Source organism: Rhodamnia argentea, chromosome 8 (assembly GCF_020921035.1).
Source record: "Rhodamnia argentea isolate NSW1041297 chromosome 8, ASM2092103v1, whole genome shotgun sequence".
Taxonomy (NCBI): Eukaryota; Viridiplantae; Streptophyta; class Magnoliopsida; order Myrtales; family Myrtaceae; genus Rhodamnia; species Rhodamnia argentea.
Genome location: NC_063157.1, coordinates 18,726,420 through 18,786,219, shown reverse-complemented (window position 1 = coordinate 18,786,219; position 59,800 = coordinate 18,726,420). Strand labels below are relative to the sequence as shown.

General features: G+C 39.7%; 6 protein-coding genes, 1 non-coding gene and 1 pseudogene across 8 annotated transcripts in view; 5 read left to right on the top strand and 3 right to left on the bottom strand.

Annotated features, from left to right (window-relative positions):
* Positions 1 to 1,527, top strand: part of LOC125316306 — a 1,823-nt gene extending 296 nt beyond the window's left edge. The window contains exons 2-3 of the mRNA XM_048284320.1: positions 435 to 592; positions 820 to 1,527. Coding sequence (XP_048140277.1) covers positions 435 to 592; positions 820 to 1,527 — 866 coding nt within the window. The remainder of the gene's footprint in view (positions 1 to 434; positions 593 to 819) is intronic.
* A 4,087-nt stretch (positions 1,528 to 5,614) lies between these two features.
* Positions 5,615 to 8,257, bottom strand: LOC115726150 (heat shock 70 kDa protein 4-like). The gene is made up of 2 exons (XM_030655908.2): positions 7,918 to 8,257; positions 5,615 to 7,504 (listed from the first exon to the last, which is right to left on the bottom strand). Exons 1-2 carry the CDS (start codon positions 8,129 to 8,131, stop codon positions 5,769 to 5,771), a joined length of 1,950 nt encoding a protein of 649 aa, XP_030511768.1. The 5' UTR covers positions 8,132 to 8,257; the 3' UTR covers positions 5,615 to 5,768.
* A 6,764-nt stretch (positions 8,258 to 15,021) lies between these two features.
* On the top strand, positions 15,022 to 20,771 carry LOC115726151 (ubiquitin-conjugating enzyme E2 14-like). Of its 2 annotated transcripts, none has more exons than XM_048283733.1 (6): positions 15,022 to 15,163; positions 15,278 to 15,380; positions 16,398 to 16,495; positions 16,597 to 16,697; positions 19,406 to 19,483; positions 20,488 to 20,771. In XM_048283733.1, exons 1-6 carry the CDS (start codon positions 15,118 to 15,120, stop codon positions 20,575 to 20,577), a joined length of 516 nt encoding a protein of 171 aa, XP_048139690.1. In that variant the 5' UTR covers positions 15,022 to 15,117; the 3' UTR covers positions 20,578 to 20,771. The 2 variants fall into 2 exon arrangements, with proteins under 2 accessions (XP_048139690.1, XP_048139691.1); XM_048283734.1 differs by lacking the exon at positions 20,488 to 20,771 and adding an exon at positions 20,091 to 20,423.
* Positions 20,772 to 24,418: 3,647 nt separating this feature from the next.
* LOC115726152 (ubiquitin-conjugating enzyme E2 14) lies at positions 24,419 to 31,453 on the top strand. Its single transcript, XM_030655910.2, has 6 exons — positions 24,419 to 24,580; positions 24,675 to 24,777; positions 26,068 to 26,165; positions 26,267 to 26,367; positions 29,905 to 29,982; positions 31,061 to 31,453. Exons 1-6 carry the CDS (start codon positions 24,535 to 24,537, stop codon positions 31,136 to 31,138), a joined length of 504 nt encoding a protein of 167 aa, XP_030511770.1. The 5' UTR covers positions 24,419 to 24,534; the 3' UTR covers positions 31,139 to 31,453.
* A 6,209-nt stretch (positions 31,454 to 37,662) lies between these two features.
* On the top strand, positions 37,663 to 39,763 carry LOC125316223 (CASP-like protein 4C2). The gene is made up of 3 exons (XM_048283921.1): positions 37,663 to 37,920; positions 38,196 to 38,331; positions 39,337 to 39,763. Exons 1-3 carry the CDS (start codon positions 37,685 to 37,687, stop codon positions 39,556 to 39,558), a joined length of 594 nt encoding a protein of 197 aa, XP_048139878.1. The 5' UTR covers positions 37,663 to 37,684; the 3' UTR covers positions 39,559 to 39,763.
* Positions 39,764 to 41,612: 1,849 nt separating this feature from the next.
* Positions 41,613 to 45,418, bottom strand: LOC115726156 (dolichyl-diphosphooligosaccharide--protein glycosyltransferase subunit 4A). Its single transcript, XM_030655913.2, has 2 exons — positions 45,299 to 45,418; positions 41,613 to 41,862 (listed from the first exon to the last, which is right to left on the bottom strand). The coding sequence occupies exon 2, from the start codon at positions 41,860 to 41,862 to the stop codon at positions 41,749 to 41,751; it is 114 nt and encodes a 37-aa protein (XP_030511773.1). The 5' UTR covers positions 45,299 to 45,418; the 3' UTR covers positions 41,613 to 41,748.
* A 1,699-nt stretch (positions 45,419 to 47,117) lies between these two features.
* TRNAH-GUG lies at positions 47,118 to 47,189 on the bottom strand. Its single transcript has one exon. It is a non-coding gene; the product is annotated as a tRNA-His (tRNA).
* Positions 47,190 to 53,106: 5,917 nt separating this feature from the next.
* LOC125316385 lies at positions 53,107 to 54,249 on the top strand (annotated as a pseudogene).
* Positions 54,250 to 59,800: the final 5,551 nt, after the last annotated feature.

The following is a 59,800-nucleotide window of genomic DNA, read 5'->3' as shown; positions in this document are numbered from 1 at the left end:
TTTGTTGATGGTCCAAATATTTTAATATGTTATTCTTCCGCATATGTCAAAATGCCGTGCTATGAGATCTGTTTTGACAGATTTCATGAGGATGTTGTTCATGAATGGGAAGGATAAGGTGAAGTGTTTCAAGAATGAAAATTGCACTTTGAAGGGCTGATTTATTGTATGACCCGCACATGCTTGTGATGAGGATTGTAATTGCAACTTGATGTTTTTTCTTCTTCCATTTGCACCAAGTCATGGATGTGAAGAAGTGAATTATTCCACGTCCGATAGGTGTCTTGAGGGTGTTGAAGAAGATGGGTTTACGATTATTGATCTCAACGAGTTATACGGAAGAAATGTACGAAGTATAGAAGGCAGTTCAATGCAGAGGGATACGAAGGTTGGAAACATCATGTTGTATGTAGATACATTATCCGATAATGTAGATTTCCTGAATATGGGTAGTCAAGTTGAGTATATACATCCTAAGTTTGATGCTGAGGTGGATATGGAGAATCCTACCTTCAAGTTGGAGATGTGCTTTAGCAATGCTAAAGAGTTTAGAGGAGTAGTTAGAAATTATGCTATTAAAAATGGGAAACAGGTGAGGTTCACTAAAAATGTGCCAAATAGGTTGAGGGCAGTATGTTCTGACGATTGTCGTTGGCTTATATATGCCTCCAAAGTGCGGAGGGAGTAGACTTTACAAGTTAAAACCTTCAACCCTGTTCATACATTCTACATGTTCCTCAAGTGAGCTCTAAATGGCTGGCAAACAAGTATTGTGATCGGTTGAGGAATAATCCAACGTGACTAAGTGATTCAATGAAGAAAAAAAAGGAGTCTGAGAATGTTTTGAAGTTGTCCAGGACAATGATCTCCAGAGCCGGGGTTAAAGCTATTAGTATGGTCATGGGGAATGAGAAGGAGCAATTTGGGATGCTTAGAAGGTATTGCCAAGCACTTATTGATTCCAACGCTGGATCCGCTTGTGTAATCAAGAGTGAGCAATGTCAAAACCAATTTAAGTTTGAAGAAGTCTATATATGTCTAGATGCATTGAGAAGGGGTTTTCTAGAAGGATGTAGGCGCTTTGTGGGGTTTGATGGTTGTCATTTGTCATCGGGCTATAAAGGTATACTTCTAGCAGCTATAGGCCTAGATGGAAATGATCAGATGTATCCATTTGCATGGATAGTCATGGGACAAGAAACATACAAGACATGGCATTGGTTTATTAGTACGATCGCAGAAGATTTGGGGATTATAGACCCAGCAAATTCAAAGTCTTGGACTTTCATGTGTGATAAGCAAAAGGGATTGGTGCAAGCACTAGCTAATTTGATGCCCGAAGTAGAACATAGATTTTGCTTGAGGCATCTTTATGAGAACTTCAAGTTGCATCACAAAGGACTAGGACTTAAACTTTTGGTTTGGAAGGCAGCCATGGCAACGAGGGTATGTGATTTCGACTTGGCAATGGAAGAGCTTAAGGCGGTTAATGAAAAAGCTTATGATTGGTTGTCCCAGAGGCCTTAAGTGCAATGGAGCAAGTCCCACTTTAGAACAAACTCAAAATGCGATGCTTCCTTGAATAATTGATGCGAAAGCTTCAACAAGAGCATCATTGATGCTAGAGACAAGCCTATCATCACGTTGCTTGAAGCTATAAGAGTGCAACTCATGGAAATGATTCAAAACCAAAGAGATGGAGTGGCCAACTACAATGGTGTGATTTGTCCTAAGATTCGGGAGACATTAGATCTTCAAAAAAAAAATTCAGCATCGTGGATTCCTACATTGAATGGAGAGGATGAATTTGAATTGAGTGGATCATATGGAGACAAGAGGGTAGTTAATATAAGACAGAAAACTTGTAGCTACGGAAGATGGGACATTAGTGGGATCCCTTGTTGTCATGCCATGGCGACTCTTGTATACTTGAAGGAACGACCTGAAAAATGGGTTCACACATGTTTCAGTGTGAAAACATTCGTGCGAACTTATAGCCATGTTGTGCATGCTATAGATTCCAAGGACACATGGCCTGCTAGAGAGCATCTACTCCCACCAGATGTGCCTAAGAAAGTTGGTAGAAAGAAGAAACAAAGAACAAAGTCGGTGAATGAAATAAATGATAACAATTTAAAGAAGAGGAAGAAGAAAGTTGTGCAAGAACCCGTGAGAACCAAATTGAAGAGACAGAATACCACAATCACTTGTGGGAAATGCGGTGGGTTAGGTCATAACAGGAAATGCGGTGGGTTAGTCCATCGGCTACATCAACAACAACAATGGCGGCAACATCAACTGCCCTAGCAAATTCTACATCCGCCTCATTCTTGCAAGATGTGGTAGAAGCACTCCATTAGCCCCAACATCACCAACCGAGACTGCTGAACCGCTTGCGTCATTTTTTAGCAACATGGAAAGCTCAATATCATCTATGAGAAGAGAGAAGATGCAAGTATCCATCTATGCTTGACTTTGTGATAAATGTGTTCTTGTGCTTGACTTTGTTTTGACTATCTAATTTAATTCTTAATTCAACTGTAGGTAAAGAGGAGGACGTGAAGACTTAAACAAGAAAATGGTCAAAGATGATCAACTTTTTGAGATATGCAATACCAACAAGATCAATAACTTTTTGGGATGTTTGTGATGTTTCTCTTTTCCATCAATGAAGTAAGTCTACATGGGGTCATGTTTCTCTTTTTTGGCATGATAAGGGATATGAAGATGCAAAGCAAGTAGTTGAAGCTGTGAAATGCAAATGTGCATATGCAATTGGGGCTGCTGGCTTTTGTTGGGGAGATGAGTAGCTTTGTTCTAGACGATTCTTTAAAAGATCTCTTTTCAATGCCAAGAATCTCTTAAAGTAGCTGCATGAACCTTCCTATGCACATTTTCATTGTTATGCACTTGAATTATATTGCATATGGCTTGCTTATCGAAATTAATATTTACACGGCACACAAGCCACTAAAGATTTTGATGCTTTATTTACAGGTTTTTGGCAGGTTCATTCTTGCAGGGATAACTTTAGTTGAAGTGATTTTATCTAGGAAGGTCAGTTTTCCAATTGCGTAGTAATGTTCGTTTCCGAGTAACTTACTTACATGCGATTTAAAATTTTATAGAGCCATGAGAGTTTTTCCCACTTTCGTCTTTCCGGAGCAAGGGAAGACACTTGAAGATTTACCTCTGAGTCACTGAGCTCTTAACGATACGATTCGGATTTTCCATTTTCAGATTCTGTGTAAAGGGGAATGCTTGCCAGATATACGTGTATGCATGTGCTTTTGGTATTGTGTAAGACGTATCTATTCCATATGTGAACTATGTATCACAATATAGAATTGTTATGTTATTTAGAGCGATAGTTTGGCAAGTGAAGATGGATGATGTGCAAGGAAGTGCAATATTTTTTTTGCATATCCTTTCCTGAACTTTCTTTCCTCTGCTATATCATAAGACTCACTAGTGGCCCGAGAACTGCATTGTGGAGTTAAACATATTCAATACCAAATTCTCTTGCGAATAATATCCCGGGTCTTTAAAAAAAAACAGCTAAGTACTTGAAAAAGAATTTCTCAGTCGGGCAGTATTGTGCATTTGAATTCACAAGCATCACTAAAACACAGGTTCTATTGAATCCAAACCGAAAAAGGACTGTGAAATTTGTATGGTATCAAACGATAGGAAAGTATTGATCATCAACAACTCATCTTTAAACACTTACATTTATTGAACTTTAATATTTGCATCACAAAAAGAGACAATCACATATAAGTTTACAATTTCAATTTGTGTGCATAGCACAACACTCAATAGAAAGCTCCATTGATCACAGCCCATTCTAACACAACCTTAGGTGACAATCTCAGCTCCTTCATGGACCGTTTCTATCTAATCTTAATGCAGGCAGATATTGAATATCACAAACTTCAATACAATCAGCATCACCACATGCACAAATAGAGAACTTCATTCGCAATGGTGCTCCATTCTGCAGCTCCAGTGCTATAGTCAAGCAGCTCTACCTCATTACATTTCAATTAGCATATCCATCTTGATTTAATAGCTTGAGAAACATATGTTGCATCCATCTAAATGATCAAACAAGTAAGTCTGACATTGTCTTCTCCATGTTAGATGATATTATTTTTCCAGAAGCAGATATACTAGCATCTAAAGACATATTCAATGATGCCTCTGATGCTAAATCTTGAAGTCCCTTTCGCACTTCACTGCGCTTTGCTTCTAAAGCAAAAGAGGGCTTATCTTTTGGAGTCTGCAGCAAAATCATAAATTGTCATCAATAGATTGTAGCTAATAGAGCAAAACAAAAAAGTTTCTACACTCCTAACAAGAAAGTTATGACCACTAATAAGGAAAGTCTACAAGCAATGCATAGACTCTACCATACTATTATCTACACACGTCATTTTAAAACCGGACATATAGAAATCTATAATGGAAAACCGGTGTGAAGTTTGGCCAAATGCAGCAATGATTTTCTGTTTTCTACTTACAGATCCATAAAGTTTTAAAACCAATATATAAAACTTATTTGAGATCATGTGTAATGTCTATTATGCCTTAAGATAAGATGTTCAAGCCCTTTTTTTATTTTTTTGCACTGTGAAGGTTCCAATCGGTCTTGGTCAGCAAAGAAGCCAGAACCAAATCGACAAGCAAACAAAAATACCCAAAAGAGCAAGTATGTATAATCTATATAGGCTCGGTTCAAGCATTCCGTCGAGCATGTTGTATGCGATTTGCTCGTGTAGTTTATACACAAGTTTAAACTAGCGACTCGCTTCAATCCATCACAATAAGAGCAAATATGTATCTAAATCATCAACTCAACCTTCACCAACACTACTTGAAATTCAATGTATGTTTTCATTCTAAGAGCAACCAGCATAGCCACTATGGAACTCACCTGCGCACAACTGGACTTCTAACTCCAGACCATGAGAAAATGAAGCGCGTATGTTCTGAAAGTCACCAACGAGGATCAGAAGCTTGTAAATGAGACGAGATGTAGCAGCCATTGGTTAAGAAAATGTGGGTTTTAGAGCCTCTTTCAAAATCCTTTGCCCCTTGACCGTCGCCGGCGCCATCGCTGCCGTTCGATTCACGCCGCCGCCTGGTTGCAGGCCACCAACCCAACGGTGCTTGCTGTGATAATGCTTCCTCGTTCAAGCAACAATCTCTTTTGCCGATAAACGTGGGGAGAAGAAGGTGCGAAGGTTTTTGGATTTTTAACTTGAAGTTAGACTTTTACTTTATTCAAAAAGATTTGGACAAAAATGCCCCTATGCCGGTTGCCGGAAATATCATATGCGCCTATGAACATTTGACCAGCTGGTGAACTCAGGCCTCTAATTAAAACAAGATTAGACATTACGATCCCTTATTTGAAATAAAATCTACTTTAAATTCTTTTTAAAAAAAATAAAAGCATTTAGGACTTTTTTTTTAAAATTTTTACCAACTCAATTCATTCTAGTGGACTGACACATGTACAAGGGATAATTGAGCTGTCCATATAACATCCACTCGTCCAGTGTGAAAACCAAACATTACATAACTTTCAAGATTTTACGAAAAAAACATTAAAAAAGAGAAACAGCACGACCTTCAACGATTAAGGTTTCTTCCACGACTCGAAAGAAACCCAAAATTACCACTTAAACACGAAGGGAAAAATAAAAATCTCAGATACGCCACCACCACCACCTAGCATCCTCAGACATCGGCCCTACCTCTCCTTAATCGACCTCCTCGATCTTGGGGCCAGCGCCGCTACCCCCTGCAGGAGGAACATCTTCATCCATCCCGCCGGCGCCCATGTCCGGACCAGCACCTTGGTACATCTTCGCAATTATGGGGTTGCAGATGCCTTCAAGCTCCTTCATCTTGTCCTCGAACTCATCCGCCTCGGCGAGCTGGTTGCTGTCCAACCAGTGGATAGCTTCCTCGATGGCATCCTCGATCTTCTTCTTGTCCGCAGCGGGGAGCTTGGCGCTGATCTTCTCGTCCTTGATGGTGTTCCTCATGTTGTAGGCGTAGTTCTCAAGTGCGTTCTTCGCGTCCACCTTCTTCTTGTGCTCCTCGTCCTCGGCCTTGTATTTCTCAGCTTCCTGCACCATATTCTCAATCTCCTCCTTCGACAGCCTTCCTTTGTCGTTCGTGATCGTGATCTTGTTCTTCTGGCCGGTGGTCTTGTCCTCAGCTGAGACATTCAATATGCCGTTAGCATCAATGTCGAAGCAGACGTTAATCTGGGGAACGCCCCTAGGAGCTGGAGGAATGCCCGAGAGCTCAAACTTGCCCAGCAAGTTGTTATCCCTGGTTCTCGCTCTCTCACCCTCGTAAACCTGGATGAGGACGCCGGGTTGGTTGTCTGAGTAGGTCGAGAAGACCTGCTCCTTCTTGGTGGGTACGGTGGTGTTTCTCGGGATCAAGACAGTCATGACACCTCCGGCGGTTTCCAAACCAAGAGAGAGGGGAGTAACGTCCAAGAGCAATATATCTTGCACCTTCTCATTGCCCTCGCCACTCAGAATTGCCGCTTGGACCGCCGCCCCGTAGGCCACGGCCTCATCAGGGTTGATGCTCTTGCACAGCTCCTTCCCGTTGAAGAAGTCCTGCAGTAGCTGTTGCACCTTGGGGATCCTAGTAGAACCACCCACAAGAACAACATCATGCACGTTGCCCTTGTCCATCTTGGCATCTCTCAGGCACTTCTCCACGGGCTCCATACACTTCCTGAAGAGGTCCATGTTCAGCTCCTCGAACCTGGCCCGAGTGATGGTGGTATAAAAATCAACACCCTCGTAAAGAGAGTCGATCTCAATAGTCGTTTGAGCGGTCGAGGAGAGAGTCCTCTTCGCCCTTTCACAAGCAGTCCTCAATCTCCTCAGAGCTCTGGGATTTCCACTGATGTCCTTCTTATGCTTCCTCTTAAACTCCTGCACAAAGTGGTTGACCATTCGGTTATCAAAGTCCTCGCCGCCAAGATGTGTGTCTCCAGCCGTGGCCTTCACTTCGAAGATACCCTCTTCAATAGTAAGCAGAGAAACATCGAAAGTACCACCCCCAAGATCAAAAATCAACACATTCTTCTCTCCAGTGCTGGTCGCCTTCTTGTCAAGACCATAGGCGATGGCCGCCGCAGTCGGTTCGTTGATGATACGCATAACATTGAGGCCGGCAATGACGCCGGCATCCTTCGTGGCCTGCCTCTGCGAGTCATTGAAGTAGGCAGGGACCGTGACGACGGCATTCTTGATGTTCGTCCCGATATATGCCTCCGCGATCTCGCGCATCTTCGTGAGGACCATGGACGAGATTTCCTCCGCAGCAAACTGCTTCTCTTCGCCCTTGTAGTTGACGACAATCATGGGCTTGTCGCCAGGACCAGCAACGACCTTGAACGGCCAGTGCCTCATGTCACCCTGGACCGTAGGGTCGCTGAATCTCCTCCCGATCAACCGCTTCGCATCTGGCAAATACATCGAAATTACCATATCAGCATCGGTCGACAGAACAACACCGTGATGAACTAGGACTTCAGAATGAGAAGAAACAGTAAAAACTAAACTACAGTTAACAAAACAGCGGGCAAACAGAGGTCCCTCTCCAGGTCGGAAGACAAATTCCACAATCTTAATGCGAAAAAAACTCACACGACTAAGCCATCCTTACATCATCTATAGTCTATGCTAACATGAGCAAAAGCTAACCAACTCCATCCGAACGGCCCAAAAATAGGTAAATTCCTCCCGAAAAAACCAGGAAACATCAAGAACATCGGATAACCGCGACACCAAAACGATCGACGAGACATCGATGAACAGCAGAACGGAGACCAAACCGAGCCACCGAAGAAACAGAGTAAGAAACGAGGTCACTCACCGAAGACGGTGTTCGTGGGGTTCATGGCGACCTGGTTCTTGGCGGCGTCGCCGATCAGCCTCTCGGTGTCGGTGAAGGCGACGTAGGAGGGCGTCGTCCTGTTGCCCTGGTCGTTGGCGATGATCTCGACCCTGTCGTGTTGAAAGACGCCGACACACGAGTACGTCGTCCCCAGGTCGATGCCGATCGCCGGCCCTTCCCCTTTTCCTGCCATCGATTCCTTCTCTCTAAGAAAAATTGGTGCGAAAGTAGCTACGATGATTGATGGATCGTCGGTGATGTCTCTGAAGAAGAACTCTGTTTCACAGTAAAGAACGTCTGTGCTGAGGAAGACGGAGTAGGAGGGAGAGAGGTTTTATAAGACTTGCGAGGGAAGCGCGTTTCGGGAGCATTCGAGAATGTTCTGATGGTGGAGTGGTGGCCGTTGGATCTGAGATACGCGGACGGTGGAGGATGCGGCCGTGTGATGACTGGAGGATAGGTGCCAGGTGGATGTCTTTGGGTAATTTCTGGTTGATTCCAGATTTTCCTCGTTGACTTTTGACCCTTGTGAGACGTGCGCGATCCTTTTTGCTTTTAACAACGTAGGTCCGGTCGCCTTTTTTACTCGATCAATTGACAGCAAAGGTGTCAAATAAATGGATAGAACCAAATATAATTCGAATCATATTAATTCATATAATCTGTTTTAATCTATATTTAATGATTTATATCCGATTCAATTTGTAATTAGCCTATTTTGACTCGTTTCATTTTGACTCATATTATCAAAATACGTTAATATCCTACGAAAATTTATATAATTTATTTAACATATTTTTACGCTCTTTATTTGTATATGTTATATGGATAAAAACTTTATATTAAATAAAAAAATCACATTAAAAATAAAAAAAATTAGTAAATAAAATAAATTCATATTTTTTTAATTATTATTATTTCTCATCTAACTCGGTGTAAAACCAGAAAAATGAATTCTTGCACGGGACAGCAGCCACTAAAGAAATTCGTAATCGGAGAACATCCCTCTGCTCGGAGAAAAAAATAGTCCCGGTTATCCCACAGGAACGCAAGAAATGATCAGCAAAATCACGACCAACATTCGAGCGGAGACAAATTTCAGAAACACCCAAGAACAAATCCGGTAGTGTGGGAAGCTCTGCATTCCATCGAGCCCTGTTCGTGTTCGGTCGCTCGCCCGGATCGAAGGATCAACGAGACGAGAACTATCCTTCGAACAAAGACGATGGCTTGATGATGCGATGCATCTTCTTCCTTAACAAATTATATGCTGTTTCCTTCGCTTCCAAAAGGTGGGAGGCACTCACTGCAGATGGAGCGGGGAGAGGGGATGTCTCGCCCCGAAGATGGCGAGCGCAGATATGGTGGAAAAAAATTTGACGGATTTGGCGAGATACTACTGTTAAAACAGAGGATCTGTGAGCTCCGGGGCGGAGATGTGGAACGCGACGCCGAGATGCAGCGGATGTTCGAGTTCTTCGACAGGGACGGCGACCGCACGATCACGATGGAGGAGCTGCAGGGGGCATTTTTGCAGTTCTTCTAATGTGTAGTCACTCGAACCATAGTTACGTTCGATCTTGGGAGGCGTGTGTTCGCGAGGATTCAGGGTGGGTTTGGGAGAGTTTTTGAGAAAATGCCTTATGCAGAGGATCTGGGGCTAAGGGTTTTTTAGGCTAAAAAATTTCACGAAATGCAAATAATATTTGGTAAATACTATTTACATGAAAGGACTTTGGTAAGAGAAAAACACAATTCCTAACATACCCAAGTTCGAGTCGTCTGGAAGGTCTAGCCATGGCGATCCCCGAGTCGCGCAACCCCGGATGGTCGGCCGCCGAGGTCATGCCACCCTAGGCGAGGGGCTGCCGACATCTACGGTGCAACCTCCGGCAACCCGGATCTAGGCTTGTGAGGATCGTGCGAACCCGACATGAGCCCTCGAGATCAAGCAACCCCAAGCAAGGCGACACTTAGGTTACACGATCTCGGGCAAGCTACATCCAACAAAGGCAATGAGCCCGGAGTCTCCAACTCGGCCGTGCTCGACCAGGCGACGTCAACTCTAGTGATTAGGGCTCAAAATTGAACACGAGTGTCACGCAAGCCTCGGCGGCCATCGGCAAGCCTCGATTCTCCAAATCTTGTATTGACCCTCCGGATCCGGTCTCATCGATCCGCGACCATTAGCGTTAACCATCCCTCGGTTCACAGAGTTCCCTTATTCAAAGAGAGAAGGTGTGCAAAGAATTGGGATGAACAATGCCAATTTCGGGGATAAAATAGGAATACGAAAAATTGGTGAGGGCAAAATTAAAATAAAAAGCATCATTAATTGTGCACTTCAGCATTCCCAAAATATTAAATGCCCAGTACTAGTAAGCCAAAGGCTTTGGAAGGCTGTGGAAATACAAAGAGTTTTCCCAATGAGATCCTAAAAATTGTTTATCAAACAAAAGTTTAGCATTTGTCCAATGATCTTTAGGGCATGCATGATAACACTTCTACTTTAAAAATCAACTTTTTTTTAGAAGTTGATTTTTCTATTTCTACTCAGAAGTATAAGTTGATTTTTTTACTTTTGCTAAAAAAATTAATTTCTAATCGTAGAAATCCGTTTGCTAACGGTTAAAAATTTATACTTCTGAAATATTATTAGCACAAAATCTTTTATGAAAAATTATTGTTGGTTGCCGAAAATTTTTTACTTCATTTTTAAAATTTTAAAATTTCTTTAAATAAATAAATTTTTATTATTAAAAAATATTATTTACTTTTTTAAAAATAAAAATTATTAATTATTTTCTACTTCGGCGGGTGGAGATGGTGACTCGGCGATGGCGGCGGGCGGCAGTGGTGGTTGGCGACGATGGCCGACGGAGGTAGGCGGTAGATTGGGGCGATGGGTGGGGCAATGGTCGATGGTTGCAGTTGGGGGCGGTGGTAATCGGCGATCGACGATGGGTAGTGGTTGGCGACAACGGTGGTCGAAGGTTGGAGGCGAGGGGTGGCAACCCGTAGTGGGCCACAATCGAGGGGGCGATCGATGGTAGTTGGCGGCGAGGGGCGGTCGACGGGTGGCGGCGGTCGCGGTCGGTGACGGGCGTGGTAGGCAATTGGTGGTGGTCGCGAGGCGGGGATGGGGGCGGTCGGTGGTGGTCGACGAGTAATAGTGGTTGCGAGCCGTTGGTCGGCGGTGGGCGGTGACGGAGGTCGACAAGGAGCTTGGTCGAAAAGAAGGTGAGGGCGTAATGAAAAGAGGGTAAGGTAAAAAGTACTTCTTGAGTTGAGAAACAATTTTTTTAACTTCTCAAAGTGGGGGAAAAATAATTTCAGAAGTAAAAAATCACTTCAGAAGTAAAAAAAAAAAATTCAGAAGTAAAAATGTTTACCAAACGGATTTCTGCTTCGGAAGTTACGTAATCAAACGGATATCTGCTTTAGAAGTTACGTTATCAAATGGATATTTGCTTCAGAAGAAGTACTTTTGGAGCAGAATTTTACTTTTAGAAATGTTACCATAGCCCCTTCAAGGCCCAAAGGGCTATTTAGGAATGTGCTCCAAACGCACATACTTTCTTTTCCTTCGGGGCCCACAATTCTCTTCACACGTCGGTAGCACATGATCTCACATAAGCCACGGGCCCACGGAAAACACGTAACATTCTTTTCAAATAATGCAACAATTTTTTTTTTCAAAAATATTCGTCTGTAACCTTTAAACTTAAAATATTTTCATCATTAGTACGAATTTATTTCATCATTAGTACGAATTTATGTCTAAATACTTTTACACACGAAATCTTTTTTATGATCAATCGTTTGTGTCTAAATATTTGTTATGGACTATAAAAATATTTTTTGTTGATTTATTTTATAAGCGCATAAGCGATTATTGAAAATGTTTTTCAAATTATTTTTTTTTATAAAAATAATTTTTTTTATAAATATAGTTAAATATTAAAGTATTCGGAGATTATGACATTGTTTGTGATTGGAGATTCTTTCTTAGTGGGAAAGTCGGATTTCTTCTGTTTTGGAAAGTCAAAGCGATGTCTAGGGTCAGCTTTATTCCCTTTGTGCATGGCCTGTTGATTTAGATTGGATGCATCAGCACATGTATTCTTTGTATCTCGTGGCAAGGCACTACGGCCACCGAGAAAGTATTCAGTGGGACGAACACATCACGTGACGGTGATGGTGCAACCAATCGATGAAAAATGAGATGTGCACGCGTGTGAGACTAAGTAAGATGAGATTCATAGCGCACACAATAAGGAGGGATTGTTTCACCTGTCCTAAATCTATTGCTCGTTGAAAATCGCTGACCAGATAATACATCACATAAGAAGACCGACGATGACTAGATCACCATGTCAATGGTTTCCACCAAAATTAGCCGGAAGACCTACGTAAGAATTTCACGTAGAGGTTTAGGACTAAATTGGTAAAATTGAAAATTGACATCCGTATGATAGGTTTAATGTGGATGGATAACTTTTCCTATGTAATGGAAATTGACCAACTTAATCCTAAACATTGAGGCGAAATTCTAATGCAGTCCTTGCTATCAATCTTTGTTGGAAATCGCTAACCAAACAATGTACTACAAAGGACGACCGACGATGACTATACCATCGTGTTAGCAATTCCTATCGAAAATTTGCTAGAAGGGCTACAAAGTAATTTGGCATAGAAGTTTAGGAATAAATTTTAAGAATGAAAAGTTTAGGATAAATTAATGTGGACTCGATCACCGAAAATCGTGTCAGGAACCATCTTATTTACATTGCATCGAAAAAATCACACAACCAAGTTAAATTTATTGAACCGATGCCAATTTAGTCCTTCTACAACAAGACTTTAACATCAAGTCTTTCACGATTTGTGGATATTAGAGGTTTTCGAATTTATAGAAATCTTTTAATTTTCTTTTATTTTGAATTTTCATTTTGGTTCCTTACTTTTCAACATATAGGCTTAATTCTTAGTTATTACAGAATGCCATCTAATCGTACTTTAGTTAATGATCTCTATATGGTTTTTTTTTCTTCGTAGTTGTATCAATCTATATGTTGTTCCCTAATTTCATAAATAGATTGATTCTTAATCTGGGTTTTCTCCATTGCTATCTGAGCCCTAGGCCGTGGCTAAAGATGGGAAATCGCAAGATGAAGTTAAGCATCTGGTGTTGACAAAATAGTTCTCATTTTGGCCAGAAGTAGTAAATGCAATACAACAACAACAACAACAACAAAAATCGATATGGGCTTGGTAGGGGTGTCAAGGGGGCCGGATCTTGGCCGGCCCGAGCCGGTCCAAAGCTAAACGGTGCCAAGCCCGACTCGACTCGAACCCTCTTCGGGTTAGATCCGGTGGGGTCGGTTTCTTTTTTATTCTTTTCTTTTTTTTCTTTTTTGAATCAAAATCACTTGACATGTTCGTAGAATGAAAGAATATAAAAAATAAAAATGAAAATAAGATAAATGAAAAAGAAAACATTGGTGAAAAAAAAGAGCCGAATCGGGCCGACATGGAAATAAGATAAATTAAAAAGAAAATGTTGGAAAAAAAAAAAGAGCTGGAATAGGGCTGGCCCGACCCAACCCGATCCTAACAAGTACCAAGCTAGCCGGAAAGCCTGAAAATTAGGGTGAATTTTCGAGCCGGGCCAGGTCGGACCAGCGCGGGCTTTTTTGACACCCCTAAGACTTGGTATTAGAATTATTAAGTCAATAAAGTCAATTAAAAGGTATATTAGAAGGTGTGCTAGAACGATTAGATTAAAGGCAATTAAAGATAGTCTACACAATTAAAACATTCGTCAAAGGTAAGGAGATCAGGCTAACTGAAGGCTAATTCGCTGTGTAAAAGTAAGAGGTCTTTTGAGTCTACGTCTATGTTTATGAATAGAGGAAATCTAAGGTCATATCTTCAACATTGAATTCTCACTTAAGAGTGGTTGTACCTACCATCCATAATCATACAACCATAATAATAATAATAATAATCATCATCATCATCATACATGTGCAAATTGTAGTATACATGGGATACAACGAAATTTCAATTGATCAACTTCGCTTGTCCAAATCATTTAATATATTTACTTTGTTATTCGAAATTGTGAAGGGAATCCAATTCTTATCTTTAAGAATCATACGTCTCTGTGTTGAATTTTACCTATCATCTAACTTCCGGAATATTCCACTTCCACCGAGGAAAAAGTAGAAGTAGAAGAAATCCCACGTCATCTTGAATATTCTCACAAATAATCTAAAAATAAATATTCAAATTTATTTTAAAATCGGGCAATTTATTTCTGCTTCAATTCGATACGGAAAGAATAAGATTAAAGTTAAATCTATTCGAATTTCTTTATTTAAACACAAGGAATATTAATCTTCCCTGTCGAACAATTGACAAGTGACAAATCGAACCCGATAATCGGACGATCCGATTTCACGTATTGTTCTCTTTTTGACCCCGTAGTCCGAAATTACTTTTAATTCATCGATTAACAATATCTTTAAATCCGCTATGCAATCGCGCAATTTATTTAAGAATCAGTTTGATACAAAAAGAATAAGATTATAGCTAAATCTATCCTAATTACTTTATTTGAACATAGCGAATATTCATTTCCCCTAATGGCAACTTGCAAGTGACAAATCGAACTTGATAATCCGACAATCCGATTTCTCAAATTGTTCCCTTTTTGATCCCGTAGTCCGAAATTACTTTTGAATCGTCGAATGACAGCATGTTTAGATTTGCTATAAAATCGCGCAATTTATTTGCGTATCACTTTGATAGGGAAAAAAAATAACATTATAGCTAAATCTATCCTAATTATTTTATTTAAACGTAGCGAATATTCATCTTCCCTAAATAACAACTGGCAAGCGACAAATCGAACTTGATAATCCGACGATTTGATCCCCCCATGTCGTTTGCTTTTTTGACCCCGTAATCCCTATTCACCAAAATTATCAAAAAAATAATTATTTTATTATAATTTTGTTTCCTTTTTGCAGTTTTTATATTTTTCTCCGTCTGAACTGAAGCTTCTCAATAAGGTTTTTGGGTCTCGTCTACAGAACCGACTCTCTCTCTCTCTCTCTCTCTCAGCGAAGACTCCCTGTAGTCGTGCTTCCCTCCCTTAATAATCGGCGGGTGATGGCTTCGAATCAAGCCAGTCTTCTCCTCCAGAAGCAGCTCCGAGGTCCGATTCTGAATCCCTTCCTGATTTCGTCTTCATTCTTTTAGGGTTTCTCCACTTTCGTTTCTTTTTTTTTTTGGGTTATGATGATCGCGCCCGTGTCTGTGATGGCTGCAGATCTTTGCAGGAACCCGGTGGATGGATTCTCCGCGGGGTTGGTGGACGAGACCAACGTGTTCGAGTGGAGCGTCTCCATAATCGGCCCTCCCGACACCCTATAGTGAGTGGGAATCGGTTTTGTGATTTGTTGAGCTCGAAGTGATGATCTTGATGAAGTTTGAATTTTTCTCGCGTGTTGATTAGTTTGATGCGGTGGCATCGATGGTTGGTTTTGTTCTGAAATGGTGCTTGCTTTTGGTTGCGTGTTTCGGAATGGTTTTTTAAAAAGTGGGTCACTTGCTATATCAACCATGGAAGGAGGTGTTCCAATTGGGTATCTGTTTATTTGGAGCTGGATTTTGTGTCGATTGTCATGATGCTTCGGCTCCAAGTATTGTTCGGTATGCGCGTTCTGGAATAAAAAAATTTGGCAGCTGACTGAGGAGATGTATTAGTTGGTTTGAAAGACTAAAACTTGGTGGTGGGTATGACCAGGGAGAAGAAGGTTATAACTTGGATACCACATGCTCAGCTAATGGTTTAATTGATGGATATTACTTGATATATTACTTTGACTGCACGAGGTGATGGTGATGGGATTAGATCAATTTCCTCGCATACTTTTCCCAACTTTGATGGGGCGTTACCTTGACTAGATATATGATTTGTATCACATAAGGTAGCGGTTGTGTTTCGACAATCTTCTATTCTTGTTTTTGTCGTTCTTTTGGGACAGTACTACTTTACTTGTTTGTTTGTACTTTAGTATGAGACAAGGTTTTCATGAGGATTAAGTCGTATGCATGGGGGCAGTGCTTTAAACATTCATGTGAGATTAAATATCTCATATTGCCTGTTAGTTTTGGGTCTTAGTCTTCAAATTTGTGTTTTGTCAACTCATATTTTGATTTTGGGTGACACCAGCCTTCAGCTTGAGATCAATGTGTGGCTTTTAGAAGGAGGCTGCTAATTTGTTCTTGTATTTATCAATTTTTTCACCCTGTTATTTTGCGGCTTCTCCCATCCTCTGTTGACTTAGGGCACTGGCACACTTATCTAGCATCTTTTATTATCGGGAATCTATTATGTACTGAAGAAAATTTTTGACATTTTTCTGCTATTCACATTCTTATGTCAGTGAAGGAGGTTTCTTTAGCGCAATAATGAGCTTTCCACCCAACTATCCCGTCAGTCCTCCAACAGTGAGGTTTACATCGGAGGTGTGGCATCCAAATGGTGAGAGCCATCTTTTACCAACGAGACTGTGGCATTACTGCTTTTAGTTTCTCTTTCATTAGCTATTCTAACTGCCTGAACATTGCCATCTGTAACTTTAGTTTATCCTGATGGAAAAGTTTGCATTTCGATTCTCCATCCACCTGGTGACGATCCAAATGGATATGAGCTGGCAAGCGAACGTTGGTCTCCTGTTCACACAGTATGTCCTGAGATTTAACACGTTCTCTTCATGCTTCATTACCTTCATTCTCAGTAAATTCGCCTATTTGTACTCATAATCTGTTAACCACCTTCCATGGTATTGCCCGATTGAGAGGCATTGACTCTGAATGCATGACTGAGTCGCGAATCTCAATGAGTGAGCTTTTTTATCAGTCTTTCTTGTGGTGTATTCAAGGATCCTCTTTGCTTAGGGATTTCGGCCATCGAATGCTGCAATTCTTAAAAAGCACCCTGCTGGTGTTGCTGCTTACTTTTTTGTGAGAAAGGAAAATAGCTGGTTGCTGGAGACAAATCCAAGTGCTTTTTATCTGTGCTTGATAAGAATCTCTAGTTGAGTAGGCCAAAGAATGGCATAGCAAGCTGAAAATGACATATGGCGCCGCAACACAACCCAAAGCTTTTGATGCAAATTAATTGTTAAATTCATGCCTTGACACCGATATCGAGATGGCTTAATTGCCCCAAAATACTTGTACGTCAATACTTTTTCTCAAATTTACCTCAAAAACTTTTTTATCATGAAGTATGATCCTTTTGCAATTTCTACTCCATTTAAGTACACATGGGAACATGTTTTACTAGCCTTTTGCATGAGTTGGTTTAGGCTGATCTGGGGCCTATGAATAAATCTGCATTGGTGGTTGCTGTTTACTTTTTTGTGAGAAAGAAAAATAGCTGGTTGCTGGAGACAAATCCAAGTGCTTTTTTTCCATGCCTGATAAGAATCTCTGGTTGAGGAGGCCAAGGAATGGCATAACAAGCTGAAAATGACATATGGCGCTGCAACACAACCCGAAGCTTTTGACGGGAATTCATTGTTAAATTCGTGCTTTTACACTGATATCTAGATGGCTTAATTGCCCCAAAATACTTCAATAATTTTTTCTCAAATTTACCTCAAAACTTTTTTGTCATGAAGTATGATCTTTTTGCAGATTTTACTCCATTTAAGTACACATGGGAACATGTTTTACTAGCCTTTTGCCTGAGTTGGTTTAGTCTGATCTGGGGCCTATGAATTAATCTGCATTGGTAGTTAGTTACTAAGACTGGCAGTAGAAATTACTAAGCTGGAGTCGGCATAACACTTTCACTATTCTTGCTTTGGCCCTTTTGTCTTCCTAACAATGGGGGTGTCTGGGCTCTTCGATGCTGTTGCTTCAGCTCTCCATTTCTTCGAAATATGACATCCTCTTTGATTTTATGGGCGTCATATTGTTGAGGTTCTATCTTTTTGAAGTTTGCGTCACATAAGTGACATTATGGTGCCTTCTTGGCCATCAGATAAGCAATGAGTGGTTGCATTAAGAATTGTTCATGGTGGTGGGACCAAAAAGTAAGGACTAGAATTGAAACATATGAAAATTTGGATGAATATTGAAGAGAACCTTAGAGTCCATGGTTTTTTAACTATAACTAGCCTATAACGCATTGCATGAGTTTGTCTCGCTAGATTTTGCAACGGTTCAACTTTCAGGATATAAATGGACCTAACCGATGATTCTTTTTCCTTTTTATGTAATTGCCTTCTGTGACTCCTGATTTTTAAAACTAAAGATAACTTATGTTACAAGTGGAAGACAGTATCGCAGTTGATATACCCATGCTGAAGTACATCATTCGTCTCATGATGAAGGTGATCTACCAAGAAATATTTACTATAATGGGTAAAGGATTGGTCTTTCAGTCCTTGACATGTATCAGTTGTATGGGGTGTCAGAAACTCTCCCTGTGGGACACTTTTTAATCTGTACCATTGAAAGAGCATCAATTTTGGGACTTCAGATGCTTTCCTGGCTGTAAGTCAGATTCGTCGGAATTCGAAATACCTATCTGGAAAAGGCTATAGAGTTGTCTGAGTGGGGGCACTTTTTGGAAACAAACCATGTGGGTAGCTCTACTCTCTGATCCCTAGATTTGGAAGGAATGCGAGAGTGTAGTGGCTCATGTGAATAAAAGGTAGTCAGCCTACGATTTGAAAACGGGGATCCCATGGCAAAGTGTATTCTACAAAAATGGATGCCATAGCAAGCTGTATCCTGGGTGCTTTGTAAATATGCTCAACAAAAGTACTGAGGAACACCGGACACTGTGCCGGCACTGTTTTGATCCATGCAAAGCACCATACTATTGCCATATTGTGGATGACAGAGACATGAAATGTGAAAGTCAAGTCATTTAGTTGGTACAATTTTTGCATGAGTTGCATGCTATGAGTGTAGAAACTTAGTAGAAAGCATGTCTTGTGGAAAATGGTGGTATATACTGTGATTGTAGTATCGGTGACTTTGGGGCTTCTATTTTCCTGTGGAGGAGAAAAAAAATTTAGTTTTACCAGCAATTTGATGACCTAGATTATTGGATTGGAGAAAGTCTTCATCATTTTACACTCAATTATTGAATGTTCATGTTGCATTTGCAAGACCTAATGATACTGAATTGAAAGATTTCGATAAATTTTCTATAATGTTCATCACGTTTCAGGCCTAGTAATACTTTCAAAATTTTTGTAGCCTTGTTTCCTGTTTCCCTGATTGGCTTTGACACACCAAAGTTATGGTTTGACTGCTTTTACTATGGCCTTTTCCTCATTCTCCTTGCTTTGGATCAGAAAACATTCAATTGCTATACATGGTTCGTGTTTTCATAATTCCATGTAATGACTGATGTCTCTCCATTTGGCAGGTTGAGAGCATAGTTTTAAGTATTATATCGATGCTTTCCAGTCCCAATGACGAATCTCCAGCAAATGTTGAAGCTGCGGTAATTTTTTGACATCCTCTTTTTCTTATTCAACCTGTTTAGACAACTATGTCCAGTTTGGTCGATAATGACCTGCATGTAGGAACAAGGATGCCGGAGGTGGAGGCCATAATGCGAAATGTGTTTATAGTATTGGTAGGAGGAACATTTTGGGAGCTATATCATCTGATTGTTGTAGTAGCAATAAAATCCTGTTTCTCTGCCTTTGTATGAATAGCTGGATATATCCTCCTTGAAGTTAGAAAATATTGTATGCGGGGCACATAATTGGAGGCATTGATCTATCTTTGTTTGATAGAAGCCTTTTTATCCCTTGACCGGGAAGGAAATGTATACCTGTGCATGTCTGGTTGGTAAAACTTCTTGTGCGGTGGGGCCCAAATCTCTGTGATTTGTGGATGGGGCTAGGCTGCTCTATGTTTTGGTTGGAGCTTTTCTGCATCATATTCAAAAGGCTTGCTGCTAGATTGTTCTATTTTTGAGGCTAATATAGTAGATTGAGAAATGCATTTTTAAAGATTTTTGGGTGATGTTTGCGGGCTTGTGGTAGCTCTACTTGCCAATTATTCAGGACTTATTTTTACGTCATTCTAAACTTGTACTGCAGAAGGAATGGAGGGAGAACCGGAATGAGTTCAGGAAGAAAGTTGCTCGCTGTGTGAGACAGTCTCAAGAAATGTTATGACCTCTTACTTTTCTTCTTTTTCTTCTTCTTGGAGCTGTTTTAGTTTTTTCTCTGGTAACGTAAGACTTCTTCCCGGGAGGGAGGACTTTCTGGTTGCAGCCAATTCATATGCTTGTGTAGAATTCTTCATTCAATGTATGTGCATTCATGCGGTTCACTTACATGTTGAGCAATCATCACATGCACTGATGATTGCGTACGGTACTTCTACTGGTCTGTTGCTCAAATTGTGCAATTGTGCATGATTTCCCTCTATATGGTTTTCGTTTCCTATAATCTGGATTGAGTTTTGGAATCTGCTAGGTTCATTATGTCCCAGGTGTTTTGCCATTGGCCAAGAAGACCTGTTGAGGTGATGGCCAACACGTGCAACGGTTGCCTCTCTTATATTCTAATTGGGATTCATTAGGTGTCAAGGGCTCCGTGATTTTTTGTTTTTGGGTATGTAATGTTGTTTTCATCTTTTTAGGACATTTGCTCAGCTGAGTTCCTAATCCTAATATCCCAGTATTCGCTGCCTAATCCTGTGACTTGGACATAAGATTTGCTGTCTCCATATTGGTGTTTTGAAGTAAAAAGCCAATGCTTGGGAATTTTAAGTAACTGCATTGCATTGCCCTTTCCTAACGTGTGCTTGTGTTCCGGTCCGCGACAACTTTCGCCAGCCTAGAGGGGTGGATTCTTTTTTCCCCTCGCTGTGTTGGCCGTTCGGGATCTATGATTAGTTTATTTTTTGAAAATTTGGAAGACTTTGTTTTGGAAGTTGTTTTTTCTTCCGTAGAAACGAAATCCGATTTCTTCAGGCTTGTTCATTCCCAGCCATAGCAGTGTTTGCGGCGTCTTGGCATTTTGGTCGGAGTCCCACTAACATTAAGTCAATAATCGGATGAACTAATAAGTCGATTGGATCCACGATAAAAGAATTTGTCAAACTCTTTTGCAGGGTCGATGCGACTTTATAACCAGTTGCAGTAAGTCAAAACTCCTCCTCCTCCTCCTCTTCTTCTTCTTTTTTTAAACGGTATTAAATTAAGCATATTCAACTTTTTTATTTTTTGGTCTGAAGCATATTCAATGTAATGATCTAATTTTGGTGGAGTTTGACAAACTTCAGTTTACATAAAGATACCGATGTGGGGTCTTTGACCGTAGACCCATGACCTATATAGCATTGATACGTGATACGAGCATTTTCTTCATCCAGACGCCTTTGCCTTTCCCTCCCGACCCTTAAGATTATTCCTTCAATTCTCATGTCGATTTCTACCGGATGTTGGAATGAAGAATACGTGTATGCATACATGCGGTCAAAATATTTTGCCGGAAGTGACCCGAGCACGAATTCCAGCATCTCCCTTTACGACAGTGGCGGTTGCACCAGCTTGCTCCCTATCTCTTCTTGGAGGATATTGGCGTCCGAAATGTGCTTTGGGTATCTTCTTCTCCCTTAGTGCCCATTCATGACATTCGGCCACTTTGATCAAGTCGATACGTTATTTCTCACAAAATAGAGAATTTTGATATATTGTATATTAAATATATGTTTTTATATATACATAATAAATTATTATGTATATATAAAAATATCAACTGTGAGTTTTTTTCACTCATGTTAGAGAATTCAAGATTATTATTAATTTTTTTGCTGGTATGACTCGAGTATACATATATTTGACAAATTTAAATTTCGACCCTTAATTTATTGAAAATATTTAAAGTTAACCTGGTGCATGTTGGTATGCTAGACTTGCATGTCGTTGGCATGTCCAGAGCGCCGACCATGTGTCGAAGAGTGTAGGACGCGTGTCGGTGTCTAATGTCCAACATGTGTCGGAGAGCGTCGAATGCGTGTTGATATTACATGACACGGAGGCTCCTGAAGAGTGTTTGTGCTTCCTAACTTGTGACTACGCATCTGTCTATTCCTCTTTCCATTCATTCCTTTCACTGTTCCATTTCCACCTCATTTCAATTCTTCTTCCAAATGTCTCCAGCATAAAGAAATCGAGTTCAAATTGATCCTACTTTTAAATGAAGTTGAGCTTCTAGTTATACATATACATACCATAAAATAAAAAATTAAATATGACATTCCTTTTAAGATAAATGCTTATACTAGAGCTGGATATGGGAAAAGTCGGAATAGTGAATCTTGCTCCGAGCTTAAGAAATAAAACTCGCGAGTTTAATGAGATTAACGTGGAATCTTCATCACTTAGTCCATTCTGATTGAGTTCAAGCATCGAATCATATCAACATGACCACACTCCGCATTCTAACTTGCACTCTAATGTCAAGAATAGTCCTTGTATTATTTGTCAATATTCAATTTAGTCCTCAAAACTCCGCTTAAATTCAATTTGGTTATGGAACTCTTTGAGTCGAACCAACTTAGTTCTCCAATTCAATTTTGTCACAATCCCCGTACTGAACACCTAAACTTAGTCTTCTTCCGGAACAAGACTTAGGGCCACCATAAGAGGCTTTCGATGGATGGATGAAACCCGCCTCCGGCAATGTAGTTAGTTGCTGCTTCTTTAGATTCTGTTTGTTTCGCGAAAGATGAATGATTTGAAAAATATTTTTCAAAAAATGATCGCCCGTAGCTCTTATAAAAATGGATGAACAAAAAGTATTTTTATCGTTCGGGAAATTTTAAGACATAAATTGCTATCGATAATGAAAATATTTTTTATCGACTAATTATTTTAAGCGATTCAAACGGCCATTTTTTCAAAAATATTTTTCAAAACATTCGTTTTTCTACAAAACAAAATGAGCCTAAACTCAGCTAGGTCCGGAGGGGGTCATCCTGTAAGGCACTTGAGCAAGTGGTTTGGCTCCAACCATGAGCTCAATTGCATGATCCCACTACTCGACGAGGCAAGAGTTCCTTCAAAAGCATGACTTGTTCTACGCTCGGTCCCGGCTTGAACTGAGTACCGGCGGCCCATCACAGGGCGGCGACTCTTGTTCAGGCGTCCGTCATACACCCTTAGGTTGGCGCAGGGCATGGGTCGATGCCCCATGAGCAGCAAAGAGTCCGCGAACGACGTCGGTACAACACGCTCTTGTCTCCGGAACTCGATCCTAAGCAAAAGGGTCGAGAATTCACCCGAAGGCACAGCCATGAAAGTGGGCATCCCCTCGCCACGCTCCAATCGACACTCGATTTCTTATGTTCCTTGTCGACGGAGAAGGCCGTCGATCTGTTCGCAGTTGGGTCGGGGGTAAGTCCCTCACTTGCTGCCTCTGCAACTCAATCCTTGCCCATGGCTTCAAGCCTTCCACAATGTAAAAGCAGCCTATTCGCCTTTGGACATAATCACGAATGTCCATCGTTAGTGCAAACAACTCTTTTACTTTCGGACGTCGTCACTGTGTTTCTGCCCACATAATGCCGTCCGAGCATTGTTGTACCCCGCATTCCCAGGGAAGATTTGATTCCTCAGATCGTTGCTTCAATTCATCTCGGGCATTGATCTGGGGATATTTGCTGCAGTTCATTTCTAAAATTCTCAATTTGGCTTAATTTAGTCTCAAAAAATCTTTTGACAATCTACCCATGTAGTTTGATCGAAAATTGTTGAATTGGACGTCGGTTGTTCTACGTAACACGAGTGATATGATTAATTTTTTAATAGTTTTTTTCTTTCTATTTCTCCTTCTTTTCACCGAAGGTCGGCAAGGGCGAGAGCTGGCGAGATCGACCCTTACCCTCGCCCAGGCTAGAGCAACCTTGTCAGCCTTTGCCAGCCATCGCTTGTGACCAGTGGCCAACTGGCAATCAGCCACTAGCAAAACAAAAAAAGAATAATGGAAAGAAAAATAAATTAGACACGTTGATGGGATCTCTTTGGATTTGAGTAAAGTCCTTAAACTCTTTCGTTTGAACTCGGGCACGTTAAGTTCGGAGGTATTTTCTAAGATGAAAGGAAGAAAAATATTTTCTCTCAACTTAGGAGATAACGGTGAAGAAAGTAGACTTTACGTCATCTTCGAATAGCTACCGTCGGATAGAGATCATATAGTAATGTCTCGTATTTGGGATGAATCATAATTTCGATTCCTGCATCATCGACCTGTGCATTGCACAGTGTCTTTAATCGATTTGTCGGGTACGTATCCCTAGATAGGATGCCCTCAGCTTGTTTGCTTTTTTACCCCCGTGATCCTTCGGCACTCGAATTATTAAAAATTATTTTTTTTCTTTTTTCTTTCTATGTTTTTGCCTTTATATATTTTTTTTCTCATTTCAAGATTCCCCATAAGCTATTTAGGTCTCGTCTCCAAAATCGACTCCGTCTCTCTCACTAGACGAAGACTCCCTCCGATTTTGCTTCCCTCCCTCAGTAATCGGCGGGTGATGGCTTCGAATCAAGCCAGTCTTCTCCTCCAGAAGCAGCTCCGAGGTCCGATTCCTAACCCCTCCTGATTTCCATCTTTCTTTAGGGTTTTTCCTTTGTCGCAGTCGGTGATCGCGTGCGTTGCTCGTGATCGCTGCAGATCTTTGCAGGAACCCGGTGGATGGGTTCTCCGCGGGTTTGGTGGACGAGACCAACGTGTTCGAGTGGAGCGTCTCCATAATTGGCCCTCCCGATACCCTATAGTGAGTGGAATCGCTTCGTTGTTTGTCGAGCTCGAAGTTTTGTTCTTTTTTGTGCTGCCGATGAACCTTTTTCTTTCATGTATTGATCTTCTTTTTTTTTTTTTTAATGTGGCGGCGTGAGTGGTTGGTTTTGTTCTGGAAAAGGTGCTTATTTTTCGTGGTGTTTGTGTTTCGAATTGGTCTCGAAAGATTGGATAATTTGGTTTAGTGACAGAAGAGAGATGGTGTTTCAATTGGGAATCTGTTTACTTGGAGCTGGAATTCGTCTTGATTGTTATGATGCTTCGCGTCCGACTTCTCTATGTGTGTTCTTGAAATCAAAATTTGGCCTCTGGCCGAGGAGATGTATGTTCTCTAGTTGTTCGAAGGACAAAACTTGGGGGTGGGCATTGCATTAAACCATGGAAAAGAAGTGTATGACTTGGATATCGCATGCTTGGGTAATGGTTTAATTGATGGATATTACTTGATATATTGCTTCGACTGCACGTGGTGATGGGGTTAGATGAATTTTCTTGCATACTTTTCTTAACTTTGATGGGCCATTACTTTGACTAGATATATGATTTTTACCACAAAAGGTACTGCTGAGTTTCAACAATCTCATATATTTGGGTCAGTGATTTTTTTTGTTGGGAATGTGGTGGATACTCGTGACAATTTGGGATTCGTATCTTAGGAGAGTTTGAGATTATTATTATAATTGCAGTTAAGAGCTTTCTGAGAAGGGGCAATTCACAGAGGCCTCATAGGTGATGTCATTCGTCATGTCCTGTTAGTATATCCCTTTTAATCCTAGCTATGTTGTTCTTTGAGGACCTCTGCTTGTCTGGTTATACTTTGGTATGAGCATGAGATTTTCATGCAGATTAAGTCCATATGAACAGGGGCCAGTTCTTGTGACTTTTTATGTGAATAAAATACCTCTAATTGTCTATTCTGTTTTGGTTTTAGTCTTCAAATTCATGTTTGACATTATCGTTTCAAGTGTCCAAAACACCAACAAATGGCTTGAGATTGATGTGTGTGGCTTTTAGAAACGAGACAACTGATGTAGTTGATGTTGTCGTCAATTTGGTAGCTCTATATTAATGTGAGATAGGAGACCTACTTTTATATCTTTTACTCTTTAAACTGTTTAGTGAGCCTTTTATCTTCTGTCTTCTCACTTCCTCAGCTGATGTTGGGCATTGGCACATTTATCTAGCATCTTTACTGTCTGGACTGTATTATGTACTGAAATTGAAAACTTGACATTTTGCTATTATTCATGCACAATTGTTATGGCAGTGAAGGAGGTTTCTTTAGTGCAATAATGAGCTTTCCACCTAACTATCCTGTCAGTCCCCCAACAGTGAGGTTTACATCAGACGTGTGGCATCCAAATGGTGAGAGCCATCTTCTACCATCGAGACTGTGGCATTACTGCTTTTAGTTTCTCTTTCATTAGCTATTCTAACTGCCTAAACATTGGAATCTGTATCTTTAGTTTATCCTGATGGAAAAGTTTGCATTTCGATTCTCCATCCACCTGGTGATGATCCAAACGGATATGAGCTGGCAAGCGAACGCTGGTCTCCTGTACACACAGTATGTTTCTATGTGTTAACATGCTCTCCTCATGCTTTATAGTCTTCATTTTCAGAACTTTTGCCTTATTGCTTTTGTATATCCTTAACTACCGTTCACATTGTTGCTTGATTGAGAGTCATTAAGGTTGAATGCACGACTTGGTTGTGAATCTCGATGAAGTGAGCTTTTATCAGTCTTTCTTGCAGCGCATTCTAGGATCCTCTTCACTTAGGGATATCTACCCTGAAAACCTGTATTCCATGTTGCTTACTTTCTTGTGGGAGAGGAAAATAGCAAGTTGCTGGAGACAAATGGAAGTACTTTTTTTGTGCTTATAGAGACCTCCCATTGACTGGGCAAACAAATGTTGTTTCTTGTTCGAAAGACTAGTAACCTCTTAAGGACTTATCCTTGAAGCCATAACCAACTGAACTGTCATAGGGCCCTCGAACACGACTCAAGCTTTTGATGCGAATGCCTTTTTTAAGTCTTTTTTTACTCCCATATTAAGAAGGCTTAGTTGGCTCAAAAGCATTGTCCTTCGACCTGTTTCTCAATTTTACCTCTGGAACTTCCAATTTTACCATGAATTACGGTGTCTGTTGCAATTTCACTGCATTTCTGGGACACAAACTTGTTTTACTAGATGCCATATGCCTGAATTGGTTCAGTCAGATCTGGGACATATGAGTAGATGTTCGTAGGTTTTGGTAGTTCGTGACTACATAGGCATTGAAAACTATCAAGCTACAGCTTGTGTCACTTGCATTTATTCTTGCTTTCACAAACCTTTTACTAGTTTTTTCTATCTACCCTAGGTGCCTGCCCTTCGGGGATTAACGTCTGGTTACTTAGTTAGTCAGGTCAGGGCTGCTGCCCATGTGCAACGAATACTTCGAATTGGACACTTTTTGATACCTCAAACTCTAAAGACTTCCAATTTTACCATGAATTTGATGTCCATGTCAATTTTATTCCATGTCTAGTGCACATGCAGCCATGTTCACTAGATGCCATATGCCTGAAGCAGTTCGCTTGCACCTGGGATACTTGAATAGATCTTCACTGATTTTGGTAGTTGATAAAGACAGGCAGTGAAAACTATTCAGATGGAGTTGGTATCACTTGCATTATTTTGCTTTCGCTCTGTCTTCCAAACAATGGGTGTGTTTGGGGTTCTTCAGTTCCTGCTTTAGCTCTTTATTTCAAGTTACTGTTATATCTTCTTTTTTATATGCTCATTACATTATATTTAGTTTTCCAAAAGTTTGTGTCACATTAGATTCAGGATGGCGCCTTGTTGGCCATGACATCAGCAATTAAGGGTTGCATTAATCAATAACTCAGGCTGCGTGTGGGAACCACTTTCCCCTCTTAAAGCCCTAGGGAAAATGTCAGGGTGTTTGGCGATTTAGCTTTGGGGAGATGCATTGCATTTCCAAAGTCCTGTGAAGTCCCTTAGCCCAATACAAGTCCTACCCAACTTTGGGCTTTAGCATTTCCGGATGATAATGTATTTTTTTCCTTCCAACTTTGCCCTCGCTAAACTTTAGAAATTCCAGTTTTACCTGCACTATTTTCATCTCGTGCAACGTCACCAGTGAGCCCAGATTCAACCGCCAATGAGCCTCTGCTTGGGTTACCAGGAGTCGGCTGAGGTCATGCGACCTCAAACGACAGCCGCCGGTGTCAGATTTGGCTCGCCGGTGCTCACAAGTTGATTATCGTTTTATTTATCAATTAATTTAAAAAATGTACACCTAAAGTCCTTTACAAGTCTAATTTTTTCTAAACAGCATCTAAGCCAAAATCGATTCCCAAGGCACTGCACTTTTCAATTACGCTTTACCAAACACTATTTGCATTTCAAAAAACCCCTTTAACCTAGAGTTTTAGTATTTCCCCAAAAGCCGAACCTAACGCAGCCTCATTGTGATTTAGGATCAAAAAGTCTGGCAGTAGAATTGGTAGATTTGAAGTTTGCATGAAAATTGAAGAAGCCCTTCAAGTGTAGAGTTTTTTAGTTAACTAAGCCTATAGCGCATTGCTTGAGATGGACTTAGCACGTTTTGCAATGATTTGACGTTTAGGATACAAATAGACCCAAACAGTATTTTTCCTTTTTCTTTTATCAGCTGCCTCACTGCTGATCTTTCCAATTTGTATTAAAAATAGACGTTGGTGGTGATGTTGACACATCAATGCTGAAGGGCATTGGTCATCTCGTAATGAATGCGATCTGCTGAGAAACATATGCCATAGAGGATGTTGGACTGGTGCTTTCAGTCCTTGGCATGCATTCTATAAATTGGGTGTCAGACATTCTCCCTTTCTGACACTTCTGCATCTGTTCTTTTAAAAAGCCTTGAGTATTTGGACATAAGATACTTACATGTTTGTACATTAGAATCAACAGAATATCTCTCTGGGAAAGGGTATTTAGAAACAAGCCATGGTGGTTGCTCAACTCTTCGATCCTTATAGATTTGGAAGGAATGGGAGGGCACATTGACTCTCGCATAAAAAAGGTAGTGGGGCTATTGAGTGGAGGGGGACCCCCTTACAGACTTGTGGATGGTGGCAGCATTGGATTTCTTATCCATGGAGGGGCCAACATTCTCTTTTCTTCAAATCGTTCCGATCAGGACAAGTGGGTTGGTTTGTTTCCTCCTCCTAAATACGCAATTCTCTGTCGTTGTTCGTGATCATGTTGGGCGAAAGGTAGTTGTAGAGGAGCGACTGCGAAAGGGTGATTCCCCCTTTCCATTGAAGTAGGGTTCCTAACCCACCATTCCGGTCTATTATTGATAGGGATTTTACTGATTCTGAAGGTAGCTTGCTTACCAAGTGTATTCTACAAACCTTGGTACTGTAGCTAACTCTTTTCATGGGTGCCTGGGAAATATGCTGTGCTCTCAGAAGTACTAACGAACTTGGGACACCATACTATCATCATTTTGGTTTGTTAAAAAGCACCATAATGTTGCCGTATTGTGAATCACGAACAATAGGATCACGAAAGATGAAAGGCGTGTTCATTGTTACAATTTGGCACCAGTTGCATTTTCTTTAAACGGAGAAATTTAGCAGAAAGGGCATCTAGAGCAAATGAGGGGATATGTATTTTTCTGGGGCTTTGGGGCATTTTTTATTTTCCATTGGAGGAAAAAAGATCTTAAGTTTGCATAGAAGGATTTGACCCGTAATCTGGTGACCTAGTTTTTTCAATTGGAGAAGAAATCCATAATTTTGCATTTAATAGTTAAACTTCCGCCTCGCTATTGCAAGAGCAGATGATCGTGAATTCAGAGGTTTCAGCAAATACCCTACAATAGTTCGTCACAGTTCAGGCTCGGAGGCTAGGTTATCCTCAAAAGTTGTGTAACAATCCTCTTTTGGCTGTCTAACTTGGACGCACTGAATTCTAGTGTTCATTCATGCTTTATTCAAATTCTCCGATTTGCTTAGAATCACAAAATATTTAATTGGTTGCTATACATGGATGTTCTTGTTTCATTGTGTCCTGTAGTGAGTGATGTCCCCGCCATTTTGCAGGTTGAGAGCATAGTTTTGAGTATCATATCGATGCTTTCCAGTCCCAATGACGAATCTCCAGCGAATGTTGAAGCTGCGGTAGGTTTTTGATTTCCTTTTTGCTTATTCAATCTGTTAAGACTACTACATACAGTTAGATAGATAGATGTGAGATTTTCACCTCATACGGCTCCTCGAGGGTCATCAATAAATCTTAGGACCGAATTGATATTATTTATGCTGATATGTTTGTAGTATAATACTATAATATATTCTATATAGATAGAGTCAAAACCTATTGGAAGGTCCTAAATTAGACCAATAGAATTCTGTCTGCTATAATAAAAAGCCACTTTTGAATTGATCTCATCCTTTAATAATTTTTACTTTTCTTTGTTGAGTAATAACTTAATCCTTCAATATAATTATCTTTGTAAAATTATCAATAGATATTTCAACCCATTCTTTTATTACAAGAACAAAAATATACATTTGTTCCATTCTTTTATTACAAGAAAAAAAATGTGTTATAAAAAAAAATACATTTGTTCCATTCTTTTATTACAATAAAAAAAATATACATTTGTTCCTGAACAATGCCACGTTATCCCTATGAATATAGGAAAGAAGAAAAAGATCTTTTTTTCCCGTTCCTATTCTTCTTTCTGAAAAAAATGGGGTTTCAAAAAAAGGATTATTGCGTTCTTGATAGTCATTTTTGAGCAAAGGTATCAACCGGAAATCTAGTCATAAGTAGCAGGAGGAAGATGTTGGAAGCTACATTTTCTTATTTTGTAGTAGCAGTACAAGTCTTTTTCTCCGCCTTTGTCTGAATTGCTGGAGTTGTTATCCTCTTTGCATTGAATAAAAATTGATTAATTTTTATCTTATCAAAACCTTTTGTCGCCTTAACTGGAAGGTGCATGTGTCCTGGTTGGTAAAACCTTGACTTGGGATATCCTGATGGACTAGGTTGCTATATGCTGTGGCTGAAAATTCTGTGGACATATTTAAAAGGCTTGTTGCTAGTTGTAAATTTCTGTTTTTGAGGCTATTATGGTAGATCTGGAAATGCGTTTTTTATTTTTTTTAAAGTGATGTTTGCGGGCATGTGGCAGTCTCTACTTTGCAATTATTGGAAGTCTTATTTTAGCGTCCTTCTAAACTTGTACTGCAGAAAGAATGGAGAGAGAATAGGAATGAATTCAGGAAGAAAGTTACTCGCTGTGTGAGACGGTCTCAAGAAATGTTGTGACCCATTATTGCTACTTCTTCTTGGTGCTGCTTAAGTTTTGTCTTCCTGTAACTTAAAGACTTCTATCTGGGAGGGAGGGAGGGATTTTCTGGTTGCCGCCAATTTATAAGCCTGTAGAATTTTTCATTCAATGTAATGTGTATTCAGGTCTCCGATGCTTTCCATGTCAAGTAATCATCACTTAAGTGATGCTTACCTGTGGTACTTCCGTGGGTCTGTTGCTCAAACTAGTGCAATTGCCTTGATTTCTCTATATATGGTTTTCCTTTTCCGAGAATCTGGGTGAGTTTGAGAAACTACTAGTTTAATTGTGACCAGATGTCTTTTGCCATCATTGGCCGCTGGATCTCTGATTTTCCCTCTCTGCTTCATTTTAATCTCTGCAACTTTTTGAGTTCTGAAGCAACTCTGAAATATGTACCCACTGTACAAAGGTAGGTCCATTGGCATGGGCCAAGGGCCAAAATTCGATATGGGGATAGATTCCCTCTCAAATAAAGTAGTAGGTACGGATTATGGACAGAAAAGAAAATCAAAGAAAAGAGGATGATTGTAGAAAGCTATCCATTCGGGCCTTTCAAGATGATTTACTTTTGGGCATCAGTTTTTCCTTTACTCAGCTTTTGGTCCTTGCCCTTTTTTTCTTCCTCCCCTCATCCCAGACCGTTTTGTTTTCTCTTCACCTTTTTGATAAATTGAGGAAATTGGCGCTTCGCTTGATTAGGTCTATACACAAAATGTCGATGTTAGGCCTGACATACTCATCTTCCTAGTTTTCTTTTCAGTACCTAAACGTGCCACAAGTGTGTACGCTCACTTTAGTGGTTTTGGAGTGTCGATGGGTTGGTTTTGTTCACGTTTTCAGAAAATGGTCCGAGCCATTTTGGAGATTCCATCATGGTGAGCTGATCCTTGATCCGAACTGTTTTTGAGCCGAACATAACTGTACGGCTTGGGTTAAAAATACCGACGTCCGCGAACATTCTTTCAGGGGCCAAAAAAAAAAAAAAAAACTCAAGAAGCTGAGAAAACAAATTACATAATTTAAGCTGAAGACAAGAAACAATCCGTGATCATACTAGCTATAGCTGAATGAGGACGGGAGAGAGTTGCCTCATCACTGGTCCTTCACAGCAAGCCATGGCTGCCTCCATCTACCCCACGGAATCGGCACTCTATGTCCGATTAGTCAAGCAGTTCTCACCTCGTGTACTGGCCATGGTTGACAACACAGTGCCACAGCGGCAGTGGAGCTCGGCTGAGCCCAGACAACATGCATCGCCACCGACCACTTGCTCAAGATCAATGATCTTTTGACCTCGTACTTCTGGTTGGTGAGATCATCACATGAAGATGCAAACCAACTTCGGCTTGATTTGGGGTTCGGCGATGCTCAAGGTTGGCGTTGATCTCTGCTATGTTGCAACCAGTGATTCATCAAACTCTCAAGTCAAGACTCATGATATTCAAATTTCTCTAAAGTAAAAATCAGTTTAATTTTTGGTGAAACTCTCGGTGTCAAAACTCACTTTCGCTTCATACAGGTCAAAGATTTAGGTTAAACAACTAAACCAAATCTGACCCGCTTAAGTTGCTTGCTATGCGCCCCGAACCGAGAACTACATTTGGGGTCAGGATTTCGGGTCTTCCGGGTCTTCTTGACAGCCCTACTTCTATGTTGTGTTTTTTTTTTTTTAATTTATGTTGTTTCTTCACTTATCAGGTCTTTGCCTTTCTTGTACACTCACTTAACTTGGACAAATGAAGACACTGTTATTTTCCATTTTCAAAGTTCATTTTTGAATGTTACATGTAGTCTCACGATTGCAATTTTTCTGGCGGTTTCCATCATTTTAATTTAATCAAGCAAGTTGGACAGGATTGATGTTTTGTTAATTTGACTCAGAGTAGTCCACGTGGTGTCTCCTCATTTGTCGGTTCCTATTAACATTTACCAATAGTTGTATGAACTTACAAGTCAATGAGATCGGCAATTACAGAAACGACAAGATAGAGCATGTGTTGGCTCAAGATGACACCATTAGTCAAATGTCAATCTCGGACAAATAATAGAAAACAGCGTAGGAACTCCGAGTTTCAACGTCATATAATTATGATTATAATTTGCTTACTTGCTCCCACTGACAAGCAACCTCATGAGGACAACATTTAAAAAGGACGGCTTCAAAAATAGTTGTGTTGACTGAGAATTTGGGTCTTTTCGGTTAGTGAATTAATTTTGATATTTAGTACCGTTTTCCACTTAGTGAATTTTTTTTTTTTTTGGGTCGAAACTCTGTGAATTGGAAAGGAAAGGTATGTTCATTCCATTTCAATTCCTTCGACACTAGAATGTTAGTATGTCATTACCCTTTTTTTTGGGCTTTTCATATGTCTTTTCTTTTTAAGGAGATATCGAACGTTTAATAGTAATACCCTTAGGTTTTCCTTGTATATAGGTCACCACTAAATAGGGAAAATTCTAAAAAAAATTAGGGTTAATACCATGAAAAACCCCAAACCGGTACACCCGTGACAAATTTACCTCAAACTATTTTTTTAACCACGAAAAATCCTAAACCGGTACATCCGTGACAAATTTACCCCAAACTATTTTTTTGACCACCAAAAACCCTAAACTGGTATATTTGTGACAAATTTACCCTAAACTAATTCTTTTGACCACGAAATACCCCAAACTGGTACATATGTGACAAATTCACCCCTCGTTAAATTGATTTAATATCATGAAAAATCTCAAATTGATAAACCCGTGACAAACAGAGGGTCAAAACCCCATATTGGTATACCCGTCAACTATCACATGTCACTAAATCAACAATTTGATAGTTAAATTTAATGAAAATTAACGGAGGGTAAATTTGTCACATGTGTACCGATTTAGGGTAAATTTATCACAAGTGTACCGGTTTGGGGTTTTTTGTGGTCAAAAAAATAATTTGGGGTAAATTTGTCACAAGTGTACCGATTTGGGGTTTTTCATGGTATTAACCCAAAAAATTATAAATCTATTATAATTTACCAATTTTGTTGTTCCGTCTAATCTTAATTGGAAATCGAGACTCGCACAACCAAAGTTCTGAACCCATTAGTGGCATTTAATTCTAGAGACACAAGCTGACGTCTGAATGATGGAACAACAACGTCGGCAATTAGTTAAGAATCATGATTAGTGTGAATCTGTAGGCTGACTGGACAACACCAGACTGAAACTCATAGGCTGCGCGATTGAAACGTGAAAAGGCCACCTCTTTTCAAAAGCTAAAGAAGAGGAAAAACCCACAATGGAAAAGGAGAGAGTGGTTAGGGCAAATCATGAGGAGCATAGCGGACCCCATCAGCAAGCAATTAAAGTCTTTCCAAAATTGACCAGGGCTGTTCTAGTCTTCACATTCACAGTCATTGGCCCCCACCCTTGAGTGGTCAACGAGTACCTTTGCCCTTTCCCACGGCTTCCAACCTCGAACATGGTGTCATTATACGATTTTGTTTCTCTAATCTAGTGATTATTTCCAATTAATGGTGCAATTAGGTGAGGGTAACCGCATTTTGAAGGAGAAATATAGAGGCAAATGTGGAGATAATTGTAAATAATTGTTACCGTATCGCGAATGGGGGGAGAACTCGGTAACCACGCATCTTGAATCGGTTCATTCGCGAGGTGATGGATGAGAAGAAACTCCCGTGTCTGATTCTGCGGGAGAGATGGAATTGAGAAAAATCCATCAGCCTTGCTTAATTTTTGGGGGGAAAACTTATCAAAAATGTCCTAAATCTATTGCAATTGTGTCAATTTAGTCCTAAACTTTACGCAATTATGTCAATTTAATCCATTTATCCGACCAATGCGAGCATGACAAGTTTTTAATAACATTTTAACATTGTCAAAATTTTAATATTTTTTTTCTTGTCTTTGCTTTTTGTTTTGCCCGGTGGGAAGCTATTGGTCCAAACCAAAAAACCAAAAAAAGATAGAAAAAAATTATTAAATAAAGTTAAAATTTTTTGAGAAATATTAAAATATTTTTATAAATTTGACACGGCGGCTTCGGCCGGTCAAATTGACTGAATTGACATAATTGCAACGGGTTTATGACTGAGTTGACAAAATAAAAGTTTATGACTGAATTGACACAATCGCAATAGATTTAAGACTTTTTTGGTAATTCTCTCCCTTTTGGATGATAGGAGCTATCCAATTCTAGGATTAGTATTAGTTGGATATCTTACGGTTGATTACCAAACTCTAGTGGGCAATAAATAGACGGCGGGTTTTCAGAAGTGATGCATGCACTCGTTGCTCGATTGCCGACATTGACTACCAAACTCTAGTGGGCAATAAACGAACGGTAGGTTTTCAGAAGTGAGACGGGTTTTGGGTTAAAACCACATTTGTTGTCTTTGTAATCTTAACATATTCTAGTATGATTAGACATTTCAGCCACCGTTTCATACCTCACTTGTAATTACAGGTTGATCTGAGACTTTTGTGATCATCGATCCTGAATTCTTTCCAATATTCTCTGCCGAAACTCTATTCGATCCTTACATATTAGGTGTAGACATCGAGCGTAAAGAGTTTTGTCCTTGGGCTAGTTTTTCATTTTATTTTGTCAATAGTATTTTTTTTTTTTTTGTTCTTTTTCATGTTTTGTCAACGTAGCTTTTCCATCCGTGACCTTTTCACTCATCAAGATTTTTAATGCACTTAAATGCAAAAGCTCAGGCAAGCCCGCATTTTGAAGAAACACAAAGGAATTTAGGGAAAATACAAATAGTATTCGATGAAGTATTTTTTTAAAAACATGTTAGGAAGTAACTTTGACTTTAATACCGGTTGGGAAAAAAAAAACACTACACTTTGTAAGGTACTTTTGGGTGGCTAGATCTAGTCGCTGGCTAGCCTTGCCTGAGGTCGGGCAACCCATGCGACACCTAAGGTTGGTCCGACCTCGAGCAATGATCGCTTGGAACCGCGAGACCCGAGCGACCTCACGCTAGGTTGGCCGACGCCGAACTAGCTTGTCGATAGCTAGATTTGGCATCATCGGCGGCCTAAACCCTAGCCGATAATATCACACGAGGTGTGGATATTTCCAAAATTATGAAAGTTGAGCGAGGGCGAAGTTGGAAAAAAAAATTGAATTTGCATTCCGAAAATGCTCAAAGCTCAAAACACCTCCGGATTTGCCTTGGGCTAAGAAGGCCTTTAGAGGCTTTTTGAACTGCAATTATGTCTTCCCAAAACTCTCCATGATATTTGCATTTGCCCGATGGACTTTGACGCTCAAAGCCCCTGGAAACATTATTTTTGAAGGACATGTAAACCGTGCATACTCTTTATGTTTTTCCGTGACGATTGTCGATTCATCTCACTTGAATTTACAAAGTTTCAGCTATGCATGTATGTGGTTTTGATTTAACAACAATCGATAACAATTTATACGGATAAGATTAGAGAATGACCATTTCTTTTTTCACGTTATTATTAGGTCCAGCGCTAATTTGCAGCAGAGTTCTCTCACATGTCGACAGTGACAACGTAAATTACTCTTTGCCTCGACATGGAACCAAATAAAAATCCACGTTATTCTTAGTTTTGTACGTGGGATTTGTTTCTCTCGTCTTGCCAAGAGTTTGTTTTTCCCGTTAAAATTATATGATATAAAAAAAAAACTACAAAAAGTAAAATAACTATACATGTCAATATGAAATTACGAGTAAAAAAAAAAGGGTAAAAGCCATAAAAAAATCCTAAACTATGCATATTGTGACATATTTATCCCAAATTTTTTCTTGTGACACCAAAAGTCCTAGACTTATATCCATGTGACACGTACCATTATGACATATTTATCGTAATTTTTTTCTTGTGCCACCAAAAATCATAAAATTTTATACATATGACATATTTACCTCGAAATTTTGGATAACGTTGTCACACACCTAAGATTTTGGGGTTTTTTGTATCACAAAAAAATTATTTGAGATAAATGTGTCATAGTGGACATAATTTGAAGTTTTTGGTGTCATAAAAAAATTGGAGTAAATATAACACAGTAGGCATAGTTTGGGATTTTTTATGTCGCAAAAAAAATTTAGGGTAAATGTGTCACAGTGAGCATAGTTTAGAGTTTTTGGTGATTTTTTTCCAAAAAAAAATGAAATTACGAAGAAATTGTGTAATTTTTTACGATTTAATATACTATATTAGAAAAATTAGGATATACAAAATTAAAAAAAAAAAGTAGAACCTGCATTTGAACTCTCTCTCTCTCTCTCTCAAAGTACAGACGTCTCTGGCTATAACGTCTCTCTCTACATCCTCTGACCTCTCTCCCTGCCTTACCTTTTTCCCCATTCCCAGAACCTTCTCTCTCTTCTCTCTCCTCTCTCTCATCTCATGGAAGTCTCGCCATGTCTCGTGACTGCAACTCCCTTTTCTATCTCATCATCCCCATAACTTATTAACCCACTCTCCCTCCCTCCCTCTCATGACTCAACATCATCCGCATCAGCATCGACATGCGATCTCCGCACCACCACTCCCCTCGCAACGGCGACGCCACGCCGCCTCCGCACCACCACCACCACCGGCAGTACCAGTCCACGGTGTCCGTGCAGAAGCTCCGTCGGTTCAACTGGCTGATCCTGCTGCTGCGGCTCGCCGCCTTCTGCTTCGCCCTCGCCTCCTCCATCTTCACCGTCACCAACTCCCGCGGCCCTTCCTCCCCGCACTGGTACGACTTCGAGGCTCTCAGGTACTCTTCCCCCCCCCTCCTTTCCCCGCTCGCTTTTTCTCTCGCCTCCCTTTACCTTTTTTCCGGAACGGAAAGAAAGCAGCTTTTTGTCCGTGGAATTTTCTAGAAAAATAGAAGGGGAAGGGGGTTTTTGAAAGCAAAAAGTCCTCAAGCGCTCGCCATTTTCGCATCCGCTCGAGCTCGATCGATGATCGAGCACAGCGAAATCGAACCCCATCTCACCATGAATCTGCTGAAATTCGGGAATTTGGGGGGGTTTTTTCTTGCTTTGGCAGATACGTGTTCGCGGCGAACGCGATGGTGGCGCTGTACTCGCTGTCGGAGTCGGGAGCTTCGGTGTGGGAGATACTGAAGAACGCCACATTGTTCCCGGAAGCCTTCCAACTCTGGTTCGATTTTAGCCACGACCAGGTTAGGCTGCCTTCTTTCTGATATTTTACGGAAATAAATACATCATTTATTATTATTTTTATTTTTATTTTTTAAAATGAGAGCATTTTTTTATCGATAATAATTTATATCTAAACATTTCTAGTAAGGACGAATATATTTCTTAAAGACGATACAAAAGTACCACTTTCGAGAAAATATATTTCATATCATTTATTTTTCGCGAAATAATAATATTGACGACTCGCAATCAACTATTCTTCGTCAAGTTCTCACGATAGAAGTGAAATTAGTCGGAAAAAAATGTTGATAAACTAAGATTATTATCGAATAGATCATTTTTATGGATATTATCAAGTCCCACTGAGTGAGCGACACGAATGTTTCGAGTTTATTATTTCATATAATCAAACCCTTTCACGTGTCGACACTTGATAAGAAATGAAGAGGCTATATACTTCACGTCTCAATGAACCCAACGATAGTCTTTGCTTTTACGTATAGGATTGTCTGAAAGCTAAGTTGTTGCGACGAATTTTGTTATTCGGGCCAATTGTTAGACAAATGAGATGGGGTCGGACAGATATTATCTAGATGACAAAGGAACTTGGTTGGACATATATGACTATAGATTCGTAGGTTTTCTATTCGACACATTAGGAACATGACTTGATTTTTTTTTTTTAAATTTTTAAGGTTTAGCAAATTGAAGGAATTTTATTTAGTACTAGTTAACTCAAAACTTTGCATACCCATGTAAATGGATAACTTCAGAGATAGTAAATTTTAATTTATTGAATCTATTTAATAAGCGGTCATCTAAGTTAATTAGTCCGTTTAAGCGGTCCGACCATATCTTAAATTTCCCTCTCCCTCCCTATTTACGAAATTTCAAAATTTTTTCGATTTTCTTGTCAATTTTGGATCCGAAAAATGCAATAAGCTGGAAATAAATAAATAAAAAGAAATGATTATCCAAAATCATGGTTCTTGTTTTTTTTGTTCTTTCTTCATGCATTTTTGCAGGTGTTCGCGTACATACTGATGTCGGCGGTATCGGCTGGGACGGCACTGGCGAGGACGCTGAAGGGATCGGACACGTGTACGGTGTCGAGCGCCTTCTGCATCCAATCGGACATCGCCATCGCCCTTGGATTTGCGGCCTTCCTCTTCCTCGCCTTCTCCTCGCTCCTCTCCGGCTTCCGCGTCGTCTGTTTCCTCATCAACGGCTCTCGTTTTCCCCACTAGAGACTGCGAAAGGTGGTTGTGGGAGCGTGCGATTTTACCCTTTTGAGATTTTATTATTTTCTTTTGATTGATCGAGCTGCTGCTGCTGCTCCTCCTCCTCCTCCTCCTTATCCTTTGCTGCAAAATATTTTTATGTTACATTATACATTTTTCGATATTACATTATAAATTGAGTAGATGAAATTTCATCATTTATTTTTTTTTTTGTCAAAGTTACATTTCATTTATATCTTCTAAAAAAAACAGAGTGAAACATTGCAGTTTAACTGCTATAATTTTAAAATAAATTCTAAATAACAAGATAAATCATCAAGATAAAGATAGCGTCAAAAACTCAAAAAGCAAATCGATAACTTCTTCAAACCAACATTGGTTATCGATCACCGAATTCATCTTCAATAATGAGCGCACACCGATATCGTCATGACTTTGCCTTTCGAAGGTGTTTGCTTTGATTCGGCAACGAAATCCCAAAAAAGCGAAAGCCCGAAAAATACGCTAAGAAAACTCCTCAAAACGGAAGAAGGAAGCTTTCAGATTTAGATTAGATCGGAAGAAAAACGGCTCCACCAATGAGAGGAAAGCAAAAAAAGAAAAACAAAGAACTGAATCAGTTAATGAAGAGGGGATAAGAGTGAGAGATCTAGCTCAAACCCTTTCCTTCAAAGAGTAGAAGAAAGGAGAAAACAAAGAGAGCAAGGCTTTGGGCGGCTAGGGTTTTGGGAGGGGGGTTGAAATTTCGTGATCTGTGAATTAGTTCAGTTCTTATGCAATTCTTATGAAATTCCCATCCGCCTTTTTTAGATTCACATTAGCATATCTTTCAAACTAAGCATTTTTAATTAGCTTAGGCCTTTCATGGCTACCAAACTCAGTGTCTCTCCTCTATGGTTCTGACCGTCCTAAAGTTCTTTGTGGAGAAAGAACTACCACATCCCAGACTGGTAATATTCAAAGGCTAGCTTAATTAAATTACAATCGGATTTTTTAAGGATCGACTTCGGTCATCTCTTTCCCAATTGAGGAAATTGAGAAACTAATGAAGTTATCGTCGAATCGTTGTAAATAGTTCGTGATTTTCGAAACAACTGGACCCAGAAATTGTGCCTGAACTTGTAATTCAATTCGGGAAATTCTATGTGGCATATATAGCATGAATGAACATCAGACCCAACCCTCGACAATCACATTTTGATTCCTAAAAGCTGTCCCCATCTTAGGTGTACTTCCCCAAACACCAACTTTACAGCGAAATAGAACCGACATGGTGCATAAAACACAGATTGGGTTCTCCAGAACCCGATTCCCCAAAAGAACACGCCTATCTGCTAAATAAGACGAGAAAGCTGTGTGATCAAAGCGCTGCCGGTCTCATGTGCATCCAATCGTGTGTAGAGATTGCCTCGCAAGATTTTCAAGTACGGTTCATGTTGCATCAACACATTAACAATGAACTGATTGCGGCGAGAAGTATGTGATTCGAAAGCCGTTTTTACCCTTCACATACACGACATTCACCTCATCGAACAATGACCCCATCAGTTCACTCACTAGAATCTTAATGGTGGAGAAGTTTTGGCAAGTTATGCCAGAATCTCGCACGAGACTGCTCGCTCACTGGATTCTTAGTGGTGTCGAAAGTTTTGGCAAGTTATACTCGAAATATCACACGGAACAAGCAAGTGGCACACACGAAGCACAAAGAGCCTTCTAACAACCAAGGGATTGAGTGCCGTTTTCCATAATTGCTTCCTCTAGTACCTATCTAGATTGGCCAGTACTTTACAAGGGGGAAAGATGTTTGGATCACATCGCACCCCGTCCAGCACCCTCAATTCTCACCTTTCTTATGTTTTGATGCCACATGGATGCCTTTGGCATCTGAAGGGTTCACGCTTCAAAGCAAACCCTCCTCAAAGTGCCGACCCTTCCAAGAGACGCGCACTCATCTCTAGACTCTGCTTTTCTTTGCTTGATGCATATCATCACACATTTCGCACTAGGCCACGAATATGGAAAAGCTTTTCAAAAATGGTATCAACCATCGAAGACGATAGAACAAGCAACCAATCATTATAAGAAACGTTCTTCACTCTATGCCAGTACTGTGACAACAAACCTGTCCAATCATATCCTATTAAGCAACTGAAAAAGAGTACTCGGGATAAACTATGAAAGTCTAGAAATGTTTCAGTTGCCTTCATATTTTGGGTCAGCCATCACAAAATGGTACCCTATTACCAGGAGAAAGATGAAAATACCAAGAAAGTTGGCAAAAAAGCCGAGGTCCTGATCATCAATCATCTGCAATAGTCATGTCGAATAACACATTAGTTCCACATGGAAAAAGTTACTACCACAGGCCAAAACAAGGGACATCTTAACGAGAATTAAAAAACTATATTCGTCCAAAACACACTATTCCATCTTGGTACTCAACTACAACACAACATAATAGGGAGGGGAACAAAGGAGAACCAAGAACATTAGTCCTCTATCCCACCAAGATTACAATTTTCAAGGAACCACTTGAATCGCTTTTACTCAACCTATGATTAAACTCTCTGAGATATCTGAGGTCAGTGTCCGTTTGGGGCGATGTTTGCTTTTGTTATCCTCTTAAAAGTTCACACTGACTTTTCTTTAATGTGTAATATTTAATACCTTTGAAAATGGTCATATATTAACATGTAGATCTACATATACTCACAATTCCTTAAATTTAATTAATATTATTAAAATATTGGGGGGAAATAAAAAAGTTACACTACTGTGAAAAGGATTATGAGCGCTAAATCCATAGAAGCCAATAGCTGACTGTAGCAAGTAATCTGCATTACACACTACAAGTGCAAAAATACGACTTGGCATCCATTTAAACCTACTAGACTACTCAACATGAATCACATCACGAAAACCTGGACATGAATTGACTATTTGGGCCAAGAAAGATCGAATAACTCCTAATTTCTGAAACTATGTGATGCTAAGAGAACAAACTGTCCAGCGCTCAACCTATAATCCTTCCCATAGCATCTAGAAGCGCGTAAACTGATGCAGGCTAATTATCTTCTCCATCATAAGGATAAAAAAATTAAGTTGAGATACCTTTCTTTCCTAATAACCAAAGCACAACATAATACTCTTTTCTTAATTCGTCCAAGCACTCATCAACATAAACAGGACCATCCACTACCAATTTACTCATTACAGAAATTTATAGTAAACAAAATCAATGTGAATGTTTGCAAATATAACAGCTGCAAGACAATTTGGTGCCTTAATTACAATTGAACTTCCGATTCACAGTCCAAAAATCAATTCCTAGATGGAGAGATTTCAGCTGTTTTCTACATATTGGATAAATCGATCCTCAAGTTGTTGAGTCAATGTCAAAGATACAGAACTATGTTGCTAATAATAGTTTGTTTCCTAGTACCTTATGCTCATTAATTAAAAATTCCAGTATGTTGTGACTAAGCTTCGGTATCACTTAAAAGTTTTCATAGACTTAATAGTCAATTCGGTCATGTTAAGAAAATTCACAAGATGAAAAAAGTAAAGATTAGTATGCAAAACAGTAGAGGATAGCACAAATAGTGACAACTAATATTTTCCCAACAAATCAGAAAACTCGTGTCACCATCATGACACACAGAGATCTTCATGTTGTACATGCAGATATACTTGTGACACATAGACCAAATTTTGTGTTATATAGAGATGGAATTTCTTTGAAAAGGGGGAACATTGAGATTGTCAAGTTTCTTTTCAGAGGTCAACATGTCATCATGTACATATCACTCGGAAGAGGTTCAAGGAATGCAAATTTTCCTTAATCAATTATTAACAGATTCGAATGAAAAGAGGAGGCTGAGTCAAGACATCTGTTCTTTCCTTCTGACTTTTCTGAACAAGCTTGGAATGGAACTATCTCGTTGTTGTGGCTTCTAAAGAACAATTGGTAATTGGAGTTTTGAGTCTTCTTGGGTAATCCAGGAGCTACACCCAAGGAATTTCTTCAAGAAACTATTGGAATTAGCTTGAAGTTCTGCTCTTTACTTCTTGTGGAAATCTCAAAATCAAGTCCAAGAAGAGGTCTGTACACGAGTAGAGAGAGTTGTTCAATGGGTAAAGTTTTCTGTCAAGACAAGATGTGAAGTCATTAATAATTCTAGTAGGAAATTTCATTTTGTTGGTCATAGAGAATTCTGCACTCTACTTCTAGTGGGAGATTCAACCCTTGTTGTTTCATGTTAGCTGGCATTAGTATGCTAGATTCAAGTGGTTAGTTGAGTGCCAATGATCCTTGTTGATGATTGATTGTGGTAGTTGTCAGTGAATCAGTAAGGCTGGTTGGGGGTGTGTAGCTCTCCCAATTTCAAGGTTCTATTGTTGAAAAGGTAATATATGAACATGTTCTCAATTAAGGAAAGTTAAACCCGAGTATTTCTTTGCCTATATGTATGCATACTAACCACTGGCCGATGGACCTGACAAACATGATGCGTGGAATTATGGAGATACTCCTTATCCTGTAAACCCTCAGTAAAGCACCTAAAGTTTTCTTATCAACAGCCGTTGAAGCTGTACTAAATAGTAGAAATTGAACAGCCTTAGAAAGGGAAATAAGGTTGAAACCATTACCAATGGAGCTGCGTCCCACATCTATCTTATACTTGGTCCAGAGTTGGCATAAATACTTCTTAAGGTTCTTAGATACTGGCCCATAATGAATGGACAGGGATATGTGAAAAAGCTAAAATTGTCCCAAAGAACTCCAATAATCAATCATCTTCTTCAGGAGGAAAATATAATTGGAATTTGATGTCAACACAATAAAAGCAGGGATAGCTCCAATTGACAGGAACAATGGATTGCAGGCGGCATCTTATCAGTAATGGGAGATTGTGTCGGCGTTGCAAAAGCACTCGTAGTAAGAAAGACTATTCTGACGGATAAAGAAAAAGGCTGGGAGAAGAACTGTAGTTAAAACAAACTCAACAGTAGTTTATATATGCATCCTCAGTCAAAGATAGTACAACAACTGCAAGAGTGAATCCTTTACACAAAGACTTTAAGAGCTTATTAGATTTCTTGTGTGCTAAATTTCTCGTAACAATGAGGAATGCTGATGAAGTAGCCAACCGGGCTACTTCTCAAATTAAAGGAGATATCCAGCTCCTGCCAAGTCTAATGCATTGAAATTGCTAATGCAAATCAACGTGCGCATTTTACCATCACATGATACAACAGCTGCTCTACAAAATGCATCAACACGCACAAATCCTTACCCCCAGTGACTGTCCTGACTCCTTAAGACAGTTCACAATCCAAAACCTGCGTTGCCAAGCTGACTTCTAACTTAGATGAATTGACTCCGCTAACCGGCCTTCCGCCATCGGGCGCGCCCTCGCCAGCACAAGCATGCTCAGGCCACATCGTTGCATTCGAACGACATCAAATGCAGAAGAATCGTAAGACACCACAGATTCACACTCCAGAATTCTGATCCCTAATACCGCAAAGTATCTAGAGAGGTGCTATTTCCATCTTATCCTTTCCAGCATACACTATCCATGCATTGTAATATGTTCCCGTCACGGTGTCATATTCAGGCGACAATCCTCCAGTACTTCGAGAAACAGGACGTAGCCACAGAGAATGAGACCTCAAACGAAGAATTAACCATGGAGCGATCTCTTTCTAGAGAGCGAGAGAGAGAGAGAGAGAGAGTTACCTTGGTAGTCTCGATCAGATGAGGAATCGCCGACGGAAGAGAGGGGTCAGATCTCCGTCGGAGGTTGACGAAGACGAACTTTCTCGTCGTTGCCCTGCGTTGCGATCGGGAGAGAGAGGTTAGATCCGGATCCGTCCGAACGACATTTTATATATTTGTTCAAGGCCATGGGCCGGCCCAAGGCCGAGTCATCACAGTCTTCACTTCTTAAAAAAAGCCCACTTATGAGTTATGAAGACATCCAAATTGAATTTTAGGAAAATGCTTAGGCACGAATTAACACTAAACGAAATATATTTTTATTATCCACATAAATGTTTAGCCATCATTTATTATCGATAATAAAAATATTATCAGTATAAATTTATTTCAAGCGATCGTTTTAGAAAAATGCTTTACAAATCATTCAATTCTGCGAAACAAATGCACGTATAAATCGGTACTTCCAGATTGCTTTCGTAAATGCAAGCTTGAATTGCCAATAATAGTGACCCAATGGAATGGACCGATATTCTTGAGTGCAAAGTCTCGGACTCGCTAGCTGTAATAGCAGGTGCATAACCCCCTTTGGTGAAGAGGTTTAGATCTCTTACATCTAGGAGGGGCTATGGTCATCGGAGCTCACATGTCTCGGACCAATTGGTCATGAGCGAGCGCGAGTGACGACCTCTGTGCAGTCTTAGATTTAAAAAAATCTCATGGTGAATGTTGGATCTTCACGATAATACGTGGGAAGTTTTCTAAAATTGGAGACGATGAGTTAATGCAAGCTTAGAAGGCTTGTCAAAAAAGCAACGGAATTCCATTGTGCATCTTTGGCATTCTCTCTTGCGTTGCGTCCTACATTCATCGTGTTTGGGTTTTGAACTTGCGCCACCCATAATGGTTAGACATGATAGACGTAGAGTTTTTCTCTTGGCGGGAACAGCACGCAGAGAGAAGGGAAAACGACACATAAGGTTTGTGAATTTTTATTTAATGTGCAATATCGTCTCTAAATTGTTAATTTATTTTAATGTGATTCGTGAATTTTGGTCCAGCATACAAAGTCGTGTGGCTACCAAACTTTTAAACATTTTCATATAATTTAAGGACTACATTGAACATTTATCAATAGTTCAATGACCATATTGAACAAATTAAAAGTCTAGGAACGACAATGCATATTGAGCCAAAGTCTATAGATAATATTGTACAAATTGAAAATTCAAAGACGACATTTCATATCAAACCAAAGTTCAAGGACCATTTATACTATTATCGTAACAACGAAATTAATGTATGTGAAGTGCATGCGAATTTCCCGAAGTGTGGTGACTTGGCCCAACCTTGAAAATGACGGAGCTCGCAAAGGCTATGTCATTTCGTGCAATGAATTTTACACCATGAGAATGCACATGACACAACGGTCGCATCAAATGACGTTTGTGATGCCTAACCGTTAGTTGTAGTTTCTATTCGATTATTCCATAATACTTTTCTCTCGTAAACTATATAGTTAAATTAAATGTCAACTAGTAAAAATAATCAAAAGAAATCAATCCAATATTAACAATTTAAATATACGAAGTGCGATGAATGTACAGCACGTTACTCATCCCGTACATATTTAAAGAACATGATAAAATGGAAAAAATATTAAAGGGCATAGTAAAATTATTTGAAAAAAAAATCTGATTTTAAAAAAAGACAGATTTATTCATAATCATGTAAAAAGTACTTTCATGATTTATTTTTTATAAATTCTTCTACCTCGGCCTGTTGGAGCTGCGCGCAAAAACTAATGGAAGAAATAGGAAAATTGAGAAAAGGGAAAAGATGTGGCTGCTGGGATTCGAGCCCAGGTCTCCACGGCCACAACGTGGAATTCTCACCACTAAACTACAGCCACTTTATTGACCTTTCATTTGCATAATAATGAAATTATTCAATATCTAGTGACTTAATCCCTCATATAAATTTTGGTCATGATACTCCATGAAATTACTTTAGTAAATGTTTTCATCCATCTACAACATTTCATTTCATTCCGAACTTCGTTTCGGTTGAGCATTTTAATTATTTTTTAGTCAGAATAAACTGAAAGGAAAATTGTGCACGCTAGAATGCATTTACTTCGTAGCCTTATGGAAAATGCATAATTGTTCTCCTAACATTGCCAATTCGTGAGAAAGCCTTCTTTGTCACCCGGACTTATAATTTGCAAAAGGTAGATCATTCTCTTTGGGATGAATACTTTTCTCACATTCTTGATGCATTTTACTTCCAACTAGGGAGTTATACTTGACCAATTCAATGCCATGAGTTTTATGAAAAAGGAAACGAAAAGTATAAATTATAAGGATTTTTAATGTGGCAAATCCAATTACTCTCTTTCGGATCCAATATCATGAGTTTCATTATCTTTTTTAAACTATAAGGTGAGTATTGGGCATTATAAATTATGGGACACTGTTGCGTTTTCTTTAATTCTTTCTACCCGCTTTTTTTTTTTTTGGAAATTTTTATTATTCCATTTCAATATTACAATGTCATTGATTACATATAAAATTCCCCTAAAATAACACATGTCACCGACCAACATATTTCTTTTCTTCTTGTGATTTTTTCAATATTTGAAAGGCATAGATTGAAATAGAAACTATAATGAATGAGAACTTTATTGTCAAAGTGGTCTTAGCTCAGCCAGTAGAGCGCATGGCTTTTAATCATGTGGTCATCTTTGCTCAGTCAGTAGAGCGCATGGCTTTTGACCATGTGGTCATGGATTCGATTCACACAGACGGCATTTTTCCTAAAGATCTTTGCCTGCACTTTTTGTAATCATGCCTCACTTCTTGTCAAACCAACTCCTCTCTAAATTATGGAGGAGGTTGGGTTGAGCAAAGAATGTGGCTGGGCAGTTCCAGGCGGTTCCTGGTTCCAAGGGTGAACCCACCCACCCGAACCACCTAAGCCCTATGTCGCTAGTTGAATTTGAAATGGTTGTTATAACTAGGTTTGATCATATGAGAATCGATCAGGTGACGGTCAATTGTTATTTGGGCTAGCTTCTCAGAGTTTTGTCACTCTTTCTCTTCGATTTCGACTCCACTTGTTTGTTGCGTTGACACGCTCTTTCAATGCCGCTTTTGATGTAATAAAGTTTGTGCTTTTGTTGTTTGCATCTTGTACGAAAGATAAGCCGCCACTAAGATTTTGAGTGGATCGTGACTATCGAAGAGGGAGGGGCTCGTTCTTGCTTATGGGGCTGCTCTAGTAATTAGTGATGTTAGTGAGTATAGATCTTGCGATTGTGTAGAAAGGTTGTCAAAGATATTGATATGATCATAATCTTCCTTGATTGATTCTAATTAATTGCGATTCATTTTGTAATAGTTAGTTATCTTAGATAGCACTCTAGGACAAACTATACTTAGGCTCTTTATCATCAGTTTTGATATAGAAAAATATACGGAAAATTACTTTCTGCTCCATTCGTAATATGATATCGAGCCACTTGTTGTCCGAGGAAGCGGCAATATGACGACATTATTATCACAGCAGTAGTGACGTTATCATAGCAGCTACTACTTACGTGCGGTCGATCTCTCAAGTTGCAGCGAACCCCAACAATAGCCACCGATTCCTGACGACCACCTCCGGTTAATGCTTGAATTACGCCCGTGGCTTGTACTTCCTTGCTCACCATTGACGAGCATCGGTACTCACCGAGACTAGCCCCCCCGTGCATTGACGCTCCGGCTCTCTCCACAAGCCCTACCAATGTCCTTTGTTCGTTGTGAGACTTTAGCTGTGAGATCGAACCGCTGTCCCTTTGCTGCTCTTTAATTTTCGTTGTTTATTTCGAAAAACAAATACCACCATCAAGATCATTGCTCTTAGATGAGTGAACTCATGAAATTTCGTCATCAACAGACACGGTAATCCCGCACACGCTACCATGCTCCACCACATTATAGGACCACTGACACCGTTCTTTGTAAGTCCATGTTTCGAAGTCATCTGTTGATTTTTATCCATAGCCACCACCATCAATGGGTTCACCATTCGACGGCAAGTTCGACCAACTAAACGTCATTGCTGGAAGAGCCGTCACGTGCCCTCATGCGTCAATGAAGCTCTCTACGAGTGAGATTGACTTGCTTGTGTATCTCATGTGATCGATCGGAGTCCTACGCCACGTGTCATCCATATGTTCGCTATGTGTCCCACTCTTGCCACGTGTACTTCCGTTGACTCGTATTGACTTTCGTTGACCGGGCATTGACCACACCGGTTTGCTCACTGTTTCGATCGGTTCAACGCTTGTTGGACCGGTTCTTCTTGATTTCAAACCGAATCTTGAGGTATTTCGATGCCTTGAACCTATTTTTGGCATTATTTTCTTCATATCAGCTCTGGAAGTGTTAGTTTGCATTGAAATAGATATAGAAGTCTACTGGATTTATGCTATTTACTTGCCATGGATAAAGTAGAAGTGTCGGTACCTATTCAAGCAATCTTGAATGGATCTAACTATATTTTATGGGCTCAAGAAATATCGAGTGTTCCAAGAGAAAGTAGGCTTTGGCGTTATGTCACTGGAGATATTCACAAGCCTGCCTAGACTGTTGGTGAAGTTGATGATAAATTTGCTTAACGTGCGGAGGAGTGGAACCGCTAGAATCATCAGATACTCACATGGACTCGAAATACTTCAATTTCATCTATCATACTTCAGTTTGGTCGCCTAAATACAACCGAGGAAGCTTGGGATCTTCTTCCTGGTCGTTATTCCACATTAGACATTACTCATCAATATCAACTGGTAGGAAATTTACATTGTATGTATCGGGGGATATGTCGATCTGTTAATGATTTTTTATCATCCATGCATGCTATATGAGACCGGTGGCTTTATCTCGAACCGAAATGCGGTTCAAATAATGATGCTAATAAATTTGTTGAATATCGCAACAATAAGCGTGTTATGTAATTTTTTATGGCACTTAACGATGAGTTTGAGCTGGTGCGAGCTTCACTTCTGCATCGAGATCCTTTATGGGTGTGTTTGGGAAGGGCTTTCCTAAAGGGCTTTGGGTATCTAAAGCTCCTTCGGCCAAAGTCTAGGTATTTGGGAAATGTTTTTCAAAACATCCTTGAGTGAAAATTAGCTTACAAAAGGTAGAAAGCCCAAGGCGGCCTCAAGACTACCTTGGCTTTCTACCATTCTCGACATGCTGTCGAGAATAAACGGTGTGTTTTTTTTTTTAATTTTTCCTTTAATGTCCTCACATATTTGTTATAATTCCAATTTTAACCCTTAGATAGGAAAAAAAAAAACCACGAAGCTTTGGATCATTTCACAATCTCTTTCCAGAGAACCCATCGCAGAGACGAAGCAATAGAAACCCTAGATCCGGATTCCCATTTCTTTCCTATCGTGTCACCACCTTCGATGATGGTGGCTCAGTAAACGTCGGTCTCCATCCATTCCTTCTCCCGATCCATTGCGTTGGCCCTCACGACATCACTTTGAGGTAATCGCACGGTGAGTTCGTCTTCTTTCATGTCTCCATTGCTTTCTTCCAGCATTCGATGTAGATTTCTTCAATTTCCCGTCACAATCGGTGAAATGCTTCCCTTTAAGGTCTTTATTAGTCCCGTCTTTGCCTGGAGTTGGCTGATTTTTTAGCTGTGTGTAGATAAAATTGGTCTCCATCTATGAGTGCTCTCATTAACCCTTTACGTGACATGTGAAACTATCTAGTTCCGTGGCATGATTGTGTTCTGTGGTAAACACCTTTGAAATATGTAATTGCACTAAATAATGGAGAAAATTGATTTTTTGTGATTTTAGGGAATGGTTCGAACAAAGCTTTTGCTTTGGAGAAAAAAAATAAAGCGTCCAACTTTATTGGGTTGAATTGTGGGTTTATGGCCATTTGGGTCTCTGGAATCCCAAAGCTCGCCTCTTGCATGCTCACTTCTCGAGCTTGAATCTCGTGTGCTCATGTTTTCTTTGCTCTGTCCGCAATCACAATGCAGATCTTTAGGAAGACAATAGAGTTTACACTAACCTTATATCAGAAAATTAGGTTGGAAATTGAAGGAAACGCCTTTTTTCTTCTATTGAGATCAAAATATGAAGTGTTCATTAATTAATTTTGGCATTATTCAAAGTCTTTTTCCCCTTCTCGGATGCCCATACGGCTAGCGTGTTACAATACGAGTTTTATTGGAGGCTTCAGACGGATTTGTGCACCAGCCTTAACATGGATGTGTACTATGAAGAACTCAATCAAACTATTTACGAATTGAGATAACCTACCGAGTATTTAACCCTCTCAAAATCCAAACCAATCTATTTGTAGTTGGATAGTGCAAGAAGAATAGGGGAGGTGTCACTTGTGATGTCTATTAATTGTATGCCTTTAAATCTATGAAATAGATATAGATGATTAGGTTTTGCGAATCAACAATCGCCATCTTTCTTTCTATTCTTTCTAATAGTAGTTCTTTGTTCTATTTTGGGAAAAAACCCACTGAAAACCCTAAACTATTCTTCTTGTGACACATTTACTTCAAACTTTTTTTGTGACACCAAAAATCTCAAACTATGTTCATTGTGACATGTTTACTCCAAACTTTTTTTGGTAACACCAAAAACTCCAAATTATGCCCACTATGACACATTTACCCCAAATTATTTTTTTGTGACATAAAAAAACTAAAATTTTAGGCGTGTCACAAAGTTATCCTAAATTTCTAGATAAATGTGTTACATAGATAAAAGTTTAGGGTTTTTGGTGGCACAAGAAAAAAATTAAGGTAAATGTGTCATATTGGTACGGGTTTGGGATAAATATGTCACATAGGTATAAGTCTAGGGTTTTTGGTACCACAAAAAAAAGTTTGGAGTAAATGTGTCACAATGTGCATAGTTTAGGATTTTTGGTGGCTTTTACGCTTCTATTTTTTACCAATCTATTTCGATGGGTGAATGTGTTTGGACTCTTATATGCACTCTTTCCTATTATCGGGTTTCTAGTCATATATCTTCACTAGTCCATTACTTGAAGCTGGTTTTGGATGGGTTAGTTCATTCCTAAGTTTTGATATTATCCCTAAAAGAAGTAGAACAATGTCTTTTTGCTTCGTGCACGAATGTTGTATTTGATTACAAAGCACGTATTTTTTTCATTATATCTTTTTTTTTTTGTATTCCCGGCTTTCATTTTTCAATTCCTTTTGTTTGGGTTCGAGTTGAAAGAAAATGAAGTATGCTCGTGTGTTTCTCTTTGTTGATTCTTTGAAATTGCCCTTATCTATATATGTTGAACTTGCGGAAAAATTGATGAGCACAAGAAGGATGTTGTAGATGCACTTTGTTTATTAAGGTAATGGTTCCGAGTGTTTTTTATCAAGGAAAATGATTATGGACATGTTTATTGTCATTAACTCATAATCTTTGGCTGAACATGCGATCCGGTCCAAGGAACTCCCTTACACTTGTTGTTGTCCCACTCTCTTCTTAGTCAGAGCTCGTTCCTCGTTTCGCCGGAGAGGTCTGTGTTTATTTTTTTTTCCCCATCTATTTCACAGAGTCCACTTTCTTGAATATCCATGTCTAATGCACATTTAAATCGATGCATTTGAGCGTTGGTTTTTGTGCTCATTTTTCAAAGCACACTATTGAAATGTTGATTATGTTCTCATTCCAATTAGATACCTATGCAAACATAAGTGATTGCCTAAGGACTTGAAGCATTGAATCTTGTGTTCCCTACTAGATATGTTGATTATGCTCTAATTTCAATTAAAATGTTTATCTTCTTTTCACTGGAAGATGGCAAGTTCATCAAAGGAAAAGGCATATTGGGGCCTAGAAGATGTAGAAACTTTTTGTAAGTTGTGCATTGAACGAATTGAAATAGATAATCCTCCTGCAAGCAACAAAAAGGATGGATAGACAATCATAATTAACAAGTTTGAGGAGCTGAGGGGCAAAAAGTATGATAAAAATCAAATGAAGTGTAAGTGGGATAATCTTAAGGAAGAATAGAAAAGATGAGGGAAATTACTTCTAAATGAAACAGGGCTGGGATGGGATGCAAGGAAGAAGGCCATCGTTGCAAGTGATGAATGGTGGGAGAGGAAAATTAAGGGGTTCATTTCTTATTTTGTCACTTTTTTCCAAGTTCATCTTTTATAATACAACTCACAAAAATGTTCCATTATAACAGGAGGATCATAAGTTTAAGGCTTTTTGAACGAAAGGCATACATCTAGATCTTGAAGTTTTATTAGATAGAATGTTCGGGGTTACAATTGCTATTGGAAGTGTCACATGGAATCCTGCACAAGGTTTAATTAATAATGAGGATATTGAGGCCCCATAAGTTGACATGGGTGATGGTGCAACATCCACTAATGATAATTTATAGAGTAATATAGGTAAAGATATTGTTCAACCAAGTCTAAGTAAGAGTTATAAAAGAGCAGCGTAGATGCAAGCTAGAGGAAAGAAAGGAAAAAAATTACCTAGACTCGCTAAGTTAGCATTACAAATTGACGGACTTTGTTCAACTATTGAAAGTAGGAGCAGTGTATTATCCATTGCAAGGGAGTTTGATCTTTACAAGAAAATTATGCAAACATTGAAAGCCATACCCGAGATTAACAAGATCGAAAGTTATACATTTTTACACTCTCACACTTTGTTGAAAAGAAAGACAACCGCCAGATCTTCAAGAACCTCGATGGAGATGAAGAAAAAGTCTAGTGGCCCAAGTTTAAGTTGGAAGAGCACAATAGTCGTCACTAGGATGTTAGCTACTTGTTTGAACTCTTTCATATGATATATTGTTGTAATGTGAGACCTATTTCCAGTTGGTATGATTTGCATTCTATTTCCATTATGTATGAACTCTATTCCTATTTATGTTATAATGTGAGACTTGTTTTCATTTGATATTCTTTTGATTCGATGGAGCTTGCATATAAATGATAGATGATTTTTATTTATGGATGATTTAGATTATTCATCTATTTTCTTATCGTAACTCTATATTTTCTTACTTTAACCAATTATGGATGATTCTCCTGAAGGAGAAAATCATGACAAAAAGGAAGAAGAATATTGGCAAATTGTGAGAGTCGTTCAGGCCGTAGTGGCTTATCGGGCAATATACAATTACAAAAAACCATATATGACATCGTCATATACAAGAAATGAATGGTTGGAAGAGTTGATGGGCGAAGATGCTAATTCGATAAGGTGCTATCAAATGTTTAGAATGGATATGATCGTATTTAATAGTTTAATGCATGATTTAGTAATAGGTTCTGGTCTTCAAGGAATTAGGAATATTTATGTAATAGAAATGCTTGGAATATTTCTTCTCATTTTAGGACATGGTGTGGGCAATAGGTTGGTACAAGAGCACTTTCGGTAGCTTCGGGAAACCATAAGCAAGTACTTTAGTTTAGTTTTAGATAAAGTATGTGCAATGAGAAAAGATTTGATCCAACCATTTGATTGGCAAGTTAGGGAAGTTCCAGAGAAGATTAGGAATAATCGAAGATTTTATCCTTATTTTAAGGTACATTTTGCTTATACAATATAAATGTAGTACTAAACATATATTTCGATTATACAATAATATTTTTATTTTCGTGTCGGGATTATATTGGGGCTATTGATGGCACACATATTCCAGTAGTGGTACGTACGCACGATCAGATTCGTTTTATTGATCGAAAAGGAACATCGACACAAAATGTATTAGCAGTGTGTAATTTTAACATGGAATTTATTTATGTTTGGGCTGGTTGGAAAGGACAAGCTCATGATACTCATATCTTCTATGAAGCCATTGGGAGACATGATATATAATTTTTTCATCCTCTTCCAGGTGCGTGAATTAATGATTTTTGTAGAGTAGTACGTATACATGTGTCTATATGGATTGAATTTACATTATATTTGTGTAGGTAATTATTATTTAGTAGATGCCGGATATCTAAATCGAACAGGTTATTTGGGGTCATACAAAGAAGTTAGATGTCACGCCCCGTGTCCTTCCGGCGCGCCAACATCCCTCATCTTACGCTTATTTCTCCCGGGATCAACACGGCGATAAACTTAACGTAATGCGATATGCACATGCGAAAGCGATACAACACCCAAACAATAAAACTCAACAGAATGACTTAAGAAACCGGAGATTCAATAATATAAAAACATAACATCCATACATAGAATAACATAGCAATACATCAAAGAGTTCGGGAGAGGGGTCGGTTACATCAAAAGGGGACGACCCAACTAGAAACTACACCTAGTCTATAGGTGTCCAAAAGACCCACGATCACCTAAACCTAAAGGTCGGGTCCATTGCCATCCGACGGATCCTCCGCCTCGGGCTCTGACTCGGAATCCGGTGGCTCGTTGAACTCGTCCATCAATGCCTGCTCGGACTCGGTGGGCTCCTTCGACTACTGCATCGCCATCTACAACCTCTACTTGCTTGAGCCTCCTCTATCGGCTCCGGTCGGACTCCATTAGTTCTTCAGCGTCTTCCTCCTCCATCGATTCGGTGTCCGGGTTCTCGACTTCTCCATTCCGGGCAAGCACTCGGTGGGTCCAACTCCATGGGGTCTCATTGCTCGTCCTCGTCGTAGGGGCACGCCATAAATTTGAAGGGGTCCACCCATTCCTTCTTCCTCGCTCCCTTAGTCCAGGCCAAAAGGTAGACTCTTCCCAAGCTCCACCTCCTACGTCTATCCACACGGTGCTAAGGTTCCTATAGTACACCCTACCATCACCTAATACATATTTCGTCACTATGCGATCGATCCGTCTCGGTATCCCAAAAAGCGGCGGCGGCATCTTCGGTGGTCGGTGGTCCGAAAAGTGGGTCCCACGAAGGGGTGAGATGAAAATCCCGATAAGGTGGATCTAAGCCGACCCTAGGGTATAGTACCTCCGAGCTAATCAAACCAAGATAAATAACCCAAAGACACACAAACAACCCAAATCAATATGAAATCAATTCAAACCGACGATACACACTCTCTTAATCCGCGAGTCAAACTTCTATACTATGGCACTTTAGACTTCGGGCATTACCGCAATTCGGTCACACGTGGTATCAACATCAAGTAGTCCATTTTCGGGCCGCGTGTCAACGCTTCGGGCTCATAACACATCCTCTCAAACATCTAACCCGCGTAACCACACATCGGGCTTAAAATACGCACTTTCATAATCCGGCCCGCGTAATAACGCATCGGGCTTAAAATATATTCTCGGTATGTATATATATATGTGTGCACACCGGGGTCTCAGACACTTAGGAATACGCCCCATTAAGTCTCGGTCTCGGACAATCGGACGAATACGGCATCACTATGGCCTCAGACGACTTGATTGAATACGACCTTTATATCATAGTATAATATAATCGACTATAAACCCTGCGTTTAACGCATCGTGGTACCAATACTCATAATTCACAACCAGAGGCTTTCATTAATAAATTTTATGATCGAGTATAACCAATAAGGCCTAATAGCACAACGTTCAATCGCGCTACCTAACACATGGTTCGCGCATCACAAATTTAGCCGATTCTCACCTTGACACTTTTAAAGGTTCGCATATCAATTTAGAACACTATGACACACCCACAATGCACCAATTCCATTCGGCCCCATCTAAGCCACATAACATCTCATTTTGCTCCAATCAAGTTCCCACCGATCCAAGACATACTCCAACATGTAACCTCACATTTCACTCACATGGCCAAACATATCATGGTCCCAACTCAGCAATTTTCCCTAATTTTCACAACAATTTCGGCAACAACAAACAAGATCACAACGTGCAACAACTCGCATCCAATTCACGCCTAAGGCCGAATCTATCATGCTCAACCCATAACCCTCATCTTAGACCATCATTTAACACCCAAATCAACCAAGAACATGCTCATTTATCAACCCAATTTTCGGATCAATAGCAGGTCAGAATTTCCAGAACCGGCCTCCCCATTATCACGCCCAAACAGCCCATAAATCCTCCTAATCCATAAACTACCAAGCTCCTTAGTAACCCATAGTCCTCGGGAAGGATTAGAGCCACTTACAAGTCCTTTTTGGCGAAGAAACTCCGGCGGATGAGCGGCGATTTCGCGTGACCAGATTTGAACCCAAGTTGTCCCCTTTGGTTCAAACAAGAGAGCAACACTTTTAGTCCATGAAATCCTCCCAAAATCCACCAATGAACCTCACTTAAACTACCCTAGATGATTGTGGCAAGATTTTAGCTCCTTACCTTCAAATGAGGAGCAAAACCGTGAGCAACCTTTCCCGAACCTTGCTGCACCGGTGTCCAAAGAGGGGGAGAAGGGCGGTTCGTTGGTGGTGGCGGCGGCTCACGGCCTCTAGGGGAAGGTGAGGTGGTGGAGGTGGTGGTTACTGCGCCTTGGGGTCGCCGGAGATGGGGTTTGCCGAGGAGGGAGTGAGAGGGAGAGATGAGAGTGAGTTTGGGGGAGTGAGTGAAAATGAGAGTGAGGGAATGAGAGGGAAGGTAGCTTCAGCCCATAAGAGAAGAGAGAGTGAGTGATTTGAGGTGACCCAATTTCAATCAAGAGTGACTAGTGAGTGGGGTGGGTGAAGGACATGAATAGTAGAGGTAGGTAGTGGGATTTTTGGGGAAAATGGGGTTTTTGGGGTTTTAAATGGGCTTTGGGAATTGAACTTCAAGAACACTTTTCCCTCTTCATTTCTTTGATATAATTTGGCTGAAGTGATGGGATGATGAAGTGGCCAAAATTTTTCTTCGCGGTTTCTCAAGATCTTGAACAAAATCCGGGACCGGGTGCACTTCTCGCTTCGCGATTTGATCTCCACTTTTTTCGACTCATACTTGCGATATAAAATCCTTATTAACTACGGTGAGGCGACGTCCAATTTATTTGCAATGGAATTCTCAAATACCCGGCCGATTTCGAAGTTCACTTCACGCTAAAAAATTAGCCGATCGCGATTTCGGTGCATCTCGGATCGACGGGCGGCTCTCGGGAGCTACGTGTATCGACCCGTGATTTTTCTCACGTTTAAGAATTATTCGGACCACGGCGATCCTGGTTGTCATGTAATCGCGAGGGAAACTATCGATCCTAGCGGGACGCGATTGTCAGGAATCGGTTCGGGGTTATCCGCAAATCATGCTATGGCATAGCGAAACCACCCGCGGTCCATTTGCACGACGCTAGCAAATTGTTCTAATACTAATCCTAGATCGACCTACATGGTCTAGAACGTACCCTCGCGATCCTTATGGTCGGGATACTAGTCCGCGGCCGAGTTCTTTAGTCCGCGTACTATCCTATTTAGCCATTCCCCTTCGGTCGGTCGTCTCTAGAGTGATCAATTCCGAGTGAGATTACTGAAACGCATCAATGCTCATTTTATTCATAAACTTCGAAATGGGGTCGGAATTCAGAACGTCACATTAGATATCATTTGCCGAAATTTCAACAAGATCCCACACTTACAAGTTATCAGAAGGTATTCAACCGTGCTCATTCCTCGTTGCGATCAGAAATTGAGTGAGCCTTTGGTGTGTTAATAAAGAAGTTGAAGATTTAAAGCAAATGCCAAGTTACCCGTTTGAAAAACAAGTGAAAATTGTGATAGCAATAGTCACTTTGCACAATTTTATACGGAGAAATGCCGTCAATGATACACATTTTGCAAGAGCTAATTTGGATCTTAATTATGGATATTCAGTTAACCTTAACAATGTAAATGAGGCGATTAGTGCTTCAAATGATAATTTATCTTCTAACATGGAATGTTTACGTGATCGAATAGCTATGAGTTTAGTAAATACTTAAGGATGCTTGTAATTTTCAATGATAACGTAAATCTTGTATCGGTGCATACGTGACTATGCTTATTATAATGAAAGTACTCTATTTTTAATTGCGAAAGAAGTCCACTTTGATATAGTTTTTTATTTATAAATTTGTTGATATGTCTCTTTTATATTATTCTCAATGCAAACATATAAATGTGCAGTCATTGTTTTCTTGTTCCAATTTTAAACAAATTAAAATACAAAAATCTAAGTAGGTCACATTAAATGACTTTCCAAATATATATTTACCAAACGGCATTTTCCCAAATTATCTTCCCAAGGCACTTTTTAATTACAGTTTACTAAACAATTTTTACATTTCACCAATTCCCTTCAAACTAAAGACATTTGCATTTTTCGAAAGACTTTCCCCAAAAGCCTTTCCAAACGCAGCCTACCTCATCTTAAGGTAGTTATATCAAAATTGTTGACTAAGGAGACTTGATTTGCTACTTTGAAGGCACAATGTGCCACTCCATCGATCTCCACGCCTACGGATGCAGAACTTACTACTCCAGGTTCCTCTTCATGGCGCAAACCTTATTGCACTCACTATAGCCGACTTGGCCATCGTGCTTCCAATTTTT

Coding starts and splice junctions, on each gene's coding strand:
- LOC115726152 (XM_030655910.2), top strand. CDS start 24,535: ATGGCTTCGAATCAAGCCAGTCTTCTCCTCCAGAAGCAGCTCCGAG. Junction 24,581..24,674: donor CCTCCAGAAGCAGCTCCGAG/GTCCGATTCCTA, acceptor TGATCGCTGCAG/ATCTTTGCAGGAACCCGGTG. Junction 29,983..31,060: donor CAGCGAATGTTGAAGCTGCG/GTAGGTTTTTGA, acceptor CTTGTACTGCAG/AAAGAATGGAGAGAGAATAG.
- LOC115726151 (XM_048283733.1), top strand. CDS start 15,118: ATGGCTTCGAATCAAGCCAGTCTTCTCCTCCAGAAGCAGCTCCGAG. Junction 15,164..15,277: donor CCTCCAGAAGCAGCTCCGAG/GTCCGATTCTGA, acceptor TGATGGCTGCAG/ATCTTTGCAGGAACCCGGTG. Junction 16,496..16,596: donor GGAGGTGTGGCATCCAAATG/GTGAGAGCCATC, acceptor CTGTAACTTTAG/TTTATCCTGATGGAAAAGTT.
- LOC115726156 (XM_030655913.2), bottom strand. CDS start 41,862: ATGATTGATGATCAGGACCTCGGCTTTTTTGCCAACTTTCTTGGTATT.
- LOC125316223 (XM_048283921.1), top strand. CDS start 37,685: ATGCGATCTCCGCACCACCACTCCCCTCGCAACGGCGACGCCACGCCG. Junction 37,921..38,195: donor TACGACTTCGAGGCTCTCAG/GTACTCTTCCCC, acceptor TTGCTTTGGCAG/ATACGTGTTCGCGGCGAACG. Junction 38,332..39,336: donor TCGATTTTAGCCACGACCAG/GTTAGGCTGCCT, acceptor GCATTTTTGCAG/GTGTTCGCGTACATACTGAT.
- LOC115726150 (XM_030655908.2), bottom strand. CDS start 8,131: ATGGCAGGAAAAGGGGAAGGGCCGGCGATCGGCATCGACCTGGGGACG. Junction 7,505..7,917: donor CCCCACGAACACCGTCTTCG/GTGAGTGACCTC, acceptor TGTATTTGCCAG/ATGCGAAGCGGTTGATCGGG.